This window comes from Gallinula chloropus (genome assembly GCF_964237585.1).
Source record: "Gallinula chloropus genome assembly, chromosome: 2".
Classification (NCBI taxonomy): domain Eukaryota; kingdom Metazoa; phylum Chordata; class Aves; order Gruiformes; family Rallidae; genus Gallinula; species Gallinula chloropus.
Window position 1 is genome coordinate 91,883,153 of NC_140086.1, and position 72,089 is coordinate 91,955,241.

The 72,089-nt window shown below is 45.9% G+C and overlaps 1 protein-coding gene across 1 annotated transcript; it reads left to right on the forward strand.

Moving 5' to 3' along the window:
* Positions 1–11,309: 11,309 nt before the first annotated feature.
* On the forward strand, positions 11,310–38,443 carry LY86 (lymphocyte antigen 86; the record flags this gene model as incomplete). The annotated part of the gene is made up of 5 exons (XM_084260099.1): positions 11,310–11,430; positions 25,489–25,575; positions 26,832–26,960; positions 33,770–33,822; positions 38,348–38,443. The coding sequence occupies 5 exons, from the start codon at positions 11,310–11,312 to the stop codon at positions 38,441–38,443; spliced, it is 486 nt and encodes a 161-aa protein (XP_084116225.1).
* Positions 38,444–72,089: the final 33,646 nt, after the last annotated feature.

Here is a 72,089-nt window from a genome sequence, read left to right on the forward strand (position 1 = left end):
GAATTTCCTTTTCTTTATGCACCTTGCTCTGAAGCTGAGATATTTTGGGAAAAACAATGCACAAAATGGCACTTAAATGCACATGGCAACATCTCACCAGTTGCTATTAACAATGTCAGAGGAGGTCTGGTGGGCACACAAGTATGAAATGTCCCTACATTTGTACATTTTTTTTGGAGTAACTGAACAGCACCCAGGAGAACTTATGCCTTCCTAGGACAGCAGGAACACAGGAAGCTAGAGAGGAACGTCTTTTTTCCTAACACCTTAATTCTCTCTGCTTTCAAGCCCACCCTCAGTCCTTGCCTTTTCTTCTTCTGTAAAAGGGGAACGCAGTGTTAAGGCAAGTCAGCCTGCAGCAGCACTGGCTCACGGGAAAGCCTGCGGAAGCCACCTCCAGGCACTTCTGTAAGTGCTTCTTTTCCCTCCCCTATGCTGCGCTGTCAGTTGTGCTACTCTATTCTAAGCAGAGAGCCACGGAGCAAGATGCTTGGGGTGGATTTGTTGGCAGATCAGTAGGGACTCGTGATATTCCTGCCAAATTCATTTTCTCATGTGACCTGAGCTTGACTTGAAACATGGATTTCCTACAGAGACAGGTTTGAGCGGTGCCAGGAATTTGAAGGCCAGGTGGTCTGCAAAGCTTCTCCCCAGGCTCTGCGATCCTATTTCCTCACGTCATTCTTTCCAGCTAGCACAGAGCTCGGGCTGGGGTGCTCACAGCAAACAGCCTCAAAACCAATGCAATTGCTCCTTCCCTCTGGACGGGATTGTGACAGAAGTGGGAGGAAAGACGAGCACGTTTCTGCTAGGAGACGGATTCAGACAAGCTTTGACCAAGTCTGCTAGTGAAACTTTTCTCTGCCAGAGGAAACCAAAGAAATCCCACTTTTTCATCTCAGCAACATCCAAATTGGGCTTAGCTAGTCCAAACTGTCGTGTCCTTGCTAACTCAGAAAGCCTGTCTTTGCCTACCAGGAAGGGAAAGCTATCACACAAAGATAGATAGACAGGCTTTTCCGAAGAGAGCTATCCATAGACACACTGGTGTCTTGGGACAAGAAGGTCTACATGTTAATTTTAGATCTCTGACAATCTCTATTCTAGAAATACCTCATGGCTGTGATCCATACTGACTTTAATAAGGAAACAGAAGCTAGAATGAGCCAGAAGCTCTCCCAGATGATGCTCTCTGAATATCCATTGAGAAAAAGCAGCCTACCCTAATACTTTACTTGCCACATACCCAAGAACCTCCTGTTAAAGAAAGCAATCTTGGCTTCGTGAAGAGGCAAGATAACAATATCAGCATAGTAATGTGATGTCAGACCAGGACCTGGACTAAAGATGATGCTTTTTGCACCGTTTTGTCTCAGCAGTAACCAGGGGTAAAGCACAGATTACAGTTGTCTACTTCTGGACTTCATCTTGTCATACCACTAAGGAAAGATCCCTGCTGTCCAATCCCCAACACAAATCAGACAGTAGCAGTCTCAGCCTAAAATGGCTCCTGTCATTCCTTCTAGAAACGTTAGAGAAGCAGCAGTGGCCCTTCACACATTCAGTCCCATATCTATAACTGCTGCCTTGTTGGCAAATTCTCGTCACAGATTGCACTCAGCTCAATCCCACCCTCACATCAGATGCAATCCATACCAACCTGTGCCTGCTGGAGCGCCTGGCTGAGGTAGCAGGGTGGAGAACAGCTCGCTGCACTGGCACCCTCAAGAGACTGAGCAGAGAACTCTTGATTTCAGCAAGCCTGAATCACATCCCCCCGCACCCCATCTGAAGCTATGCCTGTACCAGCTCTGTCCCCCGAGGAAGGGATGGGTGTAGCACATCCTTCCCCCCACCTAGGAAGAAGCCTATACCAGGCTCTGTTCCCTCCTGTCAGACTTAGATTCAGTTGCAGCAGCCAACTCTTCCTGCACAATTACAGCGATGCTCGGAGGGAGCGAGTGGTATCTCCCATTGAAACAGCATCTGAAGCAATGACACAAGCCACCAAGAACGTGACATCCCTGTGTTCTCATACTTGGCATCGTGCTGATGACAAGGGAACACTCAGAAACAGTCTGAGAACAGCAGGGTAAACTCAGGAATAGCTTCACTGGGTGCAACTGCAAACTCCCCTAGGAGGCATGCTTCTGCCGGAATATCGTAGCCAGGAGAACGTCAGCAGCAGTTATGAAATTCATTTGCATCAGACTCACAACTTTTTAGCAGTAGGCTGACCAGTCTGAAATTCACTCCTAAAATCCATCAGAATCTAGTTTAAACTTAGTCTTTCTTCAGCTGTAGTTTCTTCGCCTCCTTTCCATGCATCCAAAAAAAAATTTAACCTCACCACCCAGTCAGAAAGGAAAGGAGAAATATACATTAGAGAACATTCAAGTACCAAAAGGGAGAAAATGGCAAAGTAGGTTAGTGAAATCCAAAATTCTTGTCTAATTTGAGCCCTGCTTTCTTGCCTGGAACAGCTTAGCTGCTTGTTCACAGTGTCCATTACCAGTAAGAAACCTCCCCTTTCAGCTGCTCTCCTTTTTACAGTGTTCTCCGTGAACAGACACCTATGCATACCTGCCCACACATGACTGAGGGAACTGTAAAGACTTCACATCAGACCTGTGTGGTTAAGTCAACAAGATCATTTTAGGGGAAAAAAAATAAATTACTATCAGTGCTAGGTGCCTCAGAAGCACAAGGGCAGCTATTCTGAACATTGATGCCTGCTCGTGGATGATTATTCAATATAAAACCCTGCTGAATTGCCAAGTTCCCCAACACAACACTTGTGGGACTAGGAAATTTCACACTGTGCCACTGTGTTGGGTATAGATACTCTGTATCTACAGAAATCACTTCCTGCCCTGTTGAGTCACCTGTAAACAGAATTTGTTGGTAGGGCCAGAACTCTGTTCCTTACATCAAACATTAACTAGTCGTTCGCTGAGTCTGCTCTGCCACAAGGTCCCAGGGTGTATTATGAAAGGAGGGCCCGGTCGCTGCTGAGCATCTCCCAGGCAGCAAACTGAGCTTATTCTGCAGAGAGACTCGCTTCCCCACGAACAGAGGAAACTCCAGAGGATGGAGAAACACCCATTTCCACCGGCATTACAACAGCTGACACCATGCTTCAGTTCAACTGTCCTGGTGTGCTGCTCCTTACTGCCTGACCAGCACCAATCTGCATCGATCCAATGCTGCTCACCAGCACTCCGATGCTGCCAAAAAGGAGGCCCACAGGGTTTCAGGAGAGGCCATTGATCCACTGCAATTCTGATTCAACACCAATTTAAACACACTGCCTGGCCAAAGAGTTGCACACCAGTGGGGCCATGAAGTAACAGGAGATATTGACTCCTGAGATAATGAGGCCTGCCAAGTTCATGCTAAGTCAGAGGCTGTTTCCTTAACTAATTAAAGGTCGCTCACCAAAGCAGTTCCTCACCATACTGCTGCCACTGCCACGCACTGAGAGGCAGTTCACTGAAGCACAGCGGCATGAAACTGTCTCTCACCCCTTTCAAGCATGAGGTTTCAAAGATTCTTCCATTCTGGGCTTCATCTGAACAAAAGAGGGCCACCCCCACGGCAGGTTAGTCTTTGCCCAGGAAAAGCTCCATGCAAGTCTCTGCTTTGAACTGCAGCCTTCGAAGAGGCAAGAAAGTTCCTGATCCTGTACAGGTTATTCTGGAAGGGGAGCTTTCTGCTAACTGCAGTGCTCGCTCCTGGTGCTGAGAAGACTCCCCTGCCGATTTGCACATTCCCACCACATATGACCAGCATTTCCATAATAAGCTTTGGACTCAGTGAGGAGGTATTTTCTGAGGGCGGTATTCACTAGAAGATTCCCACCCACCTCAAAAGCTGACTGCCACTGTAATAACTGCACAGCTACTGAGATCAGTTGGTGGACCTGAGGAGGGGAGATGCAGAAGCAGATTAATTCCTTTCTCTTCGCACCAAAGCTGGTTTTGTCACTTCCACCCCTACTACAGTTTGAGAGACCACATGACTCCAAGGCTAGAATTTCTTTCCAGCCTTAGGCTCATGTACATTTGCATCATGAGCATGCAATGCAAACCACAAATAAATGCATGCACGTACCATTGCCTCTGCTCTGAGCGGTGCTAAGTCTGCTTTCCTCCTTCCCACTCCTTTACTCAGAAGTGCACACAGCGGACGAGCTGACAAACGTAGCAACACTCGTCCAAGAATAACATCCCAAACTCTCAGTCACTCTGTATATGGACATATGTCACCTTAGCTACCTCACAAGTATGACTATCTTCTTCAGAGGGCACCAGAACAAACTCATCCTACACTTTCTTCCTGCATGCAGATAGTACATAAAAATCACCTTCCTGCTCCAAATCTACCATGATCAAATGTTTTCTGCCTCCGATATTCCCCACCCATTATGGAAAGAAGGTGCCAAAGAGAAGAAGCCGTACATTAGACACCTAGTTCTTTCCTTGGTGCTGAGCACAGTTTGTTTCACTACAGATGAATCCCTGGCACAGCACTACAATTGAAGGCGATAAAAACATACAGTGATAAACAAAAGCTAGAAGTTAGACAGCTGCTTTTGTCTCTGTACCATCCACTGCCTTTATACCTAATGTTTCAAATGCTGCTTCTGCTACAAGAAGTAGTCTACAGGCCCCAAACCCAGAATCTTCCCATCTTGTCTTCCAGCAGTTTATAAATGAGTTAAATAGCATTTTAACAAGTAATCTATATTTTTATATCACAATGCTGTACAATCACGGAATTGTAGGGGTTGGAAGGGACCTCAAGAGATCATCAAGTCCACCCCTCCAATCATAGCACAGAAATTGCATACAAGTCTTTGAAATACTGGACATTAAAAATTTAAGGATTCAAATTATAACATCGAGAAGTCATCATAGAATCATAGGATTTGGACAACTTTAAAGATCATCCGTCCAATCCTTCTGCAATAAGCAGGGACATATTCAACTACATCAGGTTGTTCAGAGCCCCATCTAACCTGACCTCGAATATTTCCAGGCATGGGGGATCTACAGCCTCTCTGGGCAACCTGTTTCAGTTTTTCATCATCTTCATCGTAAAAAATTTCTTTTATCTACTCTGAATCTACCCTGAGAGTTTAAAGCCATTACCTCTTGTCCTGCTGCTAGAGGCCCTATTAAACTCTGCCCACATTTTTCTTTCAGCCCCCTTTCAATATTTAAAGGCTGCAATAAGGTCTCCTCAGAGCCTTCTCTTCTCCAGGCTGAAGAACCCCAACTCTCTCACAGCCTTTCTTCACAGTAGATGCACTCCAGCCCTACGATCATTTTTCTGGCCCTCCTCTGGACCTGAAGACCACGCTTGCTTTACGATGACATCTTAATTTTGCCCTTTCTCCATGACTGTCTACCAGTCTTTTCCAGGAAAAGGCTAGTTTATAACCAGAAAGAAGCTGTTCAAGGCTTCACTTTTGCACTTATTTATTACAGCTGCATGATCTAAGGTATGTACGTGCAAATGTACACATTCTCACTTGGTAGCAGATAAACCAGGAACCTTTAGTCTGCCTCACAGTCTGTAGACTCCAGATGGAGTCCTGAAAATTTGTAACAACATACAAACTCAGACAGTCTTCTGAACCTTTAATATAAATTATAAAAACAAGAAATTTCTACTCCCTTCTCTGGCTACTCCCTTTCCCTGAATGCTTTTCATTTTAAAAAAAGAGCAATTAAAATTAGAAAGGTAGCAAACACAGTAATCTGCTACTATTTAAGGTGTCAAAGTAATTAAAACCTGACATGTATAAAACCATATAGTCTCATGCTAAATACAAACAGCACCAGTGTTTAACAAGGAGCTCGTACTCCTGAGGAGCCATCCAAGCCCAGACAGCCACAAAGGGCTTGTGCTGAGAGTGTGCCAGGGCTCAGCAAAGCTCAGGTTTACACCACTCAGAGAAAGCTCAAAAAAGCAGCCCTGTCTGCAAGCCCTGCTCACCTCAAATTCTGTCACTTCGCAGCAGCCTCAGCCCCAGCTCTGGGTTTGGTCCTGGAGTGTTTACAGGGACAAGGGGTGATTGTAGGAGCTGGGTGCCCTCCAAGCAGGTGCTTCCATTGGCAGCCAACAGGACTGGTGGGTCCCAGAAACATTCCCATCCCACAGAAGGGAGAAGCCTTGGGGGCTTGAGAGCTTGCCAGTCACTGCTCCTGCAGGACTTAGGTCGCACACCAGCCCTGTCAGGAACACTGCTGGCAGCGCTTCAGACACCCCAAGCACGGCAGGGATCTGAGGACACAAAACTCACCTTCTCTCAGGTACAGCTGGAAAAGAGTGGTGGTAGCACCTTAGTTTGTATTTCACATAAAATTCACTACCACCAGCACAGTAGGAACAGCTAACTTTTATGGAGAACGAAGGCACGTGTCTCCTCTGGAAAATCTCATCTCTCTGCTGGGAAATTTTCACTCCCTGTCTTTCACTAGCAGGAGACCCACACTGAGAAGTGCAAAGCAGAAAGCTTTGGTTTACAGAGAATTTGAAGAAAATGGAAGAGCAATCAGTGAAACGTTCCCTGTGGAAATGTTTCACTGTATGATAAAGGTGTACACCCAGATGCCAAAGGCAAGAAAAAACATTTTGGCTTAAAAGAGCGAGCTTAAACTTTGGTTAGGACTCACCTTGCACTGTACTTGCGCAGTAGAAGGGGGGAAAAAAAATCTTTAAATAAAAGAAACTCTTAAGAAGGAACCCCACTGCTGAGATCAGGTAAAGCACTATCCAGGTCTACATTTGAAAAAGTTTTGCAAACAAAACTAGTTGGCTAGGAGCATAGGAAAAACAACACAGCCATAACTATTTTGGCAGAAGTCATAGCAGAGGTGCAGTCGTACAAACGCAAGCAAGAAGCCCTGCTGGTGCACGGGGCCTCATGACTAGCTAAATCTCTGTAGGGAACCCAGAGAGTAATTAAAACAATTCAAGTGCAAGGATGCTGTGTGAGCATAAAACAGAGTGTGAAAAACATGTAGCTTTGTTACTCTGGTATGCAGGCTGCACCACAGATATGAAACTACTTGCACTAATTGGAGGTAAGTAGAGGAACCATGGCTGGAGTAGAATAACTTGCCTTAGTCTGTGTATGAAGTTTAGAAAAAAAAGGAATGCCAGTATAAACCAGATAATCGTGGGGGAGTTTTGGGATGTAGACTTGGGAGGCTGCCTGTGCCTTGGCAACTGTTTCATAATACCCCATACACTGCCTGAGTAAAGGTGTTGGAAACATCAAATTTGAGTAGAGATTATCAGAACTGAGACCAATGAGGAAAAAAAAAAAAGATATATGAATTGTTTGTTTGCAACGAGTTGAGGTAAAGAAAGGGAGGGAGTAAAAGTGAGGGGAGAAAAGGATGGGGTCCTGCAACAGAAATAAAAGAGGGAATAAGACATAAAATCATGTAAATAAAAATGTGAGATCTTCTGACAGTAGGAGTGCAGGCACCTACAAACAGGCCTGAAGCTACCTGTGTTCCCAAGCCCACCAGGACACTGAAAGGGGCCCCTGTGGACAACCCACATGACTCTCCATCAGGGCCATGCAAGAAAGTCTGGAGGGGGTGTGGGGAGGAGCAGGCAAGAGTAGAGGGTCAGGGCTGCACTCTGACACCAAGCTGTGTGGGTGGGAAGGGTGGCACAATTATAATACAGTAGTTGGGTATGATGTATAAGTTCTGAGAATGAAAATTACTTTTAACTAATGTGTAACTGTGTAAAATGATACAGTCGTAAATTAATGATAACAGTGTTACCAAATTAATAGGATATTTATAATTAGGCTGCTTAATAGTACACTGTTTAAATAGTAAGAGGTTGCTGTCTACTAAATTATGACTCAACATCGACTACAATCTAAAAGCGGAGAATTGGACCCTGAAGTAACAAGGAACTAAAACCACCCTCCCCCACCTCCCCCTGCCATCCCAGCCCCAACCAAATCAACCCAAACAAACCCAATCAACCCAAGCCCACCTTTTTACTGCTACAGTTTCAACAAGAAACTGGTAATAGGTATGAGGCCAGTGGTATAAGACATGTGGGGGTGTGTGTGATTTGCTGATAGAGTTATATCAGCAGCCTTGTATCAGCCAACTCAAGAAGTTAGGCTCTGGTGCAAGATTTATCTACTCACAAATATGCTGTCTTTCAATCTCTTACTCTGCCCAATTATATTACAGATATAATAATCTTCCTGATAAAGAACAAAAGGCTTTAATACTGCAGAAACAAGATGAAGAGTGTTCTAGATATATGAAACCACCTTCTTTAAGTAGATAGCATTTTTGAGTTGCTTATCTCCATGGTCAAAACCTTAAATCAGACAGATAAAGAAGCATGCTTGTTGGCCAGCTAAGCAACCTGCCAAAACAGAATTCCCACTGCCAGCACTGATACCACTTTGTTTAGATGTAGTTTCTCATCCCACAGGCTTCGGCTGTTTGAAGGGAAAGCAGTTCTCAGAACAGATGGAGTTGGTAATAAAGCTCTTTCTAGGAGATACAAGGATTACACAGGGAATGAAATGGTGAAACAGTTTCTGGAGCACACATTGTAAGCTTGAACCACTCTAAGTAAAATTCCCTTCCCACTGAGAACAACATGGCAGGGCAAAGTCGAAGCTACAAGCCCCGGTTTCCAAAACATTAGCTATCATGGCTGTTCCCCCTCAGAACATTGGCTACCCAAAAACAACTTGCCACACGTGTTCTAACCTCGCAACAACAACAAAAAAATTTAAAATCTTGTGACTTGTCATTTTGAGTCAGTGTCAGGAACACTGCCAAGAAAAAAAGTATAAAAAAAAAATGAAGTAGCTGTCTCAAGAGACAGTCTATGCACCAGACAGGGAAACGGTGTAGGCACTTGCCCGAGATTAGCTTCTGAGCTCATCCACAAAGTAATAATTAGTTCCTGCTATGAAATCTAGTCCAGCCATCCTGCTTTCAGTGAAGCAGGAAGACTTGTATCCCAAAACTCCAATGCTGTTCTACTTTCCCAGTGTCTGCTTGTACTTATACCAAAATCAAATCTCCACGAGGCAAGGTCCACAATCCTGGATATCTGCAGAGCCGTCACCATGGGGCTACTGCAAAGGCCAGAGACTGCTTTGAGCCAGCATTCTGAAAGCCACCAGCATCACTATTCCAACAAGATGGGGTGAGCAAAGAAAAGGAGAAGTAAAGGACAAGCCTGGTGTCCAGGTAAACTGCTCCATTTAATCCAGTAACCCATTTAACCCTGTTCCCAGCAGCACGGGCAAGGAAGCACACAGAGAAAAGTAAGAGCAGGGCAAACATCTATGGTTCTTCTCCCATGCATTTTCCCAGCTTCCAATGATTTTCTTCTTGGGAGAGGTCCTGAGCCTAATTTAGTTTGTTTGTTTAGTGATCTGTAGTGCAGCTCTCTGAAGCGTTATTCCTATAATTTGATTTGCTTTGTTCATTGTTATTGTGCATTAAGCTGACATTTTAAATGAAGGACCATGATGATGACATTCATAAAAAAAAATCTGGGGGTTATGTTCTCACATCCCTGATCTGATGCACTTTGCATTTTGTACCAAACTGCTATATCCAGTTTTCACCATTTCTGTAAGCCTTAATGGGAAGGGGATTTTACTTTATGTGATTCTAGTCTACATACATGAATCCTGGACATTCTCCCTCCTTCCTATTCCCTTTGCAATTGTACTTGCTCTCATCCACCATCAGCTGGGTACAACCAAAGTCCCATCAAACCAAGCAGATACATAGCTCAAATCTCTTTACATGATTTGTACATGTTCCATGCCTAAGGACATTTGACTGGATTCTCACCCTGGCCCTGGACTTAAAAAATTACTGTTACGATAGTATCCCAAAACCATGAAGCCAGTCTGAGCCTCATTATTCAAAGAGAAGTCTGTTGGACTGCACTGAGTTGGCTTTTAAATTTAATACATCATGGTTGAAATCTTGGCCTCCTCTTTAACCTGTGGGATTACTTCTATTACCTTCATTCAGGCCAGGATTTTGCCTTGGGAACACCTCTACTGTTTAGCATTATTTCATAAGTATCTTAAGGTGCTCTCCTCTTTGCTCAAGTACATTGGCTTCCCCTCTCCAACTTTATTCAGTTGCATAGCAAGCGATACCCGCAATCTTCAGAGCCAGAAAAACTAAGATGGCTAAAGCAACCTTTTATCCAACTCTGTCATGTTTCTGAGCCAATTTCTCCTTGTCTCCAGCTCAGAGACTATTGTCAACATTTGCTTTAGGGTTGAATTTAGCCTGTAGCTTTTTTCCAGTTGGTGCTCTGTCCAGGAAAGACCATTTTGGCAACTGCAGTGTGAAATTCTATTCCAACCCCAGATCAAAAACTGAATTGGAGAAGTTTACTGGAGATGCAGCAACCCTCCCTCCTTTCTTTACTGATAATTCCCTGCCATCTGCAACAGCCACTAATTTTTGCATAAAGCACAGATTTAAAAAAGAAAACAACCTAGTGCAAACATCAAGTGCACGATGACACTAGTTAAATAACCATAAAGAGAGAAGGAAAAAAAGCAAGTCTAGGTTTATCTGATTGGGTACACCGTTAAATAGTACATTCCTAAGAGCCACTGAGCAAAATGCATGTACATGCAGCATTTAGCATAGTCAGGCAGAAAGGATTCAATCTGGAAAGTTTCAAGGCTTGCTTATTTGTTGTCAGCTTCATCAGACACACCTCCCTTCCCTCCAGCAGAGAGATCTGTTACTGAGAAGAACACAGAACCCAAACCGTCTGCCTCGAAAAATGTGCTCTGACTTTGTGTAATTAAGATGGGGCAATTTGGATCCCAATGTTCTGCAGCCAGAAGGGCTAAATAAGCCTGTCTGAAGTCTTGACCCAAACGCTTTGGCTTCAAAAGAAGAAACCGGCAGCAAGATGAAAACCAGTTTGCTGCGTTGCTCCAGCAGGCACCGAGGCAGGGCTATGCCATGCAGTGAGTAGGTGTGATTAGCTCATTTGTCATTAGTTTAAACTAACATGAAGCAGAAAGCAGAAGTCTAAGCACACGGAAACGGCGCTCTCCAGTTCTGATTAGCCTCTTGTTTATACCACGTTGTGGTAAGCTAAGGCTGCGCTGGCTCGCTTAACCCTTCCGCAAACGTGAATGTAGTAACACTCCTGTCTCCCGTGGAGAGAGGAAGGAACACCTCCCTCCAGAGAGTTAGCAAGAAACAGAAGTAATCCTGCAAACTACCATCACCACCACCACCACCACCATGAAGACATCAAATGCTCTTGTGCTCATCTTAGTCCTGCTTTACGTCAGTGCCAGCAGCGAATGGCCTACGCACACAGTCTGCAAAGAGGACAACTTGGAATTATATTACAAAAGCTGCGGTGAGAGTTTTAAAATTTCCATTTTCCTTTCAGCTGGGCAACAAAGCTGTTCTTGTGCAGTGAGAGGGGCTTCTAAGCCAGGCAATGGACAGAAGGGTAACACTCCGAAGCCAGCACTGGGTCTTGCAGCTAGAACATTTTAAGTCTTTCAGATATGGTTTGGTTGCCACACACAGAAATCTAACTGTATTTAGACAGAAGATAAAGAAGAAATAATGTAATCTAATTCAGAATAAAAAACAGCTGCCAAAATCCAGTTCAGCGTAAAGGAGATGACTAGGATTTTTATCAAGAAGCTGGGTTAAAAAGAGGAAGACCCTGGATCTTTATCTTTCTTACCCCTGAGACAACACTTTCTCTTCAGTGCACCTATCTGCTGCTTTCCTAGCATGCAGGGAGGCTGTGGTGATGTGCTTTCTGTCCTCCCACTTGGAGTGACAAGGGACCCAGCGTGACAGAGGGAAGAATTCGTGTTCTCCCCCATCACCACCGGGCTCATAGGAAGACTGCAGCAGCAGCTCTTACCAGGCATTTTCCAGGGCCCAGAGGGTTTTGTTTGTTCTTTAAATCTGTAGAGAAGAAAAGGAGCAAGCGGCACTGGAATGACTGAAAATGAATTCACTGAATGGTGCCTGCTTTCCACCTCTTGCTTTGCTGGCCTTGTGCCTCTCCTATTGTGCTGACGTGCTTTACAACCGGGACAAAGGGAATTAGATTCGCAGACGCCTCATTCATTTTCTGCACGTGATGTGAAAAGCGATTCATGGCAAATGAGCACCCTAGAGTTTGTTTTTCCAATTCATCCTGATACAAAGGGTTTCCCCCGGGGGCTTTTTCTCCCCTGTAGTTTTCATGCTGTTTTGCACACCCATTAAAATAAAGCCAGTGAGGGACAAGAGAAGTAAATAAATATTTGTAATGCTATTCTTTACTGACCAGCTCCCAGGAGACTAAAGTCAGGCTTCACACATTATAAATGGGTCTACTGCATTAGGGAAATATTTAATTAGATATTGAATACGAGCTTTGGCATTATTTTTATTTTAGTAAGAATTCATTGTGTAAGTTAATTCTGTTCCCTCAACAGGTCTCTCAGTCAGCATGAGATGCCTTGACACAGGCAACAGGCAACGGTTTAAGTCAATTCAAACAATGATGAAATGTTCTGCTGGGCATGTGTCAGTCAGGCTTTGGTTCTTACTGTGCACACCTCGCTAACAAAATGCATTTGTTTAGAGCTTGTGCCACTTATTTTGGTTTGCCACACTCAGAAAGGTAAGAGGTAACACGCATTCAGGGGAATGCACAGCTGAAGAAGCACAAGCCAGAGATCATACAGGTCAGGTCCCAATATTCAAAGTGCTCTTCTATCCTCCTGGGTACATCTATGGGAGATGAGAAGACCATACAGATATTGAAATGGCAGGAAATAAATCAGATTGTTTGCTTGAAGCCCAGTTCTTCACTCCTTCACGGCCCTGGAAGATACAGTCGTGGCAACATGGGCAGCCACTGTCCCGTTGTTCTGCCGCGGCTGTTCCTGAGCTCACTGACAAGCTCACAGCAGCGCCAAAGGGTGTTCGCAGCACCTTTCACCAGGGGGGAAGCTTTATCTTTGCTTCATTTTGCTGTAAGCCACAAGATGGGCAGCACATACCTTCATTTTTAGCTGCGTCCCTCCAGCTGTTCTCACACAGGAGGGAACAGGCAGACCTGTGCCTAAGTTTGACAAGACCCTTTCCCAACAAACCTTCTCATGACAGCTTTGTAATGTCAGTGAGCACGGAGTCAATGCTAGGCACCTGCCCGTACTCTCTACCTGTTTCAGGGGAAGGCCGCCCCATGTGTCCCCCCAGTCTGAGAAACCCCCATGGTATTTCCTGCTCCACTGAAGCTGCCAGAGGATGACACCGTTTTGGGATGCAGTGGCCACAGTGCGGTATCTAGTATGAAATTCTGGATAAGGGATCCCATGTTGGCTTCCAGAGGGTTGGGATTTCACCTCTATCATTGTTAGTAGAAACTCTAGGATCTTATCAGTGAATTAGGGTTGAATTGAGCAAATTTAAGGAAGCTGCAATCATTTTAGCCTAGTACTTTGCAACATCATTTCTGAGGTTGAATCCCCTCCAGCAGCAGAAGAATTCAGTCTGAGCATTTAAGGAGGAGCTAAGTGTTCATTTTTACCTTGCAGTCTATCAGAATCTCTCCTATAAGGCAGTAAAAACCTTACTAAAGCAAAAAATAAGAGCCAGTATAACTGTGATAAATGTAGCAGAGGCTCTTAGGTGGCTAACTGAAGACAGAGAAAGCATAGCAATCTCCTGCACCCACAAGTAAGTCCCAATTTCCTGTTGCTTAGTACTTAAGTCTAGCTGCATCCTGCCCCAATGATGTGCAAGATACAGGCTTGCATCAAGCCCCCAGCATCACTCCATGCTCCAGATCCTTTAAAAGGAACCCCATTCCCACCCAGCCACATCAGACTCGACATCCAGTAACCAGGACCCTAAGGGATGCATCAAAAGAAAGGGCTGAGCAAGACCCCGTTGATCAATATCATGCACTTGGAAAAAAAAGTAATTTCTAAGAAATCAGACAAAAATCCTCAGCAGCAAACCCAGAGCAAGAAACACAGGCTGAGAGACAGGTGGTCTAAAAGTCAAGCAAATAGACAGTACACTGCCTCCTCTATATAACCACAGGAGACATAACAGCGAGACAGTCTATAGATAGCAAGGCATTTCCCATCAGTGCCACTCTTCCTCACAGGAACAAGTGACAAAAACAAAGGAAGATCTCAAATGACCACAAGTCACTTTAGAAACCTGGGCAGGGATCCTGAGATAAAAGCAGCACAGGTTAACATCTCTGACTGAGAAAAGAGAACCGTAATTGGCAAGTCTATGCAGAGACATGAAAAGAACCTGCTACACAAATGACCGACTCCTACCCCTTTTAATTTCACAGTGATTTTTACAGTAATAACACTTTTGATCTTTCCAGCTACATTTCAAAAGGAGATTGTCCAGGAAGGGAAAGGCAGGAAGGCAATGGTAGCGACGTGCCCTGCGTAGGTTCCAGGGCTATCGGAGTATCAGACATCCACTGCAAAGGGCAGTGCAGTGAGAAGCTACAAAACACAACTCTTCAACATGTCTACCAGCACCTGCTTCCAGACCAGCCACGTAAGCCCAATTGTCTTGGACACAAAAACACTCGTACAATGTAGTGTTCAAATGGGGCCCTCTTCATGGGGTTAAGCAGGTGATTGCTGCTACAGATGCAGGAGAAACATTTGCCAACTATTTTTACAGCTCTTTCTTGAAATGTTAGTTGGGCCTGTGTCAACAAATCAGTATTTCAGAATGCCTGGATTTCTTTCAACCAGCAAACCCAGACCAGTATGCTCAGTGATTAATAAAGCTCTATGTTTATAATCACAGAATCATTAAGGTTGGAAAAGACTTCCAAGATCTAGTCCAACCATTCCCCTACCACCTATATTACTAACTAAACCATGTGCCTAAGTACCTCATCCAACCTTTCCTTAAACACCCCGAGGGACGGTGACTCCACCACCTCCCCGGGCAACCTGTTTCAATGCCCAACCTCTCTTTCTGAGAAGAAATGTCTCCTAACTTCTAACCTGAACCTCCATTGGTGCAACTTGCAACCATTCCCTCTTGCCCTATTGCTACTGATCTGCGAGAAGCAGCTGACCCCCACCTCACCACAACCTCCCTCCAGGTAGTTGTAGAGAGCAATAAGGTCTCCCCGGAGCCTTCTCTTCTCCAGGCTAAACAGTCCCAGTTCCCTCAGCCGCTCCTCATATGACTTATGTTCCAGACCCTTCACCAGCTCCGCTGCCCTTCTCTGGTTTAGGACCTGGGAGATTTCAGAGCTGCCTGAAACTGCAGAATTCTTGACAGTGCAGAAAAGGTTGCTGGTAAGGCATAAGGTTCTGAGAAAGGGTCTGGGGAGCATCAACCATGAAGGACTTAGTCTTCTGTGCACAGAAGTAAATAACAGGTATTTTCAGGGAGATCTTCAGGAGAGTTAAAGTAGTAGTATTTAAAAATGACATCTTGAGAGATATTCCCTAGGCTTTGTAAAATACTATTCAGATCACGTGTGATTTTTACTTCTTTTTTTTTTACTATCAAACACATTTTCCAATTCATGTTTGTATTTATTTGCCTTTTTCCTTTTTTTTTTTCCTGAAGCCATTAACTGACGTTTCAGGAGAAGGAACAATTAATATTAATTTCAACCTCCAGAACCTAAATATAAAATTTGTAAATAAGGGTACAACAAGTTTTAAGTCTGCATATCTATAGACTTAAAAATAATAAAACATGTTTAGGGATATGGCAAGTCATTTGCTTTAATATCTTCTGCTAGACAAAGAATCAGGGCCCTGTGGTCATCTAGAGAATTATTTTTACCTACCAATGCATCTCCCTAAAACCAGAGAAAATTCAGGCTGAACTTAACGTCCACTGAGCTCCATGACTGCTTCTGTAACTGTGTCACGCTTCAAGCAGGGTCATTTCTGTAACGCTCTTTCCTGCCCTGCGTTGACAGTAGGAGAGCAGCACTTCCCACTTCAGTACAGGCTTGCACTGGATTGCATTTACAGATGGAGAAACCCTCATTTCTTTGGCTTTTCTTTAGACTTGTGAGCTCAGATTTGGATCCCCGTTAAAATGGCCATCAGGGTTATTCTTGTTCAGAACCTGCTTTGTTCAGACAGTACAGTATAGACATAAACTCCACCCTGAGGGAACTTTTCAGTGCTTAAAAAAGGAAAAGGGGAGACTGACAGACTGGCTAGATTACAGTTTTCTGACGATCCGTCTGTCCGTGCTGAATAGTTTCAGCCCCTCACACACTCAGCCCAGCGTATCCCTTCTCCTACATACTGAGAGATCAAATATACTATTTCTCTTACAATCCTCATTTTCCTTTTTTTAAAAATAGACCTGTAACACCCATCCCTGCTCAGTCAGCAATACCAACTTGTAAACAAATCTGCTAAGTTGTCATCATCGTAGCGCTAATTTTACAGCACACCAGTTTCCGTTGTCTATGTCGACCGACGTTGCTAGTCCTCCTTCCTCCCTGGGCAAACACTCACATCCTTTAACCAAAGGATGTAAGTAATCCGATAGCTTCGGTTGGCAAAGAAGAGTCTGCAGAAAATTCTCACCTCATGCATCTTGAGGGCAAATGTTCTTCTAGACACTTGGTAAAAAAAGGGTTCTTTTTCCATTATTCTTTGTTTTCTGGCAGACAGATTGAGCCAGATGCTTCTCTTGGACTTACTTACATATTTATTTCCCTCAAGCAGTCTCCAGCAATTGCTTCTGCTTCTAAATTATTTAAAGCCACACGACACCAACTCCCCTCTGATCTTTTGTTGCATAGATTGCTAATGGGCAAACAATCAAAGGACTTAAGAATTTAACTTGAAAACATTTTTTTGTTTGCTCTGTCCAACCCATCTTTGTGTCATAGCCTTGCTGCTATACTCATCTGGTATAGCTTACTTATTCCAGGGGGAAGACCAGATGCTGACATGCATATTTCTGGCATCAGATCCTAACAAACAGAAGCTATCAAAAGAATCAAGGTAACAGAGATGTGAGTGCACATGTAAAACTTCTTTCAAAGTTTTGGTCCCTCCATGAATTAACACTACGTTATCTGCTTTATTAAAGAGGATTGAAACTTTCTTTTCCCATGTCACCTCATAAGGCGGTTCTGATTTAAAGTTTACCTCTTCTTTTAGAGAAGGGAAAGTATTTAGTAAGTTTTAAAATATGTGGTAAGGAGGAGTGGCAGACAATTTCATACATCCAAGGTACAAAAAACATTAGGTTCAGCATCTAGATTTTTGAACCATTTAGTACAATCAATTTTAATGTTCTCACTGAGATTAGTAGTGGAGAGCATTAACCTCAGCTGAACTTTTCCCACCATGCTTTAAGTATTCCCATCTAATTTAGATCAGAGGTTTCCTCACCATGTCCATGTCTTCACCAAACCAAGGAAGGTCCTGCATCGTGGACTGCAAAAGAGGGTTGTTTGTGTGTGACAATCCCTCCTGCATATCTCCAGCTGCTAAATCTAAACTAGTAGACACATCTTCCACCTACTGACTTTTGCCATGCCTTCCGTTGCTGTAGCCATGGAGCCACTAAGGAATCGCAAGCATGAGGGGTACCAGACTGCATGGCAAGCCATAGGAAAAGATGTTCTCCCCTTCGGAAGCAAAGAGAAGATACAGACATAGAAAACTGTATATTGCATTAGAGTCGAGGAGTACTGTGGGCAAGTCAGAGCTGTCATTTGCCATTGCACATGAAATTTGAGTCTGTATGAAGGAAGCACTCTAATGTACTGAGCAGGTGAGTCACAGCTATGCTAATAGTCTGATGAAAGTTTGAGATTAGCTTCCTATATTACATGAAGTAGAAATTATCAAAAGCCACATTTACAGCATCAAGCCACCAAGAGCATTGGGCTTTCTTGACATTGCTACACCATCTCATCTAGAGTTGTCATTAAGGTCTCAGAATAGCTCTGGACCCTACAATGCTTGCAGTTTACCAAAGAAACAAGAGACAGGAGGTCAGGTTCTTGCAGCAGTTTAACATCCACCCGCAAAAATATCAAGAATAATTTAAGAAAAATTAAACACACCTTGGAAAACTGCAAGAACTTCTTCAGCATTATTGTGTGTTGGTGTCACTGCACCAACTTGAAGGAGGCTCCTTAAAATGAGGGAGAAAGGGCGGCCATCAGGAACAAGACACCTAAATGCCCTGTACAGAACAACCATGTAAGAATAAACAAACTTCTGATCTGTCCCAGATGCTGCTTTTAGACTCAGGAGAGCTTCCAGTGACCAAAAGCTAGGATCTCAAAAGCTACCACAAATTAATTCAATGCACCAGTTTCCTCTTCACCTGAAGATGGATGGCTCCTGTCAAATGACCCAGTGGTGATTCGGCAGGCTAGTTTCCTCAGTAGAGGGAGCGTGCCATTCCAATTATAGCTTACTGCCACGCTCCTGTGGTGGATTTCAACCCACCCTGGGAAAATGGGAACATTTAGCCCATTTGGCTGCTGCTGATTACAGTTCTGTATAATCAGCAGTAAAGCCTGCTATCCCAGAGCATGGCATGTGTCTAACAGCGGGGCAGCTTCTCATAATGTTTGGTTCTATTTCTGACACAAGACTACAAGTCTGTTGTGAATCCCCAGTCACACTGGCAAGCACTGATGTCCAGAGATCTCTGTCTCAAGTAGAGCAGTATAAAGAACAATAAAAAACACACATGATGAGAGAAGAGACAGATCTGATTAGAAACACAGGCAGTTACTGTATGCATCTTACTCATGCAGCGCATGGTGTTTTCTTACCAACAGAACAGAAGAACAAAGACTTTCTCTCTCTAATACATTCCCTGCTGGGCCCAAATTAATGCAGCATTTTCTTGTTACACTGCTGTAGCTGAAGCCTGCCCTGCCTTCCTTTCTCTCAAGCAAACTAGGACAAACCAGGATTATCAAATGCTAACGCAGATCTGTATGTGCTGTCTCTCAAAGCTGGCATCTTTCAGTTTTGTCTTCTCAAACAAGTTTAGACAAAGCTTTGTCATACCAAGCAGAGCACAGAAATCCCCCTTTCCAAATACCACCGCTGGTAAAAGGAAGGGAAGTCTCCACGTACCTTCATATGCTGGGCCTCACTTTGAGCACTGACACACAGCTCTAACAAGCCTGCTGTCAAGAAAGGTGTTTTGGGCAGGAAAAGGCAGGAAGACTCAACTCAAGAATCGTCTTTGCTAAGGCTTCATGCATGCTGGAGACACACCCTCCCCAAACACAACTCTCCAAGCTGCAGAGAGCCAAAAGCCCCTCACACCCACCCACTGTCTTTGCAGGGGCTTCCTTCCAACTCATCACACCACACAGGTCCTCACCCAGGCCACCAGCAGCTGCATGGCCATAAGTGGCAGCTAGGTAACCTCATCTTGGTACTAGGCAGGTATCTTCCTCTCTTCCTCATCTGCCACACTTTGCTCATCGGCTGAACCCTCCACACCGCATCCAGTCCACGTGCCCCAGTAACACATTTGGAGAAGCTGCCAGCCTTCTGCATTACTGTTTCTGAATATTTGCAAGTGTGTACACCAGTTATACTCAGGAAAGTGTTCTGGATTTTTTTTTTTTTTAATAGTAACAGACAAAGTCTGTATCGTTTTTTAAACTACATTTGTAAGACACTAGAATCTCCTTTCTCCAAAGCTAGGGCTGCAACCATAGGCCAGCAATGCCTGTGCCTTAGTTTAACCACACTGCGTATGATTACTCGTTGCATTGCAAGTGCTTGGTATTCTGGAGAGAGGAGTGGAAATGATTTAACTATTGCATAAATACTTTTTTAAAACCACGTTATAAAGTTTCTCTTGCTGGAGTTCTGGTGTTTTCTTTGCTTAAAGATGACACAGGCTAAATCTTCCGGCTTCCCTCTACAGCTATATAAGTTTTGCCATAAAGCAGCAGTTACGCCCTCCAACCACCATCTCCAAGAACTTTAGGTTTAAGCAGACCTCAGAGACCACAAGTTGATAGTGCTATTTGCAAAAAGGAATTCCCACAGTCTGTACTCCACCCCCCATATCCTCCTCTCCCCCCAGGATACATGAACTTTCATCTTCCCTATTCCTTCAAGTTTCACATTGCCTAAGCAAGCCAGAAAGGTACAGGAGATAAACCATACCACAAGACCTACAAAGGGGGCCAGACTGTCTGTCCAAACTAGGAAAAAGCCAAGAGCTGGTGGTAATGGCCTCATGATAAACTAGACAGAGCCAACACAACTCTCACAATTTGTTCTGCTGCCCTCTGAAGAGAGGGTCACTTTGCTTCTCCCAGCCGTGTCTGGACATGGTAGTGGCATGCAGGGGAGGCAGGCTCAAAGGGAAGCTCATTAAACTGAAGGTGCTCAGGGAAATCTAGGTGCACAACTGAAGAAATGCTAATTCAGCCCAAGCTTCTTCCTCAGTACTTTATGAGTAGATTCCAGTGTCAAATATAACCTTGAGCATTGAGGTTAATTCATTTAAACAGACATTAAAGGGAAAATGTTGAGTGAATACATGAAGTCTGAGATCCCAAACAGTTCCTCATTCTTTTCTTCTTCTTTCATCACCTTCAGTGTTTTAAGGACTAATGATTTAATTTTATTAAGAGCTTTGAAGGTGAGGAGTGTTGGGTAATTACTAAATATGTTTCTTCCTTGTGCTAATTTCCAGCTCCTCTAGCACCAGCCTGTCCTTGTATGACCCTAGCCAAGAGCAGCTATGTCATTCCATTCGATTTCGTGGCCTATCTGCTCCTAAAGTGTTATTCTGAAACACCAAAGCTTACCAATCTGGAGTCTTCTCATTACTGCAAGACTTAAAGATGTGGACCTTCCTTGATACTCCTATTCACTTGTACCACTGATTTTCATGCTCATATGTAAACAACATGCTTTTAGAGAGATTTAGATGAGACTAAAGCCATTAGAGGACAGTTAACAAGACAGGGGTGAGAGAGAAAAGAATAAAGAAAGACACAGGCTGCTGTACACTAGCCCAGCAAAATTCCTGTAACAGGTGCTTCCCATCTGGCCATGCAGTTTCTGCAATGCCCAGTTAGTGATCTAGCAGCTTGAGCTCTGAGGGACACTGCCATAGTGGGTTAGCACATTATCATTCCCAGCTGCCTGCTTCATCTTCCTGCTGGAAATCACTTCCCAGAGCACAGGAGGCTGAACAAACATGCAGGGCACAAGGGCAGCCCCAGCTCGCAGCCCTGTGGCTTGATGCACACCCACATTCAGCAGGAATGTGAGCTGATGGCCCCACAACTGCAGCAATGAGGCATAAAAGTGTGTTCTCATCTGTTGTCCCTGTTACTGGGGTAACAACCTGTATCAAAGGCACAAGGCTTGCAGCCAGAAAGGTCACGTAGACGTATTTACAGTGGTGTATCTGAGATAAGTTACCTGTGACCCTTCTGCCAAGAACAAGAGAAGTAACTTTAGAAAGAAAATGTGAGGGGTTCTCCTGAGCTTCTTAGGCTGTACTACACCCATCTGCTTATTCTTCTAGAAAAACCCAGCCAAACTCACCCCTGTGAACACCTCCCACCAGTAGTCTAGGCTGAAATTTTGCACTGTGGTGCCGCTATAGGTCACATGCAAGGTAAACAAAAAGTCCGAGCCAATACCACAGTAAATCTGTTAGGGTACTTGGATGAGGATGAAGTGGGAGGTGTGATACAGGGGCTCACCTGGCACTATGCCACATAGTGGAAAGATGCCAGGTATGTCCCAGGTTTGCCCCTCTCAAAGCAGGATTGGGCTACAGGAGTCTGTTTTCAGTGAGAGCTGTACATTCGGTGGTAGATACAGCTGATAACTCGGGATTAGCTGCAGCATCGAGTTCAAACAACAGGTCTAAGAGATCTTAGAAAGCATTGATTGTTTACAAAAGCCAAAGCCTTGACTTTTTCTCAGAGCAGCTGCCCAAAAGATTTAGAACTGTCTGGAACAGAACTTCAGTCAAAATCCTGCTGCCGGGCACCGTCACGCTAGCTGCAAATACGCTGCAGCCCAAGCCCTTCTCACATAGACACACGGGCACAAAAAAATGCCCTTTGCCTGCTCCCCTTCCCTGCCCTCCCCACCCCTTGAAGGAGATTTTCACTGACAAACCTCAAGGTGTTTGCAAAATTTCCAGCACCGTTTTAAGCGCTTGTAAGATATCAAAGCCGAACTGGAAAAGCAAAACTCTGCAACCAGTTGAAGAGTTTCTAGCTTTAATTATGGAAGAAGGAGCAGATTGAAGGGAGTGGGTGGAGGGAAGTCTGGGAACATACAGTACTGTGCACCATAAAATGTTGCAGGGAAGTGGAAGGCTGAAGGGCAGCACCACGTATTTTAGAGATTTAATGGTAAATGTTATTGCTCTGCACATGTGAAAGACATAACATGTATTTTTTTCAGTCTAACCGTCTCACTTCAGATTGAGGCAAACAAGGAAGAATAAGTATTAAAACTCCATGAGACACACACAGTGACTCAGGGTTGTGCATCTGAGAAGTACCAAAATGACAATTGCCTCGGGATGCTTTTGCCACAGGAGGGACTCCTCAACATTTAAAGGACGAGGGGTGTGCCATGCTACTGCTGTTCATAGCGCACCGCTGAATTTACTAACACCTTCACTTTAATAAGTGGTTGAAAACCACTATTTCATTTAATATCCTTTTAGCAGCAACCTCTCTGCCTACGTGCTTTAGAATCCAGACTCCCTGTCACCACAGCTTTAGCAACACAGCCATCCTTTCAATTGGTTTCAGCAGGAGGCCCCCGTGTACACCACAACATCTAAAGAAGTTGCATTGCAAAGTCATAGCCTGAATTCCCACAGGGAGACGGTCTGAAAATTAATTGGGGTTTATTTTGCCAGTGGAAAGGTTTACATTTCTCAGCAACAGAGTAACAACACGAAACCCAAATGCTCTAATTTACAAATTTTGCTGGAATGTCTCATGTGAGCTCTTCCAGGCTCTCTTCATCTCTGGGGGAGAGAGACAAGGCTTCTCGGGGTACATCAGAGTCCTACGCAGCATCACTGGTGGTGCTGTAGAGGACACCCATGGCTACAACGCACCATGAAATATGTAATTTGGCAGAAGAGCTCAACCCATAGAAAAAAAAGAGGAAAAAAAAAACAACAAACAAACCAACCAAAAAGCCCAGACAAAAAAAATGGACAGGTGTGAGACATCCAAACTAAAATCACCCTGAGGTCAGGTTCATTGTTAGCAGCGTATGCTTTCCTGAGAAGCCTGCTTTCATGAACATCCCTTTCCACTCAGTTATTGAACTAGAAATTTTGGGGCTAGAAGTTGAATTTCTGGTTCAATACCATGATTTAATTTGTTGACTAAAGTACAATCTAGTCTTTCTGAAAAGAGAAGAGCATTGTGTATATTGCATTCCCATTTTTGACCATAACTCCCTCTGGAAATTATATAACTGACAATTTTAGTCATTTGACAGCCAGGACTGTTTGTAGGCATCAATGCCCAAGTTGCTCTGAATCTGAGCAGCTGCTTCCTGAACCTTATCATCACACTGCACACAAAACAGAAATGAGAGGGGCTTTTGCAGAAGTCCAGAGAAAAGAGGAAACCAAGCCCTGAGAGATGGTGTAGACCAGAGGGGAAGCAGACATAACGGTCCTGGAGAAAAGAGATGTTTGACAGGCTTTCCGGCTGGAGCAGAAAACTGCCCTCCTGCCCGATTGCAACAGCTTCTGAAGCTGCAATAACAAAGCAAGAACTGACAGGAATATGGAGAGGGAGGAAAGAAACCCCTCTGACTCTTGTCATGTTTGAGCAGATGATAAACAACTCCAGGCACCAACTTTTTGTCCCAAGCAGATCATGCAACTGCAGCGACTGCTTTAGTGGCACATAGGACAAAATACAGCATGGCGACTCAGCTGCAGGAAATAGGAAATGCCAGTGACATCTCCCTCCTTTAAATGGTTATTTTAATTTATCAGAACCTCAGACTTGAGAGTTCCTTTTGGACCACGCTGACAATCCATGTGCTGCAGAGCCTGACTTTGTCAGACACCTCCAGCTCCTCCTAGCACTTCGATTCATTTCACGCAACCAGGTTTTGGTCGGCCAGAGATACTCCCTGCCTGCTGCTACAGCTGTAGGGCACTGCTGCAAGAACAGTAGGGCCAGACACTGGAGATACTAGCTCAGCCTCACAGAGGACACTCGTGACTCAACTTTCACTGCAGCATCAAAGGAGAATTCTTCCAAACTGTTACTTCCAATTCAGTGAGAAGATTACCTCAAGCAACAATAAACAATAAGTATGAAACAGAATTTCATTCCCAAGTCTGTATTTTGTCACCACCAACTCCATGTAAACCAGGGACCCAACAGCTGCTTCTGCACGTGCCACAGTCACTTCTCTGGTTTCCACAGAGAAGAAAGTTGGATGGATGCACAAACTTGCTGGTGAGCTGCCATGGGGGACAAACCTGTGACTAAAGCAAGCCTTTAGGCTCAGGAGAATGCACTGCCAAATCGGCCAAAACTTTCACCTCCAGTCACAGCTCTAAAACGCACTTGCACGTGCTGTTGGTTGCAGCAGCTGAGCTGTCAGTTGTTCCTGCCAGCTGTCACCAGAGAATGACATGTTGTTAAGCCTTTAGGCATAACACAGTCTCATGGAGGCTAGCAAGGATGAAGGTGTAAGTGGTGGGGAAATCAATTACATTCTGGATCTTGATGCAGAGAAAGGCATACTGCAGGAGCTGGCGAGAGCAGCGTTCATGTCAGTAATCAGCTGTGGGGCTCCCTTTGAACCCAGCTCTGCTTAAGCCCCCCAGAAAGGGAAAAATGTAGAAGTTCCTGGGTTAGAAACATGACATGATGGTGGAACTCAGCATGAAATACAGCAGGATCTCAGTTAAGCGATTTTATTTTAATTTTTGGACTTTTCATCCCACTTCAGGATTCAGTTTCCCAGACAGCCTTGCCAAGCCATCTTGTGGTACAAACGAATTTAAGAAAGTCATCACAACCAATAGCTCGTCAGTGCTGAAGAAGGAACGGCAACGCACAGAGCCTGCGAAGAGCAGCTGTGCTTCGCTGGTGAATAAGTACTGACTACCCAACACTGTGGGGAACTTGCTTTCCCCAAACTTGACTCATTTTCCTACCCAGTAGGTTCTAGGCCAACACACAGGCTATCATCTGAATGTGCTTCAGATTGAAGTGGCAGCAAGGACAGAAGTAGGTATTAACATGGGGTATGGAAGCTTTGAGTGCATCTCCCAAGAATTTCTAAGGAATACATAATCTGCTTTTTCAAACACTTTTGTATTTCATTGTTTTCTTCTACACAGTCACTATCTTATTACAAATACAACTTGTTACCCACTGCTTTCTGTCTCCAAATAGATCCCCAGCAAGACTTTGCTTTCAGCATTGATCACTGCTCTGACATCACAACCCACACCTTTAACATCAGAGCTGCAATGATCTTAAGTAAGTGAATTGCTATTTTCTCATGTTATAAACAGGTAACACGTGTGAGTACTGGTATCAAGAAGTAAGCATGAGTGACAGCCTCCTGTAATATACAAAGGGGCTTAATTTCTGAGAAAATTCAAAACTTGCTTGGGCCTACAGAAACGTCTGTTATCATCCCTGCCTGAGGCTACATGTGTCACCCTAAGCAAGTCCTATCAGCCCTCAGTTCCTGTTCCCCTCCTACCCTTCATCAGCACACATGGATGACCAGCATGGGCTAGTGCTTGTCTTCACAGCTAGGTCTGCTGGGGAGAGTCTTGTTAAGTGACACAGGTATGGCACCCTGACTCGTGTGCCAGCACCAGCAGTGCTTACCAAATCACCAAGACTGACTCTTGCCAGTGGGAGCCTGAACTAAGGGACTCCCACAGAGAAAGGGGTGGGCATCTCCCCACCCATCCTGGGCATGCAAGGAAGCATGCTGGGGTGAGCTGGGGATCCAGGGTGATACAGGAGTACTAGCCTGCAGCAAGACAGTCCTGCCATCAGCTCACCACCTGTGATAGCTGAAATTATAACCCCCAGCACTTCACTGATCAGCAATAAGAGGTCAAGAGCAGAACTGCATTTGAGCTATCAGGCTGGGTACACAAGCTAATATTAGCCATAGCTTGACTTGCAATCCTTACATAGAAGGACGACCTTCTTGCAACCCCATTGGCCCCAAGCTCACCTAGAACCTCTACTACCAGAGTATAAATATGAGATCGCTGATGTATTAAATGCTGAAATTGTTTGTGTGCCAAGTGTCTTTTAGCACTTGTGAATGCTTCCTTGCATGCAAAAGGTCTTCATCCTGTGAGACAGCCTGGCTCAGGGTAGCTACCGTTTTCCCAGGCAGCAGGCACTGGCCATAGGCTGCTTCCAGGAGCCTATCAGATATGGCCCCTCTGCTAGACACAGCAGGGAAGGAAGAGTTCAGGTGTATGGACACAAGCTTTACAATGCCTGCTGGCCTCAAGGTCAGAGAGTGGTCATGAGCATATTTTATTTTACAATAAAGATATATGCTATTACATCCTCTGTTATATATCTTAAGGGACTTGGAGACCTGTTCCTGAAGCATGGATTTCTGTGTATCAGGAGTTCTCAGTGAAAACATTTGATGGCTTAAACAGAGGGGGAAAAAATGGAAATTTTTTTTGAAAATAAAGTAATAAATCTCTTCACCCTTGCATTTTCTCTGAGCTCTCTTTCTGCTTTGTGTGTAGGACACAGCATCAAGGAACTGTATGTCAAGGTTGACCTGATCATAAATGGGAAGACCGTCTTATCCTACTCAGAGACACTTTGTGAGCCGGGACATTCTAAGCTTATTTTCTGTGGAAAGAAGAAAGGAGGTAATTTAGGTAGCACTCAAAGTATTTGACAGCTACTGAATACTCCAAGCAGGATGCACCCACTGTGCTGTTGAATGCACCAATACACTGTAATGTTCTGTTTACCTCAACAGCATGTTAATAGATGACAGAGACACAGTGGGACAGAGACATTTTAATTTCAGAACCTGCTCTTCCTCCTACCCTGTTCACTTGCCTTTTTTTTTTAATCATAGAACATTGCAAACACATGGGATAAAATAACTGTGGTAATGTGACCCCATCCAACAGCAGAGAGGTACATAAACTCTATTTATAGCCACATGGCTGTCATGTGAGCAAGAAGTATTACGGATCTGGCCTTTATTTTTGTCAAAGAAATGTCTGAGCAAACAAAGAAGACATTCTGAACATGTTCTTCACTATTAAGCAAGTAACACTTCCTGTCCTAAAAGGCAGTTTTTAAGTCACTTTAGGAGGAGTTATGCTTAAATAAGGATATTTGGACTAAGATACTACTTCATACCATCTATGGTTTGCATTTTGCTTCTGCTCAACGCATGCCCGTGCAGCAGCCAGATGATTTCAGTTCATGCCAAGCTGCCAGCTGGTGCAGACCTGCACTACTTGGTTGACAGTAGCATTAGCTGCCCCCAGAAAGCAGGCATCTTTGATCCCAGGTGAGCCTGGGCATCTCATGGTCCCTTCTGCCCTAGCCCAGGACAAGTAGTATGAAGCCAGCCATGGTGTGCCTCTGGACTGTAATATTCATGTATCTTAAATGGTTATTATTAAATCCCTTTTACACCATGATCATCTATTTAGGCTGATTTTAGAATTGTAGAGCTACAGGGAAATTCTCAGAGTTGTTGGAACACCACTTAGTTTCAGAAGCTCTGCTTTTCTCCCATCCACTTGCATCTCCATCCTGATAACACCATAGTAATTCATGTGCAAGGGCTATGAGTTTAGCAGTGCTACTGCTAAGACATCCCCTAGAAAATTACCAAGACATTTCACACAGCATGGAAATATCACAAAGAATAATAGAGAAATGCTGGATGAGCAACCAATTAGGTAAATCCTGTAAGCCAGGTAGACAAAAAATTAAATTCAGAGGTTTCTTCACTTGTGTATTGAATAGAAGGTGGTGGGGAGCCACCCAAAGACCTACTGGAAAACTATCTTATCCTGATGAAGTTCTAAATAACATCCTTTTGAGAATACATTAAGGAGAAGCAGTCCTGAGCTGAGCACAAAATGTTGTTCACACATTATGCAACAAAGCCAAAGCTTCCTGGAGTTTCCAAGTCCCTTAGGCAGGTGATTGCCTATTGAAGCACACTATAATATAAATCCATAGCTAATTGTTTAGGTAATATAGTGTATCTTCATTGAGAAGCAACCTACATTAATGCAAGGACATCTGCCACACTTTTTAATCCACACCCTCTTGTTCAGTAGCTGGTTTTATTTAATAGTTAAAATCACAGTGGAAAAGAAGTGAGCTTTCATAGATTGAGGTTCAAATTGAAAGTGCAGTATATTTTAATTAGTTGACATTTGACTCTAACCCATGTTTTAGGATACAGATGTGAGCTGAAGACCAGCTTGAGGAAATTCAGCACAGCCATAATTAACCATATCATCACAGCTGTAAATCTGACCTAATACCTAGGCAAGTAGGACACTGTGAATGGCCAAGCATGCATCCTGCTGTACAGGGTGGACAGCCCTTTCAGCTGAAGCTTTTCATGCTGAGCCCCTTTCTCCCTGTTGCACAGGAAACATTTCCAACATCTAGCCAGACATGACCTGAGTTTAAACATAGTTCCACACAAAATTTGCTTGCCTTCCATGAGAAAGCCATAGATTGCCTTGTTTCTGTGTCTCCCAAAGTGAGACAGAACGTAGGTCTGCTTTGTTGGCCCACTCACTTGTGTGGACAATCGGAATAGAAGTTACAGAGAGGAGAGACTTCTAAGAGCTGGATGTGGCAAAGTCTTGGGGGTTTGGTGGAGGTTTAGTTTGGTTTTTTTTCTTTGCTCTCCTATAATGCTACAGTTTTGTCATTACTCAAAATACTTTAGGAAATTTAATATAGCTGGAGGTTTCATGCTCATCATACTTGTATAGTATTTATGTTAAGCAAAAGTCAGATCTGGGACACCTAAATAGGATTCCAAGATCTTTTTCTTTGAGCTATGACTGTTGTGAAGTTGCTAGATCAAAAGGTTGCAAGGAAACAGGCCACTGACCATTTAAGAACAGCAGTAACAACAAAAACTGCTAAATTCTTTGTGGCATAACATGAGCTCAGCTCTTCCTCTTTTTTAGTAGGAAGTGCTGGTTATTCCTCCAAAGAAAACAGTTACATAAGATTTAACAGATTTCCCAATGTAATCACTAAAAATCAGAGAAAAAAGACCTACCAGGGTAATATTTAGCAATGCATCAACCACAACTTGCAGGCTTTAACAAAACTCCCTGACAGAAGATAGTTACACCCTCTGCAAGTTTTCTTTCAGTCCCAACTGATAAAGGCACCAGAGAACTTGCACAATCCCTTGTGCACTCCCAAACCATAGAGAACCCCACGCCACCCCTCCATTCTTTACATTATTGCCTCTTTCAGCAGGTGTTACAGTGAACAAGTTTCTAAAATAGTATTTGTGAATAAAAGTAGAGAACATGGCATGAGTTACAAAACTGGGTATCACCTTGTGATTTGAGGTATTTTTCTGAGAAAACAGCCACACCACAGAGCTAGGTCTTTGGGTGATACCCAATGATGTCTTGCTTAGCCCCTTCATCTCACTTTTTCCTCCCCAGTAGAGAGAGTGGATGTTTCTCACCCAGCTATGTATTTATATATGTTTTTCTCACTCAGCTATACATCTAAAGCTGGCAGTTATTCAGATCACTCCTGCATTCCTAAAACCCACAGAAGTTGTGTGTCAGTTGCATGGGTGCAAGATCATGTCCTAGAAGAACTCCAACATGGAGCATTTAAGTTCTAAAAAGATTTAAAACATAGAAAAAGGAAGAGGTGGGTGCAGATGTACGGAGCCTTTATATAGTTCAAGAGTGTGAGAACGTTTGGAGATTTTCAGTGCAAGGAAGATTTGAGAAAGAGGAGTGAGAATTTCGTTATAGGTGTTTTGTCAGGAATGAGAGGCATCTTCACAATAAATAACTAGTAACTTGAAGTAATCCTCAGGAAGTTCTTACTTACACATTTGAAAGCTCTCTTTCAGATGGGAAGCTACTAGAGGCCTGCTCACAGTGGCAGGGAAAAGGACCAAGTCACTTTTGGTAGAAAAAGCTGAAGAGCTGCTATGACAAATACAATATATAGCCTTGAATCAGTGTTATGTTAGAAATGTTTTCCGGGATGCTCTACAGAAATCACCTCCAGTTAAGTCTTTAAGAAAAAGGGCTGAAAATAGCAGGTGGACTGAAAGTGTGTCAGTGATGACAGCATTCTTGACAAATACCACAAACTTATCAGCAGACCAATAAAGACTTAGGGCAATTTTTCATTGGAAAACTGCACTCATGATTTATACTGTTCCAAGTGTTCTTTTTTTTTGTGTTTTCCAAACTACATCTGGGCTTCCTCTAGAAACACCACAGAATTCTTTCAATGAGCTAGGCTCAGTGTTTCTGACAGTTACACATAGTGCAGCAGACACGTTCATCCTCTTTCAATGAAGGAATGCAAAAACATATGAATATATGGAGAAAAATGTATGAGTATAGGGAGGATGCTGTGATAAACCACAGTCCTTAAAGCCTTGGAGGATGTTTACACTTCTGGAATTATAGCAGAAATCCTCATGCAGGAGGAACATTGGATGGGCTTTGAAAAGCCTCAGCCAGCCAGCACAGGCACTGAGGAGGTTGCCATGGTCCAAAGCAAATATGAATGATAAAATTCAGCAGATCTGTAGATCCATACTGTTTTCTGGCAGGTCTCAGCTAGCTGAAAGCTGTCCTTGCTTTCCTACTCAAGGTAGGGTCAGCTACAGCCAATTGCCCAGGACTGTGTTCAGGCAGAGCTTTTGAACGTACCCAAGGATGGAGACTCTACAACCTCTCTGGGCAACCTCTGCCAAAGCTCAGTCACCCTTACAGTAAAAAAAGGTCTTTCATAATGTTCATGAGAAGCCTCCTGTGTTTCAGTTTGTGCCCATTGCCTCTTGTGTGTTGTCACTGAACACCACTAGAAAGAACCTGGCTCCATCCTCTTTAGACCTGCCCCCTTAAGGTTTTTTTTACATATTGATGTGCTCTTCTCTAATTTTTCTCTTCTCTAGGCTGAACAGTCCCAGCTCCTTCAGCCTTTCCTCATTGGAGAGATATTCCAGTCCCTTAATATCAGTGGCCCTTCACTGATCTTTCTCCAGTAATTCCATATGATTAATAACTGAACCACTGCAAGACCCCAGGTTGGAAAGAGATGAATAAGGGCAGTGCTGAATCATAAAGCAATAAACCTGGATCTCAAACTGGACACACTGCACCTAGCCCCACAGTTGGAGGCTCCCTAAAAGACAGTGCAGCCCATGATAACATTTCCATTGATTAATGAGCATAGCTACCAAACATCAGAGCAATCATGGAAAACTTCAGAGAAAGCTGAGGCAGAGCCCTAAGACTGCATTCATCTAGCTTTGATTTTGTCACAGCAAAGTGGGCGAAGGGGGAGGAATAGCTTCTACCTACACTGAAGAAGAGATTAGCATTGCCATAATTTCAGAACCAAATTTATGGCCTGATGACTCCTACTTCATTTTAAAATATAGGTTTTGCAAAACTTGAACACTGTATATGTTTAGATTCTGGGTGGCTTTCCAACAGCCTAGGTGAAGCCCGAACAATCCACGTGATTCAGGAGCCACATTATTTGAGAGGAGTTACCATGTCCCTCTGAAGGAGGACTTTGAGGGCGGGCAATTGTTCACAGCCCAGTTTCCTCTCTACTCTCCCTTGCTGCCATTCAAGATTTTCAAGGCTCATAGCTGACTGAGGGAGAAACAGTCAAATAGGGCTCTACTGACTGAAAGGACACACAAACCCCCAAGCCACACTGTTGCACAGTCCACACCACCCTGAGGGGACACATCACAACCTGTCTTAGCTCATCAACACACATATAGCTCAAGTCCCAAGGGAGGCCCTCATCACCCAAGTCATGCAGTCTGCAGTGCCTTTAACTCCCATTTAGACTCCAGTAAAGTTATGAACTGAGAAGTGGGCTGTACTGTATTTTTAAAATTCTTGAGTCACCACTCTCAGCAGCGGAGATGTGTCAGACTCCGGGGCTCCTGCTTCGTGCACAGAAGCAAGCAGCAATGGTAACTGCCCTTTGAAAAGGAAAGGTCATCCAGTGTGGGGTCAGATAGCCAGGGATGCAGAGGGGAATAGGTACAGTATGAGTGCTGCAACATAGTTGGTCAATTTGAGTGTGACAAGCCAGAAAAACCCATGCTAACTTGCTTATTCTACTCTGATTTGGTATTCGGTTTTTCAGGGCAACACTGAGAAGTTCTGCATCTTCTCTACCTCCCAGGATCATCAGGGCATTATGTCTAACAAACTCCTTATTAGTGCAAAGGTGTAGAACACTGGTAATGTCTCAGATTTCTCCTACTCTTTTCCAATTTTATCTTATAGTCATGATTCTTTCATATACATTTCCTACAAGGCATTGACTAACATTTCATAGCACGTGTGAGGAAGACCTTCTGTAGACTCTTTTCCAAGTCAGATACCTACTGCACGGTGGGATGAACCATATGACATAAACACGTTACAAACCTTTTGTCCAACCTTTCACAGTTAAAACCAGACAGCAAGACTGGACTAAAACAACTCTTGAGAAGCAACAGCATAAAGATGCCAGCACATGCTCATGTAAATATGATGAAACACTTCTCTGTCACTGTCAAAGTAGAGACTGTTTCATGACACCTACAAAAGAGAATCCTTAAACAGTTCTTAGACTTTTCCACAACTTGTGGAAGGCAAGTTGAGCAAGACATACTGAAACATCTACAAATTTTATTTTCAGTCAAGTCTGCACAGTTTGGCCCAGTAAGCTATGAAAAGTAGGAGGAACTGCAGAACAGCTTGCTAATTCTGTCCATTAATGCCAGAGTTGCCCTTTCTTCAGAAGCAAAGAGCAAGCATGCCTCACATTCAGTGAGTTGAGGATTGGAAGGTGGAGCTCCTGGGCTCTATTCCAGTCACCAACACAATTTGTGATGGCTTTAGCATACATCACATACCTTCTTGGTGCACGCACCCTCAGAAGTGAGATAGACATGTTCTTATAACTTTAAGGTCATGTTCAGCAAGCAGGCAGAAGTCCACACTTACAGAAACACTCAGCTCAGGGTGGATTTTCTTAAAGTTACTTACACAGTATAGTACAACTATTGCAACTGCAGGTGTTTAACAGATCATGCTAAAGGACTTGTGCCTGGTAATCTCCCTCCCCTTTCATTTCCCCATTTGCAGCACGCTTGCTGAGACAGGAACACGCACCTTGTTGTGCAAAGCCATGCCCCCCTCCTCCACTAAGAGGGGGACTGGAGGTCCTCCTTGAGCCCAGGCTCTGCCCTGCATTGCCCATAAGGCAGTACACATCCTGGCATGTCTCCCAGGAGGGCTGTTGGGAGACTCTGTATAAAGCACTTTGCAGCTCCATAGCACTTGTCACTGGACCACTCTGAAGTGCTATGACAAACAAGCATCTACGACCAGCTGCTTGTTTCCTTCACGTGCTGCATGCCTAACCACCCACCACCATCTTTGCTTTTCAGAACAACTCTACTACGAGGGACCGGTCACACTGGGAATCAAAGAAATCCCACAGGTAAGTTGGTTCCAGTTGTGCTCCCAAGCGGAAGGGCTCTCTGCCTGAGGGATGGTCAGAGGACTGCCAGCAGTAACATCAGCATGTTGCAAGCTCCCCCAGCTGGCACACTGGATCTGGTAGTGCTTACATGACTAATCCTTTTGAATATGCAATTAAGTGGCTTTGCTCAAAGCATTAGAGAGCCACCATTATCAAGAGACAGGGATTTTCTTCAGAGAACAGATCTCTACTAGCACTACATGGCTCAGCCATACAGTTCTTTAGTAGGCTCCCCCCTCTATTACTCTGAAAATAGCAAGAAAAGAAGCAGCTCCAAGCAACTCCTGAGAGACCAAGGCTGCAATTCATCTCACTTCTTAGTGGGCTGAACAATTTGGAGCAGCTCATTCATCCTCACTGGCTATAAAGGCAATTTAGATAACTATTGCAATTGTATGTGTTCCACTGCTCATATATGGTGTTAGAGACAGAGGTCTTCCAGGTTGCAATTGAAGGTACAAGTTATTGGGCCAAGAACACTTTCTCTGGACTTACGGAGCCTTACGAAAATAAGTTTCTTAGAAAGGTGAGAAAACAGCCAGAACTCTAGGCACTGTTCTGAATTCCCTGGTCATCCTTTACAGATGGTCTTTACAAGCAGGCTTCTCCAGAGTCAGATAAGTTGCCTTCTAGAATATCAACCAAATCATATGGCAAGGTAAGATAGGTCTCAAATGCTGAATGCACCACAGTCTCTCTTAACTGGGCACAACACGAAGCTGAATTTAACCAGCAAATAACAATGGATTTTTAGCAACATACACAGAGACTGGATTGAAGGCAGAAGATCTGGATCACAAAGGCATCTAGCCAAGAATGTGGTAAAGAAAAGATCGTGGCCGCTACTGCAAAAGCACACAATTCAGATGGTCAAACACTCCTTAAATTTACTCACACAGCACATGGGCTCTGAGTTCTTCAGCAGCAGATATAAAACCTACATCAGAACCTCGCAATGAAGTCTGGGATCTGTTCAGCACTGTACTGACCCAAGTGCTGAGGGAAGACAACAGGATCAAAACAAGGACACAAGTCTGAGAGCCAGGCTTGCCAAGACATGATAACAAGGATAGCTGGCTTCTGGAATCAGAACTCCATAAAAGCTACCACCCCACATGTCTTAGTCGTCTCTTGGCAATAGCAACAACCACAACCTTAATTTTCCAAGGCTTTCACACAGTGAGCTGGGCTCCTCATGCAGGCTGTTATATCCCACCCTTAGTAGCCTGCTTATAAAGGCTACATCTAGAGATACTGTGTTGAACGATGCCTTTTGATCTTTGACACTAGTGTGTCCAAGATGGTATCAGTCAGCATCCTGCTCCAGAAGCAGCTTTACTAAAATGCAGTGGGGACACTTACGTAGTAAAGACTCTACGTAAACCAAGGAATAGGACTTTAGACCAAGAGGAAGCTTTAGAAACACACAGACCACTAAAACTCCAGTTCTGGGCAATTTAATCTTGGAATTTCTGGCTCCAAATTCAGTTATTCACAAATCTCTTTAATAACAATTTTTACCCATAAGAAAAAATTACTCTGGAGGAAGAAAAAAATTAATTGCTAATGAGCAATGGAAATGAGTTATTACAAACCCTCTTCCATGAGTGAAACAATAAGCTTTTGGAGAATTAACATGCTTGTTAGAAAAGGAGTAGGAAGCTTTATTGTTAATTAATCAATCATGCAAATAATTTCATCCTTCCATGCTGGCAATAAGGAGTTATTCTATACAGTCTTCTGCTCATTACAAAGAACAGCCTCATCTGAGCAGCCTGAAGGACATTTACACAGTCTGCACAGCGATTACAACAAGGCTGTATTCTCATGAGCATGTTGCCATTGGGCCTTTCTCTAAATTTGGATGTTACACTTGATTTGAACTTCTCTGAGGACACAGGCCAGTTATTGCTTTACAAATCCCATGGTGAAAGGCAAATGCCAAGAAACCCGACTCATTCTAGCTATGCCTCCCTTCTACTCCACAACCAGAAGAGTTCTGAGCAGGGCAAGAGCTTACTATGGTTCAAAGCCAGGAGGCCACTGCTGCCAAGATCTCCTACCCCAGGTTTTGCTCCCCTCCATGCTCCAGAAAAAACATCAGAAAGAAATCACAGAATCATTAAGGTTGGCAAAGACCTCTGAGATCATCTATTCTGACTGTCCCCCACCACCTATATTACTAACTAAACCATGCCCCTAAGTACCTCATCCAACCTTCTGTTAAACATCCCAAAGGACGGTGACTCCACCATCTCCCTGAGCAACCTGTTCCAATGCCCAACCGCTCTGAGAGGAAATGTCTCCTAACTTCTAACCTGAACCTCCCCAGTGCAACTTGCAGCCATTCCCCCTTGTCCTATCACTACTGATCTGTGAGAGGAGGCTGACCCCCAGCTCCCCAGAACCTCCTTTCAGGTAGTTGGGGAGAGCAATAAGGTCTCCCTGGAGCCTTCTCTTCTCCAGGCTAAACAGTCCCAGTTCTCTCAGCTGCTCCTTGTAAGACTTGTGTTCCAGACCCTTCACCAGCTCTGCTGCCCTTCTCTGGACATGCTCCAGGGCCTCAATGCTTTTCTTGTAGCGAGGGGCCCAAAAATGAAGACAGTATTCAAGGTGCAACCTCACCAGACCTGAGTACAGGGGGATGATCACCTCCCTTGCCCTGCTGACTACACTATTCCTGATACAGGCCAGGATGCCACTGGCCTTCTTGGCCACCTGGGCACACTGCTGGCTCATGTTCAGGCGAGTGTCAACCAACAACCCCAGATCCTTTTCCTCTGTACAGCTTTCCAGGCACCCTGCCCCAAGCCTGTAGCGTTGCCTGGGGTTGTTACGACCAAAGTGCAGGACCCGACACTTTGCCATATTGAACTTCATCCTATTGGCCTTTACCCATTTATTCAACCTGTCCACATCCCTCTGAAGGGTCTTCCTACCCTCCAGCAGATCAACACTTCCCCCCGACTTGGTGTCATCTGCAAACTTACTGAGGATGCACTCAATTCCCTCATCCAAATCATCAATAAAGATATTAAAGAGGATGGGCCCCAGTACCAACCCCCGGGGAACACCACTTGTGACGAGTCACCAGTTGGATTTAACTCCATTCACCCCCACTCACTGGGCCCAGACACCCAGACAGTTTTTAGCCCAGTGAAGAGTGTACCTGTCTATGCCCTATGGTGTCAGCTTCTCCAGGAGAATACTGTGGGAGACTGTGTCAAAGACTTTGCTGAAGTCGAGGTAGACTACATCAACAGCCTTTCTGTCATCCACCAGGTAGCTCACCTGGTCACAGAAGGAGATGAGGTTGGTCAGGCAGAACTTGCCCTTCTTGAACCCATGCTGGCTGGGCCTGATCCCCTGGTCAGGTCACATACATGCTCTGTGACTGCCTCCAGGACGACTTGCTCCATAATCTTCCCTGGCAGCCTAACAGGCTCGTAGTTCCCTGGATCTTCCTTATGACCTTTCTTATAGATGGGTGTCACATTAGCAAGTCCCCAATCATCTGGTACCTCTCAAGTTGCCTATGGCCATCGATAGATGGAGAGCTGCTCAGCAATCTCATCTGCCAGCTCCCTCAGTACTCTCTGGTGGATCCCATCAGGCCCCATGGACTTGTGACAGTCCAGGTGAAATAACAGGTCTATAACTGTTTCAGCCACAGTCCTGGGGGGTTTATTCTGCTCCCTGTCCAGGTCTTCCAGGTCAGGAAGCTGAATAGTGCTGTGGCAGCAATCTAGAGTGAAATCTAGTTCTCTTCATCCTCCAGATCTCTTAAGTGAGCCTTGTCAGCTCCCCCGCCCAGTGCTTCTCCAAATACCTGGAGACAGCAAGAGCAGTTTAGATGAATACAAAAAAAAGTCATAGCTTCTTTAAGGTTGAGATTTTTTGCACTGCAATAATGCAAGTACTCCCCAAAGCCTGAATTAGTAGTTTTAACTACACAATATGAATTTAGCTGCCACTTGTTTTATTATATAGGAATATATAATAAACTCACAGGCTGAGTCATCTATGCACATACATCTCCCAAGGTGCTTTTATAAAAATTCATACTGATAAAGGCGTACACAACGAACAACAAGATCCAAGCAAGAGAAGTGCCAGACAACTGAGCACTTCTTCCCCTTAAAGTTACAAAACAACACCAGGCATATTGTGCTTGCTCATAAGAAACATGAGAAGTTACACAGATTTGAAAGGAATTTTTATGCATCAAAACATTTTGTTCCCCTTGTACTGTTTTAATTTTGAACTTGTGCTGTCAGCATTGATATCCCTGATGAGAGTATTTTGGCAGGAAATATAGGCAAGTCCTTTACCAGCTCTGAAACACTTGAACAAGAAAGGTTTTGGAGGAATTTGATGTGAAAAGTGTTATTCTGTTTCTAGGAAGAGGACTCCCTCCTAGAAACAGCAGCAGTTGCATGCTACTGGTGGGGCTAATCGCTTGCTTTATGTTTGCCTCATACAGGGAGATTACATTGTTTCAGCAAGGCTGACTAATGAAGATCATGTCACTGTTGCTTGTGCCGATTTTACTGTGAAAAATTATTCCGAGTATTATTAGCAACAAACCAACTTCATGAGAGCTGCAGATTACCAAAGCTATTCAAAGCCAAGTGAGCTGCTTGCATGCTACAGTGATTCTGAAGGAAGTAATCCCCACATGGTGTTCTGATGCTGTTCCTTGAAAACACTGAATTATAAAGAGAAGTCACTAGACCCTCTAGTGGTAATTTTATCTCTAAATGCACACTGTAGATCACTTCTTGCTTCTCATATATACAGCTGCAACTATAAAGTAAGTATCTGATACTAACATTCTCATCTTAGGACAAAAAATGACATGAAGCAGAACAGGCAAGAGCCTGAACCTTTTTGCAGTAAGCCATGGAGGTAATCTATTTCTAACACAGAATAAAGGCAACTTTCATGCATATCACATGTTATGCAGTTACAGCACTCGATGTTTTCAATCTTCCCTGGGGCCTGTCTGGAGCCCCCACTGGTAAAGATTTTGTTATAACCACAGAACAAAGACCAAACAGGATGAACATGCCTTTTTCCTAGTTATTCATGTCCTGTCACTGATTCATATCACTCGAGTCTTCTGGGGTCTACCTGGAATATTTTGATCTTTAATGTCTTTTGAATGATATGTGAATCATTTTGTACCTAAGCTATGTGCTCTTCTTGCTTCTCAATAAATTCATGATGAAATAATTTTTCTCACTTTTTCCTCATGGTTCTAGGATCTATCCAAAGCCTAAAGGGTGTGGGGAGAGAGAAAAAAGATTGAATGAAACAAGTTAAATGAGTGCATGTTTTAAAGTATGAAATCTCAGTCTGGTTGACACACATTTTCTGTTAGCAGAGGACAAACAATTCCTTACTTTGAGTATGAAGCACCAGAAGTAAACACAAATTTCACTCCCAGGTGCAGCACAACCCCAAGCCCTCCCATTCCAGGAGCCTTTGCAGCTGGCATAGCTGATGGGTAGGTAGATAACCAAGGACAGGGCAGCACATGGGATTAGGATCTCAGGTTGGAGAGTGTTGAAACCTGTTTTGAAAGACTTGAAGTGTAGGGGAAGGATCAGGAGGTGGGTTGAGTTCCTATTTGGAAAAGCATGGGCAGCAATCCGAGCCACAGGAAGATCCTGGAGCTGAGCACGGGCTTACAAAGGATGGTAACGAGCACTGGGCTGCATGTCTCATCTTGGAGAGGTTCAGCATGTACAGCTAGGGCAGCTGTGGCCCACAGCTGACCACAGAGGAGCTCTGACGCATGGCTTCCATCCTACACACCCACATTCTACATCTCAAACAAATTCCTGAGCAGCAAGAGCATCCCTTCCACACAAGTGACCAACATCACAGAGTGGCCAACAGCTAGCAGCAAAGGATAGTCCCTTACTTCCCTCCTGTCCAGCAAAACTCCCACCTACCATCCCAGCAAAGGCAAGCAAGTCTTTGAGGCTTGACTGGCATTAGGGAGGCTTACTATTGCTGAACATGAACCAACAAGCACCACAAAATGGACTAAAGCACGTTTTAACATGCTGCTGCTTCAGTGCATTTCTATTATGCTCCAATTTCAAGGGGGATTTGAAGGGGGAGGGAGTGGAGGGGAAAGGAGGGACAAAAGCAGGCCAGGGGTTCATTACAGCTTTATCTGCCACTCCCCAGATCAGAGTTCAGCTCTAAAGTGTGATGCTGTTTTGGAAGCAGTTTGTCCAAGTCACCACCATTGTTGTGTTTTAGGTCTTCATAACTAAAAAAAGTACATCACAGTACACATACAAGCTCAGGGTTTTCTCCTCATGTCAGTAACTCTTTAGATTAATCTCTCTCCCAACGATTCATGTAAGGTATCAGAATAGCCATACCTTGAGAAGAAGCTAATAAAACTATTCAGCAGCAGCACTCACACAAGAGTCCACTTGCTCAGCTCTGTTCCACTGAAGCCACACAAGAAGAGCATGACTAAAACCCCAATTCCTGCCACCATGCTGCTTGGTCTGTTATCTGGTGACTCACCAGATAGAAACCGAACCCAGTGCTAGGTTAAGCACTTCTACTCTAAATAGATCCTTTAGCAGCCAAGATCCTCCTAACCGATTTTTTAAGGCATCTTATACCCTGGGGCATGCATGGTGGGGGTCCCAGGTCCACCACAGAAAACAGAGCAGCCTTCACCTCCACATGGTACAGGGGCTTCTCTTGAGCATCAGTAGCAGAAGCTGCTGCAGGAGGTCTCAGCCGCGCAAAATGTGTGAATTTAATCTTAAATCTTTAATCAGATTTCTGATCTTTTAGACCTCACATCACTGACCCTTCATTGTCCAGCTCACAGACAGACACTGGAGAGCCTTGCCCCCAACTGAACTACATTTGTGTCCCTATCACAAAAATTGCTTGCCATTTTTCATAGAATGTGTGAGGTTGGAAGGGACCTTTAAAGGCCATCTAGTCCAACCCCCCTGCAGTAAGCTGGGACACCTTTAACTAGATCAGGTTGCTCAGAGAGCTTCATCAAGCCTGACCTTGAATGTCTCCAGGAATGGGCCTCCACCACCTCTCTGAGCAATCTATTCCACTGATTTACCACCCACAGAGTGAAAAACTTCTCTTCCTAATGTCTAATCCCCTGCTATAGTTTAAAATCATTGCACCTTGTCCTAGAAACAGACCTTCCCCAGCTATTCTGTTGGCCCCTTCAGGTACTGGAAGGTTGCTGTAAGGTCTCCCCTGAGCCTTCTCTTCTCCAGGCTGAACAAGCCCAAGTCTCTCAGCCTTGTCTTCATAGGATAAGTGTTCCAGCCCTCTGATCATCCTTTTCTCTTAGAATTAAGCTGAGAACCAAGACTAAATCTTAAACCCACACTCCAAGTCTTAAACCGTACCTTTCTCCATAGCAGGAGAACAGTATGTCTGCTGTACCAGAATCATTCAACTTCATTGTCTAAAAATCATTCCAGACTCTGCAGCTCAAGGCCCCAGCTTCTCTCTAAATTAAAGAGTTCTGTCCCTTTGGCCTAAGAAATGGCTCAGTTTCTTCCTTTGATTCTTGTTTCTAATCACACACCATTGTGTATGGTCAAGCAACAACAACAGGGCTCATCTTCACTGATGCCAGCACAGCTAATGCATCCCTTGCTGTCCCAGAAGGTGTGGCATGCATGCATATTATCACACCAGAATTCAGATATGTATGGCACCTACTGAAGCTGTCTTCCTGAAATACCCTCAAAAAGCTTAGTAAGGGCACTGCAGCAACATCCAGGCTCTCAACTACTAGCTCAGCTGTGTAAGGGTGAGAGCAGTATCACCCAGGGATTTTCAGCCTGAGCAAGAAGGCAGATGGGTTTTGCCAAAACAAAGATCTGCATATTTCCAGCCAACTCTCCTTGAAGTCTGGAAAGCTGGGGGGCTGGGGGCACAAATGAATCCCATGGTCAAATTCTGGGCTCTCAGCACTTACTGGGATGGTTGCCTGAATTGGAAGCATCTGTGTGTTGTTATTTCTGTTATATTGAAAGATGCTACTCTTTCCATAAAGATCCAGCATTTACGTTTCTCATAGGTCATCTGCTACACTCTCCAGTACAGCCATAAAATAATCTGTGTGGCCCAGTTTTACTCTTCCGATAGTGATCTGTAGCATGAGAAATGGGAGTGAGGGAAACAGGACATCTAAGGGTGTTATTCCAACTAAATATATATATATATATATATTTGTCCCAGAGGGCACTGGGACAATAAAGCAAAGGTATCTTTACCCTCAGCTCTCGTGCAATGAACTATGATAAAGAATCTGCCTAGAATATAGGAATAATCCACTAAAGAGACTGGGGCCTATCTAACCTTCCCAGGACTGACAAATGCTTCAGTGAGAAAGATGGAATGAGAGGTCAGTCCCTGGGAGCTCCCGCAGGGCCCCAGCAAACACAACGATCAGTGTGCTACAAATACACCGAATAATCAGTTAAAGCTGAGATAAAACAGCTACCACAATGTTTCTACTAAGTCATGCACAGCCTAGTCAGAGACTTCTGTATCTGAGGAGGCAAGAGTGCCAAACAGACCTCCCACCACTCCATCACAGCCCCAGATCAGCACGAAGGTCCCCCCCAAGCCTAGCTCTCACCCACCCAGCCTCATTACGTGGCCATGCACTGCTGAGACCCACATTTCTGAGCAGCAGTAGGATGGGGCTCCTCTGGAGGACAGCTCTCGGACTAATGTGGCACATGCCATAGTGTACAAGCTTAGAACAGGAAAGCTTTCCTGAACCTCATATGGTGGGTGCAGTGCCTTCCTCATGCAGCACGAGAGAGACAGCTGTGGCAGATAACAAAGACAGAAAGTTATATATGATCCCCTGGGACAGTGAGGGGAAACTCTTGCTTTGACTGCTCTGCCAGCCTTCCCAATTGTTCCAGCTTCCTTCCCCTTAATACCCACAACTCCAGGGAGGCCTCAAAAACAAGTACTCTGTCCTAGCCCTGGCCAGATAACGTGGGACCAATTAAAAGTAAGTATTGTCTAAAAAAAAAGAAAAAAAAGTAGTAGTATTAAGCAATCCTCTGCACAGTAACACCCCCAGGGTTAACTTCCCTCAACCTGGCCTCTCCTTCCAGGCAGGGACATGCTGTGGTTCTTCAGCACTGCCCTCACCCAGCGAGGAGAGCCCTGGTATTAGCAGGTACATTTGAGCCCAGCTCCCTGGTTGTCTCTAGTGTGTAACATACTAGGATCTGGCCCTAGACTGAATCTGAACGCGAGCACAGGGACTTGTACAACAACCCCCCTGGAAGAGCAACAAAGAAAAAAACAGTGAGAAAAGAAACCATGGAAAGAAAGTCAGAAACAAAGCTGCCTTTGTTCTGCTCCTAACGTATGAAGTGAGATGCGTAGAAAGATCCTGCTCAGGAGGCCTTAAAGCTTTCTCCTCCCTCTGCCTCGCTGTTACACCACTTCATTCCTCACCCAGGTCACCTGCTCCAGAAGCTCTTTAGGTATTTCCCCCAGAAGCAAGACTGACTGAGAACGCCACATTCACCACGTGATCCCCCTGCCAGAGACGAACTATGGAGCCTGAAAGGATCAGAGAAGAGCAATTCATTTCAGCCAGGAGACTAATTGCCAAGAGGGATTCAAGCATGTCTAGTTGGGGGAAAGGGGGGAGCCCTGAACAAAACGAACAGACAAAGAAGAGGCTCCCAAAGGTCCCAGCCTGAGGCTCGGGAGGACTTCTGCCAGCAGAGTATTTTGATGATAAGGGTTGAAGAGCTACTCAGTCTGCTAGGCATGAGCCTGCAAGATGGTAAAGCATTCCCTGTTGGCCCAGCGATAATGCCTGTACTATCTAGTTGTACAATAAGCCTTAGGTTGTTTTCCTAAACCAGGCAGCGGCTGGCAAAGCTAAAATAAGCTACTGTTGTCTCACACTGCTGTAAAGCAGCCTCACACATACTTCCCTTCTCCCTATTGATACTTCTTTTCCTTCCACTCGGCTGCACAGAGGATACTGATGCCATCACACAAGAGTAGGGCACTCCCAGGCCGAGCAGGGAACAGCTCAGGTTCAAACTCCAACTGCTTTGATCAGGAGAGTGGCTCCACCAGAGCCAAAATAAATGTTTGTCGATAATCCCGTGCCCTCTGTTTGCTTGTGTAGCTCCCATTTTATTAGCTTTCTTATGGTAAGTTTTACAGCTGGGGTTAGCAGAGTGATAAAATGCTCAGATTATTCTACACTGTTGCCGACTTGTTTCTCCCTAATTTAATGCAGCCTTACCTTGAAAAAAACAACTACTTTGATCTAGGATGCTCTCTTGCCCCTTGCAAAACTTTATCTCCTTCTACCACCTGACAAACATCGTATTGGAAAAACAACAGGCTGCTTCAGGGCAGGAGGAGAGCGAGTCATAATCAGGTTTCCCTACTGAATGCTTGAGATGCTCTTTGCCAGAGCACCCAATTCAAAGATCTTCCTCGACCTTCGCACCACTGTGCTGGCAACCATTTACCCCCTCCTCCCTTTCAGCAGGGCTTTGTCTGGGCTCCCACAGGAGCCCCTTGGGTGCCAAAACACAAACAACTACAGGATCAGGACCATACCAAATCACAGGATGCCAATAATTTTCTCTCCCCCCATCTTCACTAGGGCAGAAACTTCAGTGTCTGTGCAATAGGTTTTAATTCATCCCAACACAGTACAGCCTAACTTTCATCTGATCCTGATTTATTCAAGTTATGCCCCAGCTATTTCCCATTCTGAACAAGAAGGAAGGGACTTCATTTTGTATTTTTTTTTTTGAGTTCCAACTGCTCAGATTTGGAAACAACACTAATACGCATCATGTAGCTGGAAACACCTTTGTTATATCTAGATAAAAATCAAAGCTGAACCAGTTTATTAGCTGTGGCACAGCAAAAGCTGAAGCAGCTGTCAGTAGCTTTCTAGTCCCAACATAGAGCTCCTATTGCTTTGCAGCAGGCTGAGGAATTACTACTCCGTCTTTACTGTTGACTTTTATGAATGGAAAACAGTTTTGCCCCAGAGCTTGTATTTATTATTCATAGCTTGGTTTGTTCCCTAAGAAACAGAAAAGTAGCATCAAATTCAAGGTGTCCCTGAACATTAGGGAACTTCAGATCCAGGTCAAGAATACACAGTATTTTTTCCATCCCTAATCCTTTCATCAACATCTTCAAGGGTAAATACAAGACAAGCGACATGAGAGTTTAGAAATACATCAGTACCTAGAGGATGATGAGTACAAATAAGCAGAGAGGCCTACAGCCACTACTACAATGAGTTTTGATACTGCAATTGCAGAAGGTGGCAAGCAAGAAACACTGCAGGATATTTTCACCTCCAAGTCACTGCTGCTTGCTCACACAGCTCTCACACAGTAGTAGCTACAATAGCAAATTGCTCCCACCAGCCAGCAAAAAGAGTAACTTGGACCCAAACCCCAAGTACAGCCAAGGTGAGAAACTTAGGCTCAAGCAGACTCCTGGGTATCTGAGTTTAACCACACAAGAGTATTCTGTGGAAAAAAAAAAAAAAAAAATAACCCTAGTCTACCTGTGACAATGATTCAGGGAATTCTTTTTATCTTGGCTTCAGTGATTTCTCTGTGCAGACTGTCACACAACTGATACCTCTCAATCCTGATGGTGATATCTTCTCTGCAGATTTTCTGGGATTTACCTTCCACTTAGGATGAAGCCTTAAACACACGAGACAGAGGTAACAGACATATATTAAAGATCCTCTGCTTGATGTCAAGTCAAGGGATGCAGCCAGACCAAGCAAAGGAGTTTGTCTGGAAAGGGTGGCGGCTAAAGGATGGATTAAATGGAGGCCCTTTCCAGACAGACTGGGATCATATAGCAGAGAGGACTAGCAGAAAGAATACTCATTATGAGCTATTTGGAAGAAAGTCCCAAGCTATTAAGTGGTGCCTTTATGACACGGGGCCTTCAGCAGCCAAAAGGGTTAAAGGAATTCCCTGTTGTGCTAACACACTGGGCTTACGGAGTAGCTTTATTTACTTATTTTAGGCTCAGCCAGTTCTCTAGCCTCGCTCATACCACAAACCCTTCAGCCAGCTGAAGAGTCGAGGTCCCAGGAAACAGCATTCCTCACATCAAAGGCTTTGTGAGGTTTTTGCATTGCCCCACCACAGACTGAAAGTGCTGCTCAGGAGGCACTACCATACTACCAGGTAACATCACAACCATTTCAAGATGTTCCTGCCACTCCTGCTTCCTCATTAGTAACTACGCCCACAGGAAACACCATAGGATAAGAAGAAAGCGAGGAGGGTGGGGAATACCATGTCGTACAGATACAAATCCAAAGAACTTGCCAAAGTGATACAACAGAGAGAAGCTGATCTGCTCTACTGCATTAACTTATTTTGTACCATGAAACCCCTGCTGTTACTCGAACCTCTGCAAAGAAACTGTTGCCTTAGAAAGGGAAAAGGTGGCCCTGAGCATTTCTAAGCACTCTGGAGAGTACACGGAGGCAGCTGCAGTGCCGCAGGAAGCGCGGCCTGCTGCTGAAGGCCTGCCCCAGCTGCCCCCGAGGCCATCGCAAACACAGCGTCCAGGCCAGAGCAAAGCACCAAGGTCACTGGGGTGGCCTCCTGCCCTTGCCAACTCAGTTACATGGTCCCATCCCACTGCCCTGCTGCAGGGCTGTGCACAGAACCAAACCACTGGAAAGCTGCTCACTCCTACCACGTGTCCTCTGATGGCTGAACTTCCCGAGGTGGCTATGCAGGGGTCAAAGGCACGCCTTAGCCAGGCACAGGGAAACAAGGTAGGAGGTTGAGAGCTGCCTGAAGTGCTGTGGGACTGCCACCCACGTGCAAGACAGTCCTAAATTTTGCTCAGTTTCATGGAAGCCCAAGGGGTAGCAGTAAAAACAAAACTTCAAACACAACCTTTTGGTGAAACCAAGGTTTCCTCCAAAGCTGAGGCCTTATTCTGCTAGCTTTCCTAGGGGCAGCCTTTTCCACAGTACCCCAAGCTCCAGCTCCTCACCATGAGGACTGAGCTCTCCAGCTGAGACGCCATATCGAGGAACAGCCCAGACATGTCATCCTCACATCACCCTGGCCCAGAGGGCATTCATAACAGCATCCAGTGCATCCCTGGCAGGGCTGCCTGGCTACATCCATGCTGCCTTGTGGAACAGCCCATGCCCTGTGCTAACTGGTGTTGAGGAATCAAGGGCCTAAAGGATGGAGCAGCAGATACTGCCTCACACCAGAAAATCCCAGCCTGTTCCTAAGGTGAAAGCTTTACACCAATGCTGCAGTAAGGTGTTCTGAGGTTGTTTTTTTTTAAAGTTTCAAAATACCTTTTCAACTGTTGCCTTTAATTAACATTTAATGGGATTTAAACCAGCATTTGGGCAACTGATCTGACCTTACCAAAGGTCTCCTCTATGAATCAAAACATTTTATGTTCTGAGCCCCTCTTTCCCCCTTCCCTGGGAGAAGAGGTGAGCTTAGGACTTCTTTTCATCCCAATCAGATGAAAAACATCCAAGACGTGTGGTGTTCGGATGAACTGTAGAAATCCCGCCTGGGCCAGCCTTTGCACACCGCAGCCCACCCCCGGCTGCTGTGCTGACCTGGTGTAAGCTGCAGCTGACTCTGGAGAGAAGTCTCTGTGTGGGACACGTCAGTGCAAAGCCCGGCCACCCGCTCCCCACCCCCCCTCTCCCCCCGCCTCTCACGGCCATCCAGGAGGTGGCACTGTTAAACTACGGAGCCTTGCCGCTACTCCTCCTCCTCCTCCTCCCCCTAGTAATCATTTTTCCTGCCTTGAGGATGGCGATGCACTATTGCAAAGCACTTGGCTGCAAGAAAGAAAAGCCGCTCAAACAGACAATGGCTTTATGATCTCACGAGTGCTCCTCGCTCACACGAAGGCTTTAAAGGGCTGGGTGGCTGCGATGGAGGTGTTTACTCGGTGTAAGGTGATGTTATACAACTTTCTCCCTCCAGCGACTGCCGGAACTGTCCTGTTTTAACCCTCTGACACCTGGACCCAGCCCATTCAAAGTCCCTTTTTGAATTTCTTTTAAACAGCCTACACCCTTAACGCACAGCCATGCAGAACACCTACCGAGCTCTGGCCAAGCAGGCAAACAACAAAAGCACCTTATCACAAGGGCCACGTTATCGCCCCAACTCCCGCTCCCTGAGCAAACAGCAGCACTCCTCTGCCCCGTGCCGCCGGACAGCGAAACGGCACAGACCTACCCTCCCCGGCAGCTTGCACCAGAGTCCTGCTGAGCTGAGGGGGACATACTCCTTCCTGCTGGGACTCAACAGGTCCCTAATCCCCAGGGAGGAGGCAGCGATTCTGCGAGGTTTGCCAGAACTCATCTGTCGGCACTTTCATGTCCCAGCAAGGCCCCGCCGGAGCGCGGCTTGTTCGCTGGAGGAAGGTGACTGAACAAGCTGCTGCAGCTCACAGCGCTGCTCTGACTCTCTGTGAATTTGGAATAAAGTTCAAAGTGGGGAAAACATTCCTGAAACATCCTGAAGTTCTCTCCACTCGCACTTTGACAAGGCAGACACCAGCTTTCCCCACAGACACCCCCCGCTCGCGGCACTCGCTGCAGCGCAAAGCCCCTGCAACTATCGCATTGTTTGTTGGCAAGAGAAAGATGACAGAAGAGGAGAGTGTTATTTGCTGGATCTTTGCTTCTCAAACATGTTTAGCAGCAGTGGAAACAACACGTGGGAAGAAACTAGCCAGCCATGACCTGCTGGCCGTCCCTAAGCTGCATCTGGCCATGGTTGGAGGGAAATCAGTGGTCAGAGGCTCAGCATGGGAACTGGTCACCTACACTAATTCTGCTTTCAGGGCTTCAGCGAGTTCACAAATGAGTGCTGCTCCCTTGAGCAAGGAGGTCCACAACTGCTCTGTCTTTTTCAAATAACAGCCCAGATGAGTCATAGCAAAGATTGCAGTGTCTGTGTCTTTTTTTAGTGATTTAGAAGTTCTCATGGCCACTTTTTTCCTCCCTGAAACTTGGCCCTTCTCTACTGCAGTTGCAGAAACTACCAGCAAATGAGGCTTTGCAAGCTTCCTGCTCTGGGGCAGCAGTACCACAAGTTACTCTCACCATGGGTACTACACACCTGACCTTCCCTGAACATCACATACCACACACAGATGGAAGAGCTGAGCCGTGCACGTGCAGCAGCTCAGCACATTTCAGAAACACTGCCTTTGCTGCAGGCATTCACAAGCTTGTACTCACCCTGCTTCCCACCAAGGCCAGCAGGAGGATGTTCCTGGGCTGGTGGTACCAGAGTAAACCATTTCGCAACAGCTCCAGGGATTGATTAGAGCATCTACCCACGAGCACTGGTTTTCTGGAAACCAACCCAACTACCAGTTTTCCTGAAGACCTGGCAGACCCTCCTCTCCCACACAGATAGCTCACACCTGGCCTGCTGATACAGGAGAGACCATCATGAAACAGAAGGGACTGTGGTGCCACAGATGCTACCCTCTGCCATCACCAAAAGGGTAAAGAGCGACCTACTACCTGCTTTGAGGAGCGCTCCAAAAAAAGAAACAAGGACAAGGCCACAAGCCTCATGAGTTGTCCTTTTATGCCCTTACTTGTTGGGGAACTTCTAGTCTCATACACCAATATACAGTGCACATGCCATAAACGTAGAAAGTTTCCCGTTAAGTAATCCTCTTGGTTTTTTTAATCAAAGCCACTTTCCTGGGACTTCCCTGTGCGAGAGGATATTTGTCACAGAAGTGTTAACGACTTAAATATCGTCTATGTCCATACTAGAAAATGCTTTCCACCTCTGTTGGCAAGATGGAGCACCCTCCTCAGAACTACAGCAAAGCTAACCCCAGCACCATGTTACTTTTATCCCTTCTGACCTCCACAGCCAGCCAAAAATGTAGGGAGCGGCAAGCTTCCATTACAAGCAGATTTGGTAGCTGAATGAGGTGTTCCCTCCATCCCTTGCAAAGAATGCACAGATTCCTTTTTTCTGTGTCTGTGTTCTGTTCCCAACCCCACTCCCCACCCCCAGCAGAGCTCCAACAATGCAAAGCAATGTATTTGCTTACATTCTCATATCCCCTTTTGAAACATACACTCTGTTTAAAAGCCTCTTCAAACCTTGACAGCAGCTCTGGCTTTTCCTGCTCAAGTGCCCTCAGAGGGTACTGCCAGTTCTGGGCCACCAACTCCTCTGCTAGGATTTACTGCCCTGTGAAGGGGACAGCCAAGCCCAGCACATACCTGTTCCCAAGCTACCTCCAGTCACAGGCTGGTGCTCTAGACAACCTGTCAATGCCAGACATTAACACAGCTGCCCATCCCCTGCAGCAGATCCACAGCCAGTTCATTAACAGCTTCAGCTGCCAACACAAGACTCAACAGATTTTTTTTTTATTTTTGAGAATCACCCTCAGATCACTGACTCTTGCCTCCTCACAACCCCCATCTGCAGCTGTGCTTCTCCCTCAGGCCAGGACTACCATCCCTGCCATCCCACAGAAAGACAATCCTACTTTAAAAAAAAAAAAAAAAAAGAGAGAGAGAGATAAAAATCACTCATGGGAGGGTGAAGGATGATGAGTTTGTTTGTGTCTCCCCAGCTAGCTCACTTTGGGGTCAAGGAGGAGGATGGAGAGCTGGATGGTGTGTTCAGCAGCAGTTAGGCATTAGGACAGCCTTCCTCCATCAGTAAAAGGACAGCCATCATTTTTCTCTGCTTTTCTGGATGCTTTCATATTTGAGAAACCAACAGCCAGCTGAAACCCCCGCTGTCCATCATGAGTTGTGTGTTTGAGGCAGGGAACCAGTATTTCCACCTCTCAAGTTCCTATAGGGACCATATCTGTTTCCTGCTCCTACTGTGAGTGGAGGGGAACACAGATTCTCCCTCCACCATTAGTTTCAGCAAGATTTAGTCTATTTGCAATGTCACTTCAGTCTATTAGTGTCTGTGGCAGCCCTCCCTGAAATCAATAGAAAAGAGCCCATTTCACTGATTAAGGTGGGAATTAAATTCCTCTTTCCAAGCAGCTTTGAAGTATTGCTTTCTGTTCTTCGATACTGCTGCATCCTACAAGGAGGGACTGAAATGTTCCCTTCTACTTCTGCTCATTTTCAGAAGTGAAAATTGGGGGAGGGAGGAAAAGTCTGATCTGAAAACTGTTCTCTAATCTGCCTCAAATAAGGTCAAAGTGATGTTTTTCCAGAGGTTTAATTGTGTCTTTTGTTGAGATTTTAAGGCCATTTGCAAAAACATGGTTATTAAATGAGGTTTTTGCTCTTTTTCAGGGTGACTTCCTTGCGGCTTGAGAAACACTTGTCTTTTCCCCATGGCAGGGGGAAGAAAATTAAATGTACTTCCTTTCAGCTTTGGGGTGGGATTTTTCCTCCAGCTTTATGAAAACGAAGAGAACTAAACATGGCCTACTCTGGTTTTGCAGGGATCAAGATATTTTTAGGGCCAAGTACCAAATGCTCTCATGACTTGTGAAAAAGTAAAGTACTGAATGCTGAGGAAAACATCCCTCCTGAACACACAAGCACAAAAAGCACCTGCTGCATTAACTTCCTCATTGCAAGGATGCCCTTCAGGCTGGTCAAAACTTCTACCTTAAGATTTTAATAGTAAAGACCATTTAATGCATGACAACAACAAAAAAACCCCTACCTTCTTTTTCCCTGCAACTATAGCACAAAACCATCTTTTAAAAAATACTTTAATTATGTTTATTTAGTCTCACGCTGTGCTAACAACTGATGCAGAGTACCCTGGACTATTTAGTCAAGTGACTGAGCCCAGGAAAAGAATAGGCAAGCTGCACGATGAAGAGTCTGTTAGGTCCACGTATTGTTTCCATTTTAATAAGTGCCAGTGTTGCTAATAAAAGCAAAACAAGTGATAGTCCCATGTATACCCCATAAGTATTCCTAGATTATTCAACATTCCAGAGACTGAGCTTCATGATAGTTATTATTCCTGCTTTGCTTCTAGGGGAAGTGGAGGCCAGAAGCACAACTGGGAATCTCCCACACTTCCAGATTTCCAGCCCAGCATCCCCACTAGAAACTAGCTGTCCCTTCCCTGTTTCTAACATACCTCTGGATCTTCAAGCAAGCAGTTGCCCCAAGAGCGAGCAAGGAGCCAACCTGTGACTCAGCTGCCCCATCCATCTCCCTCCTCCGGCAGGGAAGGAGAGGGGCTGTGCCAGCTCCTCCCCACCCACACAGGCTGGGGCAACACAAGGCCTTGAAGCTGTGCGAGCTCGGAGGCCTGCTTGCGGCTGAAGGCCAGGTGAGCCGCGGGCACGCTGTCAGGGGGCTACGCCAGCAAACACCAACGTCTTTCCCAATCGCTGCTGGAGCAGACAGCACCAGGTGCACTGCTCAACCGGCCCGGGCGCGGCTCTTATCCATTACAGCCAGTCCCTGAGATACTTTGCCTTGAGTCAGCCGCTGGCAGGGCTCCCAGGGAGGCAGCCTGCTTTGCATCTCACATCGCAGGGCAGCCCTGGCAGCAGGGAGAGGGCGAGCACGCAGTGGTGCTCCTCTGTTCTGGGACAGCGTTACAACTCCTTTTCGCTCACATACGCTTTTATAGGAGGGAATAAGCAGGGTCTAGAAGCAGTTGAATCAAAACAGGGGTTGAACTGGCAGGCCAAACATGCACAAACCCATATGAATGCACTTAGGCGAGCTGACAACCAGTTTTTATCTGGTTAGCGCTCATCAATTAATTACAGACCAGCATATCCACACCATGGTTTCTCTGTGATTTAGCCAAGTCAATTTTCCAAAACAACTTTAACTAACCCACTCACAACTGAATATGTAGAAACATATTTCATGATGTGGGACAGCAGAGTACAGTCAGGACTCTGAAGCACACAGCACACATAAGCAGCCCCAGGAAGTTTCTGTACCAGGTTTGGAAGCGCTGCATTTACAACGCCCATGCCCACCACAGTCCTCTTGTGGGGACTGCTGCATTCCCCAGTGACATCAGGGGAAAGGGGTACACGCCTGGGTCTTATTTGCTGTAGGGTAGAAGCTGGTACATTAAGCCTAAACTGCTGAGGATGGTTTGCACTCAGACCCCAGCCTGCAAAGGGAAGGTAACAAACAGCTGAGGCGCAGTAGCATCTTAAACAGCTGCAGCTGTTTCCCCAGTGAACGTGATTCAGAGCCTCAGCGTTCAAGAGCCGAAGCTCAGAACATAGCAACGATCTTGCAAAATATTTTGCTTCTTGTCTTTTTTTTTCCCCCCCTCTCTCTCTTTCTCCTTCTCCCCCACACAACGCTTTAACCTCTTGGTGCCTATGCCGAGTTCCTCCCTAAAATAGGTTTCAGGGTGGAACATACTTGCCACTTGATCCGTGGCTTGCTAAGTTTAGTCAAACGCAGACTGCCTGTGTAAGATGGTTCTCTTGAAATGTCAGTAGCCACACGTAAAGTTGCCAATGTCATCCAGGAAGTGGGATGCCACGGCAGTTATTTCTTTTTACTTAAAATAATAAGTAGAAACTTTCATACTCTGTGGAGAGGCAACCATAAATTTAATTCAAAAAAAAAAGAAGAAGAGAAGAGAAAGGACAGACTTCAGCAAAGCAGCACTCAAGCTAGAAGAGAACCTTTCTATTTAACATATGTAGAAGAGATTAATGCTGAGTTTGACTAGAGTCACTGAAAGCTGAAAAAGAGAACAACCTGTTTCAAGTAGCTTTTGGCAGTACAAAGTTAAAGTAAAAAACAGACTGGTAATCAAGAGAAAAAGAAGACAAGGAGAAAGAAAGAAAGAAAAAGAAAACAGGATAACTTAAGAAGGTGGAATTGTATGTTAATAAGGGTTTGATGTCAGCAGCTGTCTTTGTAAATACATTAATTCTGAGGAAGTATCAAATACCCAACTACTCCTCCATCCAGCAAGGCACTGTAAGCCACTTAAAGTTTTCCCAGGATCTTTGCAGGGGTGACACCAGTTGCTGCCAAAGAGCCTTTCTTTTGCATTCTGTAGGCAGCTGTTGCTCCTTGCAGCATCCCAGAGAGCCAAGCTCCAGTACTGAGCATCAGTGTAGGACTGAGTATTCCCAAAGTAGACTTTTTTCTGTGTTTTTTTTAAGCCATAAAAATAACAATTGTGTATGAACTTAAGTCTCTACTTAGAGAATTAAAAATAAACAATACATTTCTTTAATAATTGTCTGGCAACAGTACCTTCAGAGTTGGAGAATCTCCTGTGGGTAGATGAAATATCAGGTCAGCTTATCTCACCATATAGGAGAGGGCAGAAACCAGCACTGAGAGCAACACTTCTAGCTGCCTTATCCCCCATCTCCATCTTTCCTAGAGAAAAAGAGGTTCTATTAAGACCAAGTTCAAATTCTATTTACTGATTGATGGAGAGCCAAAAGGCAATGAAACTGGTGGGCTGTACCAACTACTGCTTCAACGCTTGGCTGAAAGCAGGCAAGCAATGTGGGACAGCCCTAAAGGCAAAGGAATACTGAATTAATTCCCCACTTTGCAAACCATTACCTCTCCTCCCCCTCTTCAGTTGGGCCTTATAGCATGGAAATGCCAGCTGTAAATAAGCTCCTCTCTATCAGCATGTGAGACTGATCACCTGCTATACATTCAGGAGCTTGATGAACCTCACATACTGTGAGCCCAGCTCAGCTAAGGGGAGGAGGCATCTAAATGCAGGTGCAATTAAGGTTTTGTTAGTATGCAAAATCATCACGGTTGCCACCCAAAGCCCATAGCAAAGTACAGCAGTAGCAGCAGAGCTAGGCTGGCCCAGGCCTGCTGAGGTTTTAATGCCAGCATGTACACAAAAATGAGGGGCCGGTAAATTGGGGGATGTTAAGAAACCTTTCTGGAGCTGTGGTTCTGAGAGGAAGCTGGGGTATAGGCCTGGCCTGCTCCATCAGCAAAGCCTGGCTGCTACAATGTGATATTGCATCCTCCCAGTAAACACAGCCTGAATGACACCTCTGTGAAGTAACCTGCTGCATCTCCAATTTAGCTAAATGTCTGGGCAACACAGAGCTAATCTCAAGGTTAGGATGCCTGAATTTCTCCTCTCAGAGATGGAGACAAAACAATGACAGATTAACTGTGGAACATGTATGCAGGTGGAGAAACAGAGCTGTTATTCAGTATTATGCAACGTCTTTCTATTTGAAGAGAGCTGCCTGACTCTTCAGATAGGTAAGCTTTTGGCTGTGATGGGATGGCTGTGGGAAGAGATAATGCAGGGTTTTGGACAGCAGTGGGACAAGAAAGTGTTCACCATGCAACCAGCAGTATAGGTGCTGCAGTTTTGTCATCAGTATTCTGCAGAACTTTCCATAAACTGTCGACCTACTTGCCTGAAGTCATGGGTAATTATCTTCGTATCCAATATAAATTAGCAAGATGTGGGTATCGCTGATACCGGGATGGTGTAACTTGCATAATTTCTGGCATTTGGTGATCTGTAAAATAATTCTAACTACATGCAGAGAATTATTGCATCAGGAAAAATGGGAAGATAAATGATTAAAACAGGTGGGTGGGGCTTGCACTTTAAACTTAACTATTTTTCCTCCCTAGGGACAACTGAAGATTCATCAGGTATGTAGCTTCATAGTCCCCAAGGCAGCAACACAAAAACATTCACTTTTTATTTTTTCCAGCTTCCCTAGAACTTTTGGAATCCTGATGGCTGTGGTGCAAATCACAACACTGAATTGTATCCCGTGGAGATGTTCAACAGGATAAAAGTTGCAAGCTAAAAGGGAAGCAGGGTCTTTATTCTTAATTAATTCTCATTTAACTCAAATATCTAGCAATCAGTTGGATTAAAATCTTTCTTTGTTTAACATTAAACAGTTGTTTTTGCCTGCATAATCTGGGTTCCCCAAGGAAGACCTCCAGCAAGAGAAATCTGAAAGGAATATCAGATTAAAAACCATGATTCTTTTTTCTTTAAGAGGTGGGAGGGAGTGGGTAGGGTGTCCAGAAACACTTTCTAAAGCTTTCAGGGACCACACAGTCACACACTCTCCATAAATTCAGAGTTCCTGGCCAGGGGGCTCCCGCTACTCATAGCTAACTGCAGCAGCAAACCACATGGATCCATAAATCCCCCAACCAGCTTTAAAAGGGCGAGCCCAGCAGGGAAACATAAGGTGGGACCTCAGCAGATACTGTTGGAATTACAGACCTGCAGACATCCAATCAGACTCAGACCTGTAGATGTCCAATCATCAGGCTGTGAGAATTGCAGACTTGCAGACATCCAATCAGACTCAGACCTGCAGACATTCAATCAGACTCAGACCTGCAGACATCCAATCAGACTCAGACCTGCAGACCTGTAGATGTCCAATCATCAGGCTGTCAGAATTGCAGACCTGCAGACATCCAATCAGAAGAAATGAACCTGAAGCATCATCCTGGACCAGAGCTCCTCGGATGCTCGTGGTTTGAAAGCCCGAGGCAGAGCCTTTGACTGCAAGGCTCCTCCTGTTCGTGGTGTGAATCTTGCCAACTGTTGAAGAAGAGAGAACTGCCCGAGCTAGGGCTGTATCAGTCAGGTTACACTACTGTCTTGGCCGACAGTGAGGTAAAACAACCGTCGCTCACTCCAGCGCAAATGTTATCCTCATTAAGCCCGTGCCAAGCGATTTGCTAGATCAGCTAATCTGAATTGGCTGTGGGTATCCGAATGCAAAATAAGCACTTTCCCCTCTTTAATTATAGTCTTTATGTTTCGTGATTTAGGTTGTTCCTGTCATTGTTTGCAAAGAGAGGATGGGGTTGCATAACAGTGTGTAACGCGATACAGCTGCAGCCCGAGCTGCTCAACCAGTGCAAGTCCAAATAGAAAACAGCTCCTTCTGTTAACCAACAGCTGAACAACAGCAGGGAAGTCTCACCCATCCCTTTTCCACTGGTAGGGGCAAGGGAAGGCCTGTGGGCTGTCCCTTTGCCCTGTTGATATCTGGCCTGTCACAGCCAGCAGCATCTTGGCCAGATTCAACAAAGTTCTCTCTGGTGGGTCCTGCCTAGGAAAGGAAGCCAGGCTGGTTGTGTGGAGCGCCGGTTGTGATGGGGGAGTTGGTGTGTTTACTTGAAGAAAAAGGGGAGAGTCACCCCCAGCAATTTCACTTTTCATTCACAAAGTGTCAAACCTGGTATGTCTCCCTCAAGCAAAAATCCAGCCTGTGTCTGCAGGACTGCTTTGTTTTGGTTAGGTTTGTTTTGTTTTGAACGAGACCTGTAGGATCCAGTCCAACAACTCTGCAGCCATCATGTTTGGGTGTGGGATTAGTCTGTACTTGACCAGATCCTCATTCTTCTGAGGCAAATTCTGTGGAAAGAATCATAGAATCGTAGTGGTTGGAAGGGACCTCGAGAGATCATGGGGTCCAACCCCAAGAAGGGACAGTGCTGCACCAAACAAGCATCAGTGTTTTCTTTGCACACTGCTGGGGCCTGCAGGAGGTTCTGAGATTGGAGCCAGGGATGAAATTTTCTTCTTGCGTTCTTCAGTGTAGTTCCTCTGCAGTCACTGCTACCAGATAAGCTATGGAGCATAGCACAACCTTATGTGGACACTTGGGCTGGGTGACTTATTTTTAGCTCAAGGCTCTCCATTAAGAGTTGCCTAACAGTCCTGCAGAGCCCTTGGTGGTACCTGTGAAACTTTCCCTACACGAGGTGCTATGCTTGGGTGGTATGGTATTAAACTAAACAAGCTTAAAGTCACACAACTGCTTAAGTGCTGCAGGTGTGTGTGGAGGTTGAGGTTAGTTTGCCTGGCACCTTGCATCCAGTGTTTCAGCAGAAGAACCTGCACTCATGTAGCCATTTTTTAAATCCATGCATCTTCTGGGGTAAAAAAAAAAAAAAGAATCAGTTGCACTATGGTTTGTTTGGTGGTTTGGCTTCACTGTTCTGCCCAAAATAGAAATTTTAAGTATGTTGACTGTTATTCTGGAATATGAGGTGCAGGGTTTGTCAAATGAAGTGAACAGCTGCACATACATGCTCTTTGCTGTGCAGACACAGACTGGGGAATTTAGAAGCTGATGAGTGCTACTAGATATAGAAAGACCACCTGAAAACCCCATGGGTGCAAATTCACAGCCACCGAGATGTGACCTAGAAATCCTTTTCGCATGTGGCTCCTCGTTCAGTGTGTTGCACTGACCTGTAATGGCAGCTCAGAAAAAAGCAGCCCATCTAACAGAGCAGTTTTTTAACCTGGTGCATGCCCAAACCTGATCCAAGCACATCCCATAGCGCCTTGGCTACCGAGCAGGGATTGCTTTTAAACTCACTGCTGCCTACATTAGTCAGGAACATTGCTTACTAAGTACGTTCAGATTTCTGGTTGTCTTGCACCTGCCTATTATCTGATTTTAAAAAGCTACCCGGCATTACCCTGCCGGTGAAGGCATTGCAGATGGCTGCCTGCCAGAGCTGCAGCTCTCTGCTCATCAGGTTGGGCTGCAGCACATGGTTCTCCGCTCAGGCAGTGAGAGAGGAGATGGAGAGCCCCCACCCACCTACCCACCCAAGAAAAAGCATCTAAAATGGCCAGCTAAACACACGACTTCTATGCCAGTTCAAGTTCCTTGGGACTTTCCCAGCATTTTTACCCCAACTGTTTGCAGCAGTGTTGAGATTCAAGATTTCTTTTTCTGGCCCAGGCATCCTAATAGTTCTTCAGCCTGGCTGCAAAACTACATAAACAAGGATGAAATTCTGGCCCATGTAAATCATGGCAAAACTCCCACTGATTTGAACGAAGCCAGGCTTTCACCCCCCACCTTCCAAAATGTACAAACCCAGATTTAAAATACATTTTATAAATAGAGCGCTGAAACTGTTCTCTCCAGGCTGGATAGAAGAGGGAACATCAAAGATTGAAGCCTTGCTGTTTTCATTAAACTTTCACTGAGGCTGGCTAACTATGATGAAACAAGTCATGATCCTGTGTTCTCATTGAGATCATTATCAAAATTAGCAGAAGTAGTTAAGTCAAAAGAGGGAGAAAGCTGTGAATGAAGTTAGGCTCCAGCGCCTGGAACCTTCCTCCCAGAGCTCTCAGAGTGCTTGTTTGCCTGCTTCACTGCAATTCATCTTCCGTTCTCCCCTGTCGCTTACAGCCTCCAGTCCTCAGTAGGACGCTAGATTCCTTGGCAAAGAGATGCAGGCCGTGTCGGTACCATTCTTCATCCTCGACTGGTCATTAACTCATCTGCAAAATTCCTTCCAGATATCTTCCTGCTTCGCTTGTGCTGCTCCAATACAGCAATGCACCTCCAGACAGTCTTAAAGATTCTGGTTTTGGGGAGAAAACCAGAAGAACTGCACAAGCCATGATGAGCACCAGGCTTTCCAGGGAGCCCATGCTGGTTCAGGAAATGCTCTGGAGGGAGCAAAATGCTGTACCTTGCCCGCAGATAAGCAGCAGCAAGCCATTCAGCAGGGAACTGCATGGTCCCTGCTTGGTAAGAAATGTAATCCCTCTAAGTCAACAAGGCAGGCAGGGCACCGATAGCTTTCTCAGAACAGAGCAGACATTATTACACTTCTGGTAGTGAACTAGCAGAAGTTGACACTGTGTCTCTGTTACCACAGTAAAGCGTTTCACAAATAGAGCTGTCTGAACCCTGTCCAAGTGTTTGGCAAGCCCAGAGCAATGTCTCTCTGACCATGTTCTGCAGGTCTCCTGTGGTCTGCAGAAAGCTGATGGAGTTCAAGGGCTGTGCAGTTGTTTTTCTTCTTTGTCCACCCTCTAAACCGCATCTAAAGCTGTTAGGAAAGGCAAGTACTTCCCTAACAGGAATCAAAGCAGGATGGGATGTGGCAGGAGCAAGGAGCAAAAGATGGAGTTTGCACTGAGTGTGGTGAAATGGCATAAGCACGTTATTCCATGCAGAGTAACGAAGAGACCTCTCTATGCTTTCTTTCCAGAGATTCATCCCATGCTATAAAATGGCTGGGAAAAGTTCCGAGCTAAGCAGATTTCTTTGAGAGAATGCACAAAATCTGTGCGGCCCCGGAGCTCACAGGGACAGGCAGCCTTTAGAGGGCAGCAGGTATCTAACACACGCGTTGACTGGTCCCTTTCCAATGCAGGATGTCCCAACCAGCAGACCTCACTGGGCGAAGCAAGAGAAGAGGTATTTAATGAAAAAAGTAATCTCTCCTTAGAAATGCACCATCCGCCAAGCACCTACCCACAGGCAGTACAGCCACATACCAGCCTATGCCAGGAATAAAAGTGTTGTAATGTCTCGCCCTGAATGAGCCATCCACCATTCTGCCCAGCTATTATCCTGGAGATATAAGAATGAATTACATTTCTGGCAAACATCCTGACTTAACAGCTGAATGGAAGTCCAGAATGAAGTATTCATCCCATGGTCTGCCCTCAGCCTCAAGCAACACAAATAGAAAAGGGGGTGAGGGGGAAGCCCCGAAACACAAGCTGGGATACTTGTGACCACGATGTTCTGTAAGGAGCAATAAAAGCTGACTATGCCAACTAGGTATGATCTCCATCACTTTATGTCACCTAGTCCTCAGATGAGTGGCCTGGCCACTGAAAGTGGGGTGTGCTTGGAGTACTGTACCAGCAGAGCTTCCTTGTACCAGCAGAGCATCCTTGTATTAGCAAAGCATCCCAAGAGCAAGCAGCAGCATTTTCCTGGGGAGGAAAAGCAAGGCTCCTGCCACAGCCAAGTGTGCTTTGTCAGGGGCCAGTTTCACTGCCATCTCCTCTCCATCCCACTGATCTGAAGGTTAACTCTCTCGGCAAATACATGGTGTGGGGTGGAAATAAAACCGGCCTGGCAAGCCAGCAGCCACTCGGCTCCCGTCCCCAAGAGCGATTCACTCTTCCGTGCGCCTTGCCAAGATTTTTAGGCAGCGAGATGTGAAACCCAAGTCAGAGGTTTGAAGCACAACACGATGCAAGTGATTTCAAGTGACAGACACGCCCAGACAGAGCTTCTCAGCCATGGGCTAGCTCCAGCAGCCCACCATGCTCTGTGCCAGGAACAAAATGTTCACGGCCTCCTGGGAATGCCCTGCGCTGCTGCCCCACCAGCCCTGGGGAGCCAGCTGTGCTCCTGGGCCCCATGGCCAGTGGCAGGCTGGGACGGCTGCCTCCTTCCACACTCTAAAGTCCTCTGTCCGAAGTCATTACAGGGAAACTTCTCCTCTCCCAACCATGGAACAAAGCGGGTGCCAGTGTGCCCTGTCTCAGTGGCACTTCTTGCACCTTTCAGGCAAATTGAAGGTACTATGGCCACAGTAACCAATGAGCTGGTGAAAGCCCCATGTAGAGGTGAGCATGGCCCCACGCTACTCACCCCTCTCAGTGGGGCTAACATGGCTGGCAGTGGCCTGTCCCACCGCCCCCACAGGCTCAGGAAGATAGCGCCAACCCCAGACATCAAGCACATTCCTGGGGACAGGGACAAGCCCAGGCCCATGGTGGGCCCATGGCTGTGAGGAGCTGCAGCTCTGCCCTGCTGCGGAGTCACTGAGGCAGGCGCTGATGGCCCTGGGATCTCACATATGGTCCTGGGCCATGGGGTAGTCCTGTGGGGCTGAGCAGGGATATCGGGGTTGCTGATGCCTTCAGGGTTTGGGCAGGGTGGGAGCTGGAGACCTGATGGGCCACCTCCCCAGCACACCACTGCACAGGCTCAGGCAAATGTCTTCTGCTGGGTTCTTGCAAGCCCATGGCCTCCCCATGAGCTGCCCGAGTGCCCTGCCCTCACCCTGCCAGCAGCAATGCCTGACATCTACCTAAGTTCCCACCTCGGTTTCTGCATGCCAGGTTTGTAATACCCATTTGCTTTTGTGTCAGCATTGTCCTTTAACTGAAATAGCTCCTCTTCCTCCTTAGCATTAACCTCTAGGATGTATTTATAGAGAGCAATCATATCCCTCTCTCAGCCTTCATGGTGCTGGACTAAATAAGCCAAGCTTTTTTAGTCTACTTTTATAACCTCAGCTCTAATCCTCCCGCTGCCTTTCTTTGCACCTGTTCTAGCGTGAATCAATCTTTTTTGAACGTGAATGACCATAACTGCCCTGCATTGTGCCAGTAGCATGTCACATAGCTTTCTACAACAGAATTACCCCTCTCTCAAGCACTTGCGCTCTGCATCAGGTAGCCAGAGACCTCGCTCGCCTCTTCCCTCCCAGACTCAGAATCAAACCTGGGTCCTGAGTGGACCACAACATGCTGGGGCAAAATACCACTCAGGAACAGTGATGTGAAGAAGCACATGATCTAAATCTGGAAGCATCACATTTTAACAACTAGAAAAAATTACTTGGGAGCAATGGTATGGACAGGATTTTTTAAATGGTCAAGAGCCAGAAAAAAATCAATACTCTTTTTCTGTGACAATCGTACACTTAAAAACCTGTCAAGTTTAATATGGAAAAAACACTGTGAAAGGGCTGTGTGGAAAAGGAGTGTCATGAATACTGTTCACGGATGGTAAAATTATTCTTCTTACAACAGAGGAGCTAACCAAGACGTGTGCTATAAAGAGCAAACCATGGCCACTGTTCCACATGTCTTTTGCAGCATCTCTGAGTGACTGCGTTACTGTTACCCTGTGGCTGCTGTGCTGCTTTATCTTCCAGCATGTCTTATGACACCCACCACAAACAATCTCAGTATTTCCATCTTTGATCCTTCCACACTCTGACTGGAGAAAGGAGCCAGTTTTTTCTCTGTACATGTAGGATCCTGAACATCCATTACTTAAAGTAACTCCAGGGCTTCTCTGCACTCCAGTTTTCTGCAGTGACCAGCTAGGGATCCCAGCCACAGCCCAGACATACCACACTGGAGCTCCTATCACATCTCACCAGACAGCTCCGTTCCTTTCTGAGCCCTCCAAACACCAGATGCCTGCACTGATAAAGGAGGATGACCGTTCCACATGCTTTCAGCTACTGCCTTTATCCATTAAGATGTATCAGAGGGCTTGGAAAAGTCATGCAACACGTGGACTCAGTTTTCCAGCAGAGCTGGAGAGGAGACAGGACAAGGCAACTTCTGCACAGCCTCCTTGAGACCTCCCTGCCCTAGAAAACAGCCTTAGTGAGTGCCACCAAATAGTTTCAGGGTAACAGTGCAAAGCCACAAATCTTCAGGCCCTTCGATTGCATCGTCGACCCGGGCGTTTTTCTTCTCCCATTTGTTTTCTGTACATGTTTGTTTACAAAAGGTGACCCCGGGGAAGTGCGCGCTGACCTCTGGAGGGGATGCCGGTGCCCTCCGCCCGGCCATGCGGCTGCCCCTGGCCAGCCCGCTCTGCTCCTGGTCACTAGGGGCCACTCTCCGAGCTGCTAAGAGCAGCCAGCAGCTGTGGCTTGTCACTGTCCTCCCCTCCCGCCCCTGCCTGCTGCCCTGCTCGCTGGAGCTGAGCTGGGAACCGGAGGGGAGAGCCGGGAGGGAGGCAGGGACAACTGGCAGGGATGAGGAGCAGGGCTGGTACTCGCTGGGAGCGGTGGGAGGGGGGAAAGGAGAGGAGCCGAGGTTGGGAGAGGAAGAAGAAAAACATGCTGCTGCAAGTCCTTCCCCTATGGAGCCTGAAAAGAAGAAAGCTGATTGCTGACAAGGAAGATTAGGAGGCCCTCCCTCGCCTGTGCCAGCCCATCCCTGCAGGAAACTGCCGCTTGGGTCCTGCCCCGAGATCCGTGGCAGAGCAGGGAGCTGAACAAGGGCGTGGGAACCGAGGGGCCTCCAGCTTGCTTGAACACAGATGGGGTGCAGGCTTCGTACACCCAGGTTGCATCCTCTCCCAGATCCCAGCTGGAGGTAGCACCCCATGGGCCAGGCATCATCCCATGGCTTCCTCAGCGAGGGAGGATCTCTAAGGGAGAAAAGGGGCAGAGGAGGAGGAGGAGGTGCTGGGGAAGGCAGAGAGCAAGTGAGGCCAAGACGGGCCCTTGCCCCCGGAGAATCCCCGCAGACAATTCTGAGACGCTCTCCTTAATATAGCACCATCTGCCCAGCTATTTTCTCCTCTGGCTCGCGCACAGTGATCTCCACATTACAATCAGCGTGGCTGGCATACTTGAGCTAGCTGCAGCCGAGCGGGGTCAGGCAGGGTGCAATCACAGTAGAGGCACAGCAGCAAGGACTTCAGCCTGGGCTCGCAGAGGCAGCCAGTTCTCCAGGTCCCTGAACTGCTTTCTGCTGAAGGCCGTGCTGCTGTGACCTGTACCGACTAGATCAGCCAGCACGTGCTACCTTGCGCCCATTCCAGAGCAGCCTGGTCCCTGGGGAGCCTGGCTCCGTGCAGCCCTGGCTGGTATGCTGGATGGAGAAGGAGAACAGGTACTCTTGGGGCACTGGACTGAGAAATAATTTGGCAGGTCTCATGATTTTTGTCACAAGTCACGTTATTCTGTATTTTCTCATCATGCCTCAGAGACAAGAGCGTCATTCTTCTGCACAAACCTCACCTTGCAAATAAAGCCAGTGAGAAGAATACCACATTTGTGGTTTGCTGTTTGTTTATTTCTCTGAGCCTTGCAATTTTGAAGGTAGATTCATTTTCTTCCGATTCAGGGTGGTGGTAGAAGGAATATTAAAAGACAACACATGTCTGTTCTCAGAGGGTGTGCTTGTCTACATCTTTTTTATCTTTTTGGTTTGGGGGGGGGGGTTAATTATCTTTTTTATCTGCACAGACTTTGTGCTCTCAGATGCAGAACCAGGGCTTCACCCGTTTCTGTGTTTACCCTGCATCTCTCAAACTTCGAGCTGTCGTGCAAATAATAATTACAACCATTTATATGGCTGAGGAAAAGCCTTATTTTTCTTTTCCTAAAATGAGTGCGACACAGGGACAAACTGGGCAAAGTCTGCGAAACATTTTGTACTGTGTGCTGATTGCTTCATCTTTTAGACCAAGTTAGGGCTCCCAAGAAGAGAGGGAATTTGCCAGGGAAGTTCCAGTGAGGACCAGTGACTCGCCTGGCACAGCAGAGGCCTGTGCTTTCCCTGCAGAGATAGCGTGATGTCCATCTACATCCACTGAAACCAAACCCGATGATAAATTTCCTCTCATATGAAGTAATCCTATAGCACAAATCAAGATTAATTGACATCCTCGTGCCTACCACAGCTGCACAAATGGTTGATACAGCACAAGTGGGGCCTGTTCATGAAGTAGCTAAGAGCAGACCTTGGATTACTGTGGTCTATAGTAATATATCACTTTCCATAAAAAGAAAAGAACATTGTGCTCTCTTTCCCAACACTGTTTCACCCCAGCTCATCAGTTGCCCAGCAATCACTCTCCTCACCTCTCCCAACACTTGCATGGCAAAAGGAGCAGTTTTTAACCCGGGAGAAGTTCTGCTGCACTGAACTGAAAGGAGCAAGGAGAAGCAGCTAACTGGGTGTGAGGGGAAGAGTGTTCTGAAAAGGGAAAAAAAAAAAAAAAGAAAAAAAAAAAAGTAGTTCTAGGAGAGTTGTTTCTAGGCTAACAGAAGTCTAAAGGCCGTTCTGCCCTTCCTAATGGCCTCAAAGTACTCAGGAAAACTGGGACAGGGAGAATGTCCCAGGGAGGGAGAAGACTCCTCTCTCCTCAGAGGAATTTCATCTCACCATGCACTCAAAGGTGCTGTTGTGTTACTGCTCCACTCCAGTGGCAGTAGCCTTTTAAGGCACATGCGTTGTGAAACCAGCCCTGTCGTAAACCAGCTGGAGTTTTCCATCATTCTGCAAAATGCCAGGAGATAATAGGTGTGCACACAAAATCCTCACCCCCTGGATATTACTAACTCCCCAACTCAGAGACATACATAAAACTATCCTTCTGCTCGTTTCTACAACCAGGCAGTCTTGTGTAATTACTTCTGAAGCCGGTCGGCAGCATGAATCCCTTGACAGAGACAACTAGTGTTTTTCACCAGCGAGCGCTGTAACATCAGCCACTACATTTCAGGCTTCGCCGTAACATCTGCCTCTGTCTCACAGCGCTCTGGCCTGGCACAACTCCATCACCCAAGCCAGCCTCCCCCAAATGAACACCGATCAACTGTCTAAATCAATCCTGAGCGTTTCTTTCCATTAGCCACAAGAAAACTGAAGATACAGCCACAGAGAAAGTGTGCATGTCGAGTGGTCCAAGCGCAAGGAGCTACACACAGGGAGAAACACATCAGTTCCCAGGTCCAGGATGGAGACAGCACTGTCTCGGTACACGCTCTGTAGGGGAGGATCGGGGTCACGTGCCAAATGTCAGTCAACAGTGCAACACCATAAGGAAAAAGGCAAACAACACACTGGATCTATAAACAGGAGAAAAGCCCTTAGGACAAGTGAAGTAATCCTTCCACCTAGGACTAGCCAGGCTGGAGCTGTGCTGCTGTCCAGTTTTGGACACAACACTTCAACACCAACCAACTGGAAAGAGTCCAGAAGAGAAATAGACCAGAAGTATAGAAAACATGATTGGTGAAAAAAGGACCAGAAGAACTAACTGTGTCTGTCCAAGAACATAAGCTGCCCACGGAAAAGCCCATTTTTTATGGCCACAGTGCATCACGATGCCCTGAGTGCCTTTGCACAAGTGTTGTGATGACAATGCCAAGCAGCTTGCAAATGACTCTGTAATTTTTCCATCGCTTCGTATGGCAGTGGAGAAATAAGCACTGAGGTAAAATGTCTGCAATTCCCATCACAAAGTGTTTAAACTTATAGTCATTTTGTGAGTAAAACATGTTGCAAAGTCAAAGAAAACTGCAGTCATTCCATTAAATTATTTTACGGGATGAGTAATGCACATATTAAAATACTTCTAAAAATTAAACCAATTGGACTGTGTTGTCGTAATACCTGAGCAGCACGCAATCGCAGGCCCCAGCAGAGACTACGGAGGGCAGCTCCCTGCTTTCACAAAAGGGCAGGAGGCTCCAAAAGCTAGTTTACATGATATGACCACAGAAACCACAGGAGTCTTTGGCTGAATCAAGTTCCAACCCAAAAATCTCCTGATTTCAAGCCCACTGCCCCCCACCTTTCGGGCTGTTCTTGGTCCTGTTCACCCATTAGGTATGACTAACGCTGTAACTGTACACTGCATAACGTGGCAAACTACCTGCATCCTATTGGAAGTAACACAGTTTATCCCCCAAAAATGGGTGGGGGTGGGGGGTGATAAGCTAGCAACCAAGCATAGTCACCTTTGACTTAGTAGAGAAATTGGGATTCAGAACCTGAGCTGGTGGCTGAAGTCACCTCCCTCCCCAGCGCTTGCAAGGCAGTTGCACGCCCAGACCGTCCGTGTCAGGTTAGGGAAAGCCCTTCCTCGCTGCTGATGCGTAGGCAGAAAGCAAGCATGGAAATATCAGGAAATGACAAGAAAAATAGCTGGTTATCACAGCCCTTGCTGCACAGGGCAGTAAAGGCCTAGCTGCTTTCTGTTTAAATCCTTGTTTGGCTCGAGCCATGTGTGTACACAACTTTAATTTCCTCTCCTCCACCCCTGTGCTCCCAGAAGTGCACATTTCCCTGGAAGTGGGCTTCCTGGCACTCCTTATGGTTGTTTTCCGACTACAACAAGCAGCCTCTCTGACATCAAAAAAAGAGTTGGCTGGGTGGAGCCAGACTTTTCCTGGTGGCTCTTCCCTGGTGACAGCCAGACCCTCCGACCAAGGCTGTTTCTACCTGGCTGCCGGTGCTGTGCTGCCTTGTGGCGGTACCCAGGCTTGGTGCTGAGGTGCAGCCAGGGCTGCAAAACCCTGAATTAGGCTGAATTAGGTGGGTGCTTTGGCCATGAGTCCTCACCCCGGAGCTGGACTGCCCTGGCCATGCTGACAGGCACGCCCGGGCTGGGGAGGATAAAGTTAACTCTGCTCCATCGGCACAGCCTGCCGGGTAGATTGATTGCAGCGAGGACGCATCCCAAATTTCTAAGCCTGCGGGTCAGCCTCGGGACTCTGCACTGATGCATCCCCAGAGGAATCTGAAAAAATAACTGATTGCAAAAAAGTAGCCTGTCGGTGTTAACTTCCAGAAGGCTTTTTCCTCCAGTTTGTGCTGACAAATGCAAAGCTCTGCCCCCGTCCCAGCTATCGCAACAGTCTCACTCCGTCAGGACCCACGGCTGCCGAGGCAGAGGTGCGGATTTACAGCACTGGCTTTTGCAGAGTATAATGTTGAGCCTCAGGGATCAAGGGTTATGACACTTTTAAGGCCTCTCTTCTTTCCACCCCCGTACCCCCCCCCCATACAAATATGAAGCAGCCATGAGGAAAAACATCTGGTTTCACTTTTCTTTTCTCCACCACTGTTCCCATCTGACAAAACCTTAAAAATCTGCCAGTGCTCTAGCGAGCCATGTGTGCCAGCAGCAGCCTGCAAGGAGCCAAGGCTTTTTTTGGTGTCATTGCAAGCAAGAGTACACTGCCCTGGAAGGATTGGCTCCATCGTTTCTAGAAGGCACCTCATCCCACCGACGGGTGCACTGGCAGCCCTCCTCCATTGCTACAGCAGGCAAAAGGGTTGTTAAAAGGCTCCCCCACCATCTTGATCTCATTACAGGCTGCATCTCCAGAGGGAAATGTGGGCCACTGTGGGAAATGCTGTGAGAAGAGGCAGCCCCTGCCCTGGGCAGGGAAAGAAGTTGCAAGAAGGAGGAGAAGTTCTGCCTCACCTCAGACTCCTCAGAGGGCATCTGTGGGGTGGCAAAATAGACTCACTTTATTTCTGAACAGCAGCGTGCTAATGAAGGCTTGTGCCTGCCTCTGTGCTCAAGGCTGGTGTGCACCAGAAAAGAGAAACGAACTGAAAATTCAAGGTGGAGGGCCCCAGCTCGCAGGAGCTACCTACACCACTCCTGGTTCCAGGCAGAACCCATACTGCTAAGCAGGAGTAGAAGAGGGAATCATAGAATCATAGAATCATAGGGGTTGGAAGGAACCTCAAGAGATCATCAGGTCCAACCCCCCTGCCAAAGCAGGCTCCCTAGCTCATGGCCTGGCAAAGGTGGCCAAGCGCCTGTTTCCACACCTAGACACCAAGAAACAGGGGAGAATTGGTTCTCTCAGGTTATCTGAGGAAAGGCAGAGTATGTCAAGGAACCTGAAAGCATTTCTCCCTTGTCTGTAGGAGAGGAAGGCATCTGTGCAACAGGCAGTGTAGCGACTCTGGAAAACCTATAGAAGTAATTTCTCCCTCAGTACCCCATCTCAGTGTCTCCCACCTTCACGCCCACAGAGAAAGTCAGCTGAACTGTACAGGCACACCTCACAGAAGAGGGACAACCTAAAAGAGCCACCGAGTGCTGGCTCCTGGGACATGCTGTTGAGTGCCACCAGCTGCTGTGGAGGCCTTGGGGTGTGAGGGTGCTTCATGGGGCTGAGGTCCCAGCACCGTGTTGTCATGAAGATCATATGTTAGGCATTGGAAACAAATCTTATGGTGGAGCACCCATATAACAAAACTGGTGTCCAAGGAGGGCTTCCGAGGGACAGGAACCAAAATCGCTCATGGAGAAGGATTTTGAACATCAAGGCGCACAAAGAAAATGTCTTTTCTGTGGTGAGGGCTGCAAGAGAAGACCCAGGGTATTGTTTTCCAGTTTCTTTCTTTTTGATTGCCCTCCTTGACTATGGCAATAAAAAAACACCACTCCCTCCTCTTATTCTTTTTCTTTGTTTGCTTAACTTTTTTTCCTCATAGCAACTGCATAAAACCAAAGCCATCTGATATTTCCAAGTAACCAAGACCATTATTCACTGGAGGCACTGGCCTGGATCCTAATTGCCATTGGTCCTGTGCTCAACACAAGTGTTGCAAACAGCAGTAAATATCTCTTGTATAGTGCTCTGCTCGAGTCAAGCCGACCCTAATTCTTAAAAGTTCCCTCCATCAACACATTGCCAGAGGAAAATGGGTGTGCTAGGTACACTTTGGGAGGATAAACAGTGATATATGGCTTTATACCTTTTTCCAAGGCAAGCGAAGGGAAAGCAGGTGAAAGGAGTCAGTGGTCACCAGTATCAGCAGGCCACGTGATGGGAAGAAGAGACCTTACAGCTGAGTGACACTGGGACAATGAGGACTTTCTGGATCATGTCCCAGTGCCCTGAGAATGTTTGTGGAGGAGGCTGGAGCATCCCTTTTCCCACGTCATCCTTCTGAGCCTTTGTTCAAGGCAGGCTGCTATTCTGGCATTCCCCCATTTCTTCACATTATTTCCCTCTATTCATACAAAGGACCTGTGTTTCATATGTACCTTTGTTTAAGGCTAAAGAGCATCATAACTTCCAGGTAACAGCATGGCATTACACAGGTGAGAAGGTCAATGTAAAACCCCTGCTAAGGTGGAGGAGAAGTCTGTGCTAGTGTGCCTCTCCTTCACAGAGTCACAGAAAGGAGAAAAGGATGGGGCAGCAAAGCACATGAGCAAGTATGAAATATGGTGCTTCTGTTTTTAATCTGCTTCATTGCTATAATCAGAGGAATGCAAAGAAAAAACCAAATCATAGTGCAAGAACCTGACTGTTTCACAATTAAGAAAAGATAGCCACTGACACGTCTTTTGGGGTTCTTTTTCTTTTCAAAATACAGTCTCCATCAGAGATGGAAGAGAGGGAAGTCTGGTTTCCTACGAGCTCCCTGGAGAGTCAGGCACTTATAACACTCCCTTATCCTTTATTGCCCTTATTTTTCAAGCCCTGCCCACCCTCTAGGTGATTTTACACTGGCCTTCTGCACTCCTTTCCATCTATCACAGGGTATCTCCCTTTCCCGCTCACTTCCTCCTCTTCGCTCATCCGCTTGCACATTCCAGCTTCCCTCGCTCATCCCAAAGTTGGGGGGTGACATTCCTCCGATGCCTTCAGCCCCTCATCCCACGTGGCTGCCCACACCCATTCCAGGGGGCTCTGGTCCTGACAGCAGGGCTGCAGGAGCCTAACCCCATAGCTTTTCGTGGCACAGCCAGTCAAGCCACAGAGAAAAGCAGAAGCTCCGGTGAGAGATTTTGGGTGAGCCGAGCTGGGGGAGGCAAAGGCAGCACAGTGCAAAAGTCCACTGCTACATACCAGGAGATGGAAATCAGTACAGCTGGTACTGTGTGTTCAGCTCCCAGCCAAAGTCCTTTCTCTCAAGGTTGCGCTGACAGGCTATGAAAACAACGGCTGAAAGCACAGCATGAAAGCGAGCGATAGGGAACTTGCCCCAGAAGAAAGAATTCACTCAGAGGAAGGTTTAACGTGTTTTGTTTAGATGTCAAGCCCTTGGCAGGGACTTGTCAGGAGGAAGGATGAAAGGTGTTAGCCTAAAACACACCTCAATGCTTCTTGATGCACATGTGTGTTTCTCCCAGCCTTTCCACAGAAGCACTTTCTTTAAGGCTGGGGCCCTTAAGTGACATTACAGAAGGACACTCCATCTCCACCCCCCCTCCCGCCTCATCTGCTCCAAGACAGGAGATATGCTGTAAATTAAGACATGTGGCAAGAAGATTTTTACCAGGAACAAATATTTACCATCATTCTGGATGGCTGCTCTGCCACACTACATTATTCCTGGCACACTCGAGTGGATAAATATTCTCAGAAAAGCAAGTAGATTTCTGCCACCATCACCAACGGCTGACAAACACTTCAGCCTCCTGAACCCTGGGTCTTCGTTTCTTCTTGTCAAGTCGGAGGCCCTGCCTTGGGTAGGACTGTGCACACAGCTGGCTTCTCGTGTGTGCCGGCAGGACGAAAGAGCTAGAGAGTCAGATAAATAATAGTTGTTAGAAAGCTGCGGACACCCAGCATGGTGAAACCTGCGTTAAGGGCTGCTGACACATCCCCTGTGCTAACCAGCCACCTCTTCAGATCTCTCAAGATTTCCACTGCCATTTCACTTAATCTCTTGTTCAAGTGCCACGTCTACCGGGCAAACGAATTCCCTCTGTTCCCCTATGCCAAGTTTCACTCCAGCATGTCAAAACCACTGCCCTACATTGCAGCATTCCTTTCCAAGTGAACTATTTCCCCCCTCCTTCCCTCCCTCTTTTCCTCCCTCCTCTCCCCCTCCCTCCCTCCCTCCCACAGGTCCCACTGATGGCAGCTCGAGGTTGTATAACTG